This window comes from Vombatus ursinus, unplaced genomic scaffold (genome assembly GCF_900497805.2).
Source record: "Vombatus ursinus unplaced genomic scaffold, bare-nosed wombat genome assembly UNPS02014785.1, whole genome shotgun sequence".
In the NCBI taxonomy this organism is placed as follows: domain Eukaryota; kingdom Metazoa; phylum Chordata; class Mammalia; order Diprotodontia; family Vombatidae; genus Vombatus; species Vombatus ursinus.
The window spans coordinates 10,737,809-10,809,897 of NW_020954563.1; the positions used below are offsets into that span (position 1 = coordinate 10,737,809).

Consider the following 72,089-nt stretch of genomic DNA (forward strand, 5'->3'; position numbering starts at 1 on the left):
AGAAATTTGATGCAAAGCTATTTTCCCCATTCAATCATTCCTTTCTTATCTTAGATGTATGTATTAATGTTATTTGTACAGAAGCTTTTCAGTTCTAAGTAATCCAAGTTATCTATTTTATCTTTTGTAATCACCTCTCTCTCTTGCTTGGTTAAGAATACATCTCTTAACTATAGCTGTGAGAGGCACATGATCTGTTTCTTTTCTAATTCATTATAATATGATCTTTTATATTAAGGCCACATATCTATTTATTGTGGAATATGGTATGAGATGTTGGTCTAAGCCTAATTTCTGCCAGAATGCTTTCCAGTTTTCCCAGCAGTTTTTTTTAGTCAAATAGAGAGTTTTCCCCAAGTAATTTATGTTTTCTACTACATCAAACACTGGGTTATTGAGTTCCCTTGTTTCTTTTCTTTTTTTTTTTTAAAGGCAATTGGGGTTAAGTGACTTGCCCAGGGTCACACAGCTAGTAAGTGTCAAGTGTTTGATCTGATGCCACATTTGAACTCAGGTCCTCCTGACTTCAGGGCTGGTGCTCTATCCACTGCACCACCTACCTGCCCCAAGAGTTCCCTTGTTTCTAAATCCCCCTTGTTTAGTCTATTCCACTGATCTGTCTGTCTAGTCTTTAACCAACACCAAATGCTTTTGATGACTCAAGAACTGCTTTCTGTAAGAAGCCTTTCCTGATTCCTTCTCCCACCACTTATTTTGTGTGTATTCTATATATACTTAGATATGCATACATTACTTTCCTTGATAAACTATGAACTCCTTGAGGGAGGAGACTTTCATTTTTGTCTTTGCATTCTGACTTTTTATCACAATGTTATGAGTATAGAAGCTGCTGAATAAATACTTGTTGATTGATTGGCAACTGAGGTTCAAAATTTCAGTTCTGCCACCTGTAAGATCTTGGGGGTAAGTCTCTCGACCTTGCTGGGTCCAAGGTTCTACCTCTGTAAAAGGAAGGACTTAGACTAGATGAGCTCTAAGGACCCTTGAAGCCTATGATGAAATAATTTTACTTATCAAATTGTTGGTTTGTTCTTAAATGACTTTTGTGGTTTTGACCCAGTTTCCCCTAATACTAAAAAAAGAATCAGAGGATACCTTAAGTAACACCAGCTGGTCTGTATGCTAGCTGGAAACAAAATACAGGCAAACTTTGGAGATGTTGTGTGTTCAGATCCAGACCACCACAATAAAGCAACTATTGTAATAAAGAGAGTCACACAAATTTTTTTGTTTCCTAGTTCATATAAAAGTTGTGCTTACACCATACTGTAGTCTATTAAGTGACCAATAATATTATGTCTAAAAAACCAATGAACGTAACTTAAATTAAAAAAACACTTTTTTGCTTCCTCCTTCTCCTCATGTGGTCCCTCTCTCCACGTGGGGAGTCATAGCCTTACATGTGGGTGTTCTGTCCAAAGCAATATAATTTTTGGTCACTTATATTTTGTAAGATATCTTGGGGTTTGGGGACTAAATTTTTAAAAAATTTCTTATTTATTTATTTTATCATTTTTTTTTTAAAAGCTAGGACAATTAACTATTTGTCTTGTGCAGTTTTAATTTGATTTCTTGAAATACAGCTCTGAAAAAACAGGCTTTGAAAAAGTCCATTGTGATTCAAACGGAGCTACTTGACTACCCTTTAAACCCAAATCACTCTGGCTTTCGTCCAATCGTCAATAATAGGTAATATCCCAAATCTCTCTTGCTCATTTTTTGGGTTCTTAGATAGCAATTGTTTTCTCTTCCAGCCAGAAACTCTAAGGGTCTTCCCCTCCCACACTGATTCTTTTGTGATGGCAACGTAGGCCATTTTTTGTCTCAGATCTTATCTGGCCCTTAATCCCTGAATCGGCATTGCCTGGACAAACTGAGACCTGGGAAAGAGCTTACTTCAAAAAGGGCAGGTAGGTGGCACAATGGATAGAACTTCAGACCTGGAGTCAGGAGGACTTGAGTTCAAATCTAGCCTCGGACACTTGACCCTTAATAGCTGTGTGACCCTGGCTAAGTTATTTAACCCTGATTGTCTCACAAAAACAAAACAAAAAACCCAAGGTCATTCACTATATCCTGGGTCATCTTGACTTTTATCTTGCCACTGGACTCTGATCACTCTGGAGGAGATAGTGAGGCTGATGACTTTGTGCAGCTTTGCCTCACTTAAACCCAAATTCATGCCCAAGTCAAGACATTAACATTATGATGTCATTGGACCTCTTCAAGAAAGAAGGACAAACAACAACAATTTTATTGCTAAAAAATGTTAACCATCACCTGAGCCTTTAGCAAGTAGTAATCTTTGTGCTGGTAGAACATCTTCCCTCAGTGTTGATGGCTGCTAACTGATTAGGATGGTGGTTGCTGAAGTTTGGGGTGGCTGTGGCAATTTCTTAAAGCAGAAAAGTTTGCCACATGGACTGAGTTTTCCTTTTACTTGAACACTTAGAGGCTGTTGTAGGGTTATTAATTGGCTTAACTTCAATATTATTGTTTCTGAAGGAATAGAGAGGCCTGAGGAGAGGGAGACAAGATGGAAGAGCCCTTCCGTGGAGCAGTCAGAACACTCATAGCTTTATTAAGTTTGCATTCTTATACGGGTGCAGCTTGTGGCACCCCAAAACAATTACAATAACAACATCAAAGATCACTGATCACAGTTCACCATAGCAGATATAATAATAATGAAAAAGTTTGAGATATTGTGAGAATTGTGAAAATGTGACATAGAGACATGATGTGAGCACATGCTGCTGGAAAAATGGTGCTAATATCCTGGCTTGATGCAGGGTTGCCACAAACCTTCAATTTGTTAAAAAAAAAATGCAATATTTGTAAAGTGCAACAAAATGAGGTATATCTGTACCAGTTTTCAAGCATTCTTATCTCTGTGATTGCATGGAGTAACATCAAGCAGTGTGGAATACTGAGAAAAGCACTGAGTTTGGAGTCAGAGGAGGAGGATTTGGACACCAGCAGCTGTTCTGTGTCCTGACTGCGGGACCTTGACTAATGCCTTCAGCCTCTCTGATCCACATTTTGCTTATCTGAAAAATAAAGGAGTTGGATTAGATGATCTCTAAGGCCCCTTCCAGTTCCAAGTCCTGTGACCCTAGCCATAAGGTTCACAGAACCACCAGGAAAATTAACAGGGAGAAATGGAAGACTATCCCAGGCTAGCCACCTGAGCAGATAGGCCAAGGAGGAGAGACTCCAGTGAAGAGTAAACCTTGAAGTGCAGGCTAAAGATGCTGACAGTGGAGATCCTAAGTTGCATGTGAAACTAGAGAGGGCCTGAACTATATCTACACAGCCTCTTGAAATGGGGATGGTGGGAAATAGATGACAAGACACACACATGATCCTGGAGAGCAGTTTGTACTGGACATTTGAATCTACTCACACAATCCCTAGAGAGAGAATCACAATGTGGAGGGATATCTTTCCCTCATACTGTGAGTGCTGTGGACTGTGCAGGTCTTGAGGAGAGAGGACTGTCAATTTTGCAGGATCTTGAAAGGCACACATTAATTGGAAGGACTGTATAGAACCTTTTGGGGATGCGGGTGAAGAATTTTCTTGAGTATTCATAAGCTCTAGATAGAGGTTCTTTCCGTTAATTTGTCTTGCAAATAAAACCTTTTCTGTTTATTATCCTTGTTAGCCTGAATGTTTCCAGGGAAGTTAAGAGCTCTTCTTGGGGGGAAGCAAAACAAGTAAGATAATGAAGTGTCTGGGGTTTCCCTGGACTAGGGCACAAGTCAGAGAGAATTTGAGAGGCACCTCCAAAATAGTAGCCTAAGCCTACTGTAGGTAAGACATTGTGCTAGGCACTCCTGAGGACACAGAGACAAAGGTAGGGGCAGGAGTGTCAGTCCAATAGGCCGGGAATCAGAAAACTTAGCTTTGAATCAGACACTTACCAGTTGAATGATTGATTGAGGGCAATAATAAATAAGAACACTAGCTTAACTCCTGTCCCCATGCAAGTTAGGGTAATTAATTCTTTCTTCCTTCTCACTGCATGGTATATGCATATTAAAATACTCTTGGTTTCCCAAACAAACAACCTACTATTGTATAGAATGTTTGGTAATTAGTTATGTTTTTTAAAAAAATGAATGCTATTGATAGGTTTTTTTATACCACCAGAATTTCTCCCAATATCCCTCCTGCTACTCCCTCCTAGAGAGCCATCCCATAGGATAAATAGCATTTTTAAAGAAATAAATAATATTTTTAGAGAAAAAGAGGAAGAGAAAAAGAATTAGCAAAATTGATCAAAATGCCAAAAAAGTCTGAAAGTATATACAATGCTCCATGTCTTTGGATCCTCGTACTTTGCAAAGGAGTTGGGGGGGGGGCAGAGGTTGGGTCTTATCAATTCTCTTTGGAGCCATGCTCATTCTTGGTACTTCTGCAACATTCACCTTGGGGAGCTAGGTGGTGCTATGGCAGCCTAGGGGTCTTGGAAACCTCGAAAGGCAAAGGGCATGAGTCTGCCTCGAAAGAATTCAACCATTCAAGCCTTCTTTCAGTCCAAGTAGTTTATTAAAACACCGGTTGGGGTGGGCAAGATTCCTAGTGAGTCTATGCTATTTGTGAGGCCACTACGAGCACTAGATTTTAAGAATCTGAGCAATTGATGAGGATAAGATTGATGTTTTATACAGAAAGACTGTGGGAAGATCTGGATGGGATTAAGGAGTGGGAAGTAGCCTGGGGTGGGTCCAGGTGTAGACAATGGAAGAAGTTAAGTGACAGGACAGCCCCAGTGAAAGGGCACTTAAAAGGATCATTGACTGGGATGGGCGGGGTGCCTCAGGAGAATGCCAGAGATCTGAGTTCAGGGGATTTGGGGTCCAGGTCCCAAAGATATGGTCTTTTCCTTTTAGGAGTCCAGTGTGAATCCCAACCCCATCAGTGTAGCAGATAGAGTACAGGGCCTGAAATTAGGAAGACTGACTTCTTGAGTAAGATCTGGTCTCAAACACTTACTAGCTGTGCAACACTGGCAAATTACTTAACCCTGCTTGCCTCAGTTTCCTCATCTGTAAAATGAGGTGGAGAAGGAAATGGCAAACCACTCTAATATCTTTACCAAGAAAACCCCAAATGGAGTTGCAAAGAGTCAGAACAATAACCCAAAGTTTATCCTTTAAAGGCACTGAGACCATCCTCAAGACTTGGCTGCCTCAGGGATCTTTAGGATGAAAGGTCACTTCTAGTTGCCTGAGGACAAAACAAACACTAAAAACCCCAGGAGCTAGTTGATATTTGGCAGACCATGAAGGCAACTCAGGCAAGGGAGCTTCACTCAGCTGAATAAATTTAGGGTATCCTCAATGCCTATCCTTGTTGAGTATCTTCCTCCTGGTATGGCTAAATAAATCTCCATTTGTTAACTGCTGAATGACCTATGAACAACTCATTTTGTTCAAATATTGAACCTAAGCTACCAAGTAACTGGCCTAAGTCAGTCCAAGCCCCAAATAACAAGTCACTTAACTTCTCAGATGCTCAGTTTTCTCATCTGTAAAATGGGAATAGGAATAGTTTTACTATCTATCACACAGGATTATTGCTAAGGAGAGCTTTGTGTAACATTGATTCTGGAGTATTCCCTGGACTTGCACTCACATTCATGAGTTGGGTCCCCAGAGGACAGCTGCTGCTTTGGCTTCTAGGGGTACTCTGTAGATCTACACTCCTAAAATTATTGCTCCTGAGCCCCAACTGGTAAATTTAACACCTTGTTAAATGTTCTTTACTTTTTGTGATCACATCCCAGTTTCCCCTATTTGGCAGACTGGTTAGAAACTAACCCCCCTATATTTGCTAACCACAAAGTATAATGTGAACATGAGTTACGATGATTGTTATCCTCAGAGAAAATGTTCCACTTAGTTTTAAATGAGTCCATCTTTGAAAAGAAAATACTGAAAATGAACAGGCAGCTTGGCTCCAGACTCAGATTCCTTCCCTGAATGCCCCTGATCAGGGCCAGATGTAGTTCCTGCTCTGGTCTTCATGAAGGAGACACATTCCAATCAATGGTGGTCTCCTACTTTGGCCCAGATCACAGGAACTGGTGATCAGCCAGGAAGTAAGAAACCAGAGACTGGGATACAACCTATCTACCTGGTCCAATCAGATAGCCTGTTTGTAGTACATGCTTGTACCCCAGTTCCAGAGAGCTGCTGCAGAAATCTGGTCAGGTGAACTTAAGGCTTCCCAGTCACAATATGAGGCTAATTCTGGCTTGGTTCCTCTGGTTCCCAGAAGAGACCCACAGTAGGACTGTCATGGAGGCCTAATAGTACCCAGAGACTGAACTATGACCATTTCAGCCCAAAGCAAAAGCTTTCTCAAGTGAAAATATGCCAAACTTCCAAAGGCAATGCTTTCCCTCCCCAACCTGTCCATCCCCTTAGGGCTTGAGGGAGTTTTCAGAAGCAGGAATTACCTGGGAAAGTAAAGATACAAATGTATGGATATTCTATTATTATCCTGGATAAGATGGGTCTGATGTTCCCAGGATTTCTGCCTTTGGCATGGAATAATAATGGAGCCAAAGTTTCCAGAAATCTCCTAGTAGAAGCATCATTGTTCACAAAGGGCTGACATTTACCAGACCCAGCCATAAATGACAGTGAAGAGAACCAGCCCTGTCTCCTGTCCTGGAGGGCCCTATACTTGGAGAGATGGGACTGGAGGGCAGACTGAAATAAGACATTTGGTGAAAACCTTTGTCTCTGCCTCTTTCTAGTCTCCTTTCTGGTTTTGTCTTTTTTTCTTCCCCTAGTGTAACTTTGTTCCCTCTTATTTTGTTGCCTTTACCTACCTCCATGCCCCTCCTTAGTCTCAATATGAATCACTCCAACAAAATTCTCGAATTTACTGAAATCAAATCACATTTATTTTTACTCCTGATCATCATTTATCTCCAGATAGTCTTTTCTTAGTCCTAAATCCTTCTCATCCTATCTGCTGCATTTGACATAGGACCACCCTCTTCTACATAATCTCTTCACTCTGGGTTTTTGTGACATTGCTCTACCCTGGTTTGCTTCTTACCTGTCTGGCCACCACTTCCCAGTCTCTTCCACTGCTCATCATCCAAATTATGCCTCCTAATTGCTAGCAATCCCAAAGGTTCTGTTCTAGGCCCTCTCCTCCCTCTCTTCTGCCCTTGTCTCTCTCTCTCTGTTTCTCTCTGTCTTTCCTCTCTTCTCTCTGTCTCTGACTCTGTCTGTTTCTCTATCAGTCTCTTTCCTGTCTCCTAGTCTCTTTGTCTCTCTTTCTCTCCCTCTTTCTCTTTAACTCTGTCTTTGTCTGTCTGTTTCTCTCTCTCTCTCTCTGTCTCTCTCTCACTTCTTTCTCTCCCCCATCTTTCTCTATCTCTGTCTCTTTATAACCTTACCATATCCCATAAGTTTAATTATCATTTCTATACAGTTAACACCCAGATCTATATAACCAATCTCATTCTTTCCCCTGCCCTTCAGTCCCATATCATTAATTGCTCTGTTTTAGGCTGGACATTTGGACATTTCAAATTTGACTGGGACACAAACTTTCCTTGGGGCTCTATCCACAAAGAAAGGACTGAGCCATTACATTCAGTTTTTCTCAAAATGGTTCTAACACTACTCTGAAGCCAGAGCTTCGTGTTGAAAGGCCTTTTTCTGCTAATTATTAAAGCCATATGTGTTTCAAGAGAAATTTAATCCTTGTGTGATTCACTCACGCTCAATCCATCACAGTGTTGCTTTTAAGGGTTATTTGATGTTCAAGAAGCCAAGGGAGCTAACTAAACAAAGCCAAATGTGAGTGGAATCCTCCAGGATTAAGCATGATCTAAATGGGGAAAAATATCTTTTGCCAGCCTACTTTTCAGACTACAATTCAGCAATGACCCTAAGGAACCCTATATCTTTGTTATGTGTTTCTTTTCAAAGACCTGTGCAGAGATAAGGTAAAGTGAAAGATACGAATTTTTAGGTAAACAAGTGAATTATGTTCCAAGACACCTGATGTCTATGTTCAACTTTGCCCACTAATGTGACATATGGGCATATTGATTTCTCTTCAGTATTACAGATGGGGTTCATATCAGGGACCTCTCACTTCTCTGGCTTGTTCTCCCACCCAGACATAATCTGGGAACTTGAATATCTGGCTGTTCCCCAAGAGTGACCACCAATTCCCCAAGCAAAGATGCAGGATCACAAAATTTAAGAACATGAAGTAATTCTATTTACACAATAAGGGTAGGGAAAAGATTTTACATCTAAACACATACACATGTGAATATGGAAGCTGTATAGATGCAAACTGGCCTTTGCATGAGTTTGCTTGGGGGAGGAGCCTTGGAATTTTGGGTGCTGTTGCCTTCAAACAAGGCATTGTGTCTACTCCTGCCACCAAAAACAAACAACTCCCCCCCCAAAACAAAACAATAACAACAACAACAGAAAAAACAACCTAGTCCTATTACCCTGAGATTGCCAATGCCAAGTTCTGGAAGACAGGCAGTTCTTTTTTGCTAGTCTACACAGGGGCCTGGGATTCCAGTAGTGATTTATTTTCACTAAAGCCCAAGCTCATCCATGTTTCACACTGGCCTTGGGTGTTTGGAGCTAAGGGTATACAGGGTCTTGGGAAACGGTCATTGGGAGCCCTTGCCAATAACATCCCATTGAGACATTTACGACAGAGGCCATTCAGCTCTCCTGATGATCCCATGTCCTGGTCCCTCCAGGTAGTAGTTCCACCTTGCAAAGTGAAGTCAGTGAACCAGCCTAAAACAGAGGCCGGTTAAAAGCAATCATAGGGTCACAGAATTTTAGAAGCTCAGAACTATAAGACAACTTAGAGATCTCCAGTACAACTAGGACCTGAATGGGAATCAGCTCTAAAATATCCCTGGCAAGTGGTCAACCAGCCTCTACCTGAAGACCTCTAATGACAGGAAATTGATTATTTCCTGAGGCAGCTTTAATTATCTATCCCTTGTAGTTTCCATCCATTGATCCCAGTCCTTCCTTCTGGGGACAAAAACCTTTCATATAATTATTCTTTAAGTACTTAAAGACAATTACTATGCCCTGATCCTATCCTCACCACCCTCCAGTTATCTCTATTCAATCTCAATTTAATTCCTTCATTGACCCTTATATGGCATAGTCTTCAATACTGTCCTCTTCCTGATTGCCCTTCTCTAGACAAGCTCCAGTTTGCCATTGTCCTTTCTAAAATGTGGTCCCAAGAACAATACACCAGATGGGGACTAGCAAAGGCAGAAAACATTGGCATTATCACCTCTCTCATTCTGGACATTACACCTCTGTATTTACTTACATGTTGTTTCCACTGGTAGAATGTGTGAACCTTGAGGGCAAAGACTGGTTTATTTAAAAAAATTTTTTTTAACAAAAATTAATTTTTTTCTCTCTCTTCCATCTCACCTCCCAATGAAAATGAAAACTCTTGTAACAAATGTGTGTAATCAAGCTAAAGAAATTCCCATGGCTCTGGCCCTGGCTACATCCAAAAATATAGTGTTAGTGCAGTTTAGAGCATTAAGGCTTTTAATTGCACTAAGACTTTTGGAACATCCTGTATATGTCTCATCATGTACTTTGAGTCCATCATCTCTCTGTCAGAAGGTGGGCAAGAAATGTGGGAATTATGTTGGTCATCGTGTTGATCAGAATTCTTTTATTGTTGAGTTATTTTCAGTCATGGCTGACTCTTTGTGACCCCATTTGGGGTTTTCTTGGCAAAGATGTTGGACTGGGTTGCCATTTCCTTCTCCAGTTCATTTTTACAGATGAGGAAACTGAGGCAAATAGGATTAAATGACTTACTCAGGTTCACATAGCTAGTAGTGTCTGAGGCTGGATTTGAACTCATGAAGATTAGTCTTTAACTCCAGGCCCAGCGCTCTATCCAATGTACCACCTAGCTGTCCTCAGAATTCTTAAGTCTTTCAAAATTATTTATCTTTACAATGTTGTTATTATTGCATGAATTATTCTCCTGGTTCTGCCCCCTTCACTCTTCATTTGTTCATACAAGTCTTCCCAGGATTCTTTTTTTTTTTTAATTTATTTTTATTTTAATTAATTTTTTTTGTGAATTTGTTTTTTATTTTTAACATGTGTTTTTAAAACTTTGGGTTATAAATTTTCTCCCTTCTTCCCTCCCCACCCTCATTGAAAAGGCAAGCATCTCGGTACAGGTTATAGATATATAGTCATGCAAAACACTTCCGTAGCAGTCCTGTTGTGAAAAACTAAATATATTTCCCTTCATCCTATCCTACCCTCCATTTATTCTATTCTCTCTTTTGACCCTGTCCCTCCTCACAAGTGTTTGCTTTTGATTATCCCCTCCCCCAATCTGCCCTCCCCTCTATCAACCCCCTGATCTCTTGTCCCCTTACCCTCTTATTTTCCTGTAGGGTAAGATAGATTTCCATACCCTATTGTGTACGTTATTCCCTCCTTAAGCCAAATCCTACGAGAATAAGATTCACTCATTCCCTCTCACCTTCCCCCATTTCCCCTCCACTGTAAAAGCCTTTTCTTTCTGTTTCTTGTGAGATATTTTACCTTATTCTACTTCTCCCTTTCTCCTTCTCCCAGTATAATCCTCTCTCACCCCTTAATTTTATTTTCTAGGTATCACCCCTTCATCTTCAACTCACCCTGTGCCCTCTATCTATCTATCTATCTATACATACATATAATTTTTTCCCTCCCACTACCCTAATACTGACAAAGGAATCATGAGTTACAAATATCATCTTTCCTTGCAGGAATGTAAACAGTTCAACCTTAATAAGTCTCTTATGATTTCTCTTTCCTGTTTACCTCTTCCATGTTTCACTTGAGTCTTGTATTTGAAGGTCAAATTTTCTACTCAGCTCTGGTCTTTTCCACAGGAATGCTTGAAAGTCCCCTATTTCATTGAATGAAGGATTTTTTTACCCTGAAAGATTATACTCAGTTTTGCTGGGTAGGCGATTCTTGGTTGTAGTCCTAAACTGCTTTGCCCTCTGGAATATCATATTCCATGCCCTCTGGACCCTTAATGTAGAAGCTGCTAAATCTTGTGTTATCCTGATTGTGTTTCCACAGTACTTGAATTGTTTCCTTCTGGCTGCCTGCAATATCGTCTCCTTGACCTAGGTATTCTGGAATTAGGCTACAACATTCCTAGGAGTTTTCCTTTAGGGATCTCTTTCAGGAGGAGATTGGTGGATTCTTTCAATTTCTATTTTGCCCTCTGGTTCTAAAATATCAGGGCAGTTTTCCTTGATAATTTCTTGAAAGATGATGTCTAGGCTCTTTTTTTTGATCATGGCTTTCAGATAGTCCAATAATTTTTAAGTTCTCTCTCCTGGATCTATTTTCCAGGTCAGTTGTTTTTCCAATGAGATATTTCACATTCTCTTCTATTTTTTCATTCCTTTGGATTAGTGTTACAGTGCCCTGATTTCTCACAAAGTCACTAGCTTCCAATTGCTCTATTCTAATTTTTAAAGAAGTATTTTCTTCAGTAAGCTTTTGGACTTCTTTTTCCATTTGGTCAATTTTGCTTTTTAGGGCATTCTTCTCCTTGTTGGCTTTTTGGACCTCTTTTGACATTTGGGTTAGGCTATTTTTTAAGGCGTTATTTTCTTCAGTATTTTTTTGGGTCTCCTTTAGCATCACTCTCAACTTTTCCTCTACTTCTCTTACTTGCTTCTCAAAATCCTTTTTGAGCTCTTCCATGGCCTGGGACCAATTCATATTTTTCTTAGAGGCTTTGGATATAGGAGCTTTGGCTTCATTGTCTTCTTCTGGTTGTATGTTTTGATCTTCTTTGTCATCAAAGTAAGATAATAGTTTGACTCTTTTTGAGCTGCTTGATCTCATGATCTCAGCCAATTACTTGAGTTATAGATTCTTTGTTAAGGTAGGAGTCTGTTTCCAGTGTGGAGAATGTACTGTCCCAAGCTTCAGGGGTTTGTACAGCTGTTTTCAGAGATACTTCTAGGGACCTGTAAATTTTCAGCTCTTCCAAGGTGCTATGATCAAGGGCGAGGTGTTTACTCCTTTCCTGGCCTGTGCTTTGCTGTATGAGTGACCATAAGAACTCTTTTCTGTCTTGGAACTGTGAGGAGGATTTCCTCTCCACAGCCACTACAAGCTCCACCACTCCAGTGTTCCTCCTTGCCCCAGGACCGCCACCCAGAACTGTAATCCAGATCCAACCATGGGCAAAGCAAGAGAATCCTGCACCAACAGAGAGATCCCTGCAATCCCCCTCTGATCAGACACTCAATTCTCCCTCAGTCTGTGGGCAGGAAGCTCAGGAAGCAGCCACAGCTCCAAGGAATGGGGCTGGCATCCCACGCTCCTCTCTCACCACTGTAGAAACAGACTTTTCCCATTGACCTTCTAAGTTGTCTTTGGCGTTCCTGGGTTGAGAAGTCTGGAAACTGCCACTGCCCCAAGTGATTCAGTTCTCTGAGGCCTGCTCCAGGGTCGCTGAGGTCTGCATGCCCACGCCAAACTGAGTTCCTCTCCTCGTCTGGCACGATATACCTTTCAGATCAACCATCCAGGCTGTCTTTGGCTGGAAATTTGTTTCACTCTGTCTTTTTGTGGGTTCTGGTGCTTTAGAATTTATTTAGAGCCATTTTTTATAGGTATTTGGAGGGGTTTGGGGGAGAGCTCAAGCAAGTCACTGCTTTTACTCTGCCATCTTGGCTCTGCCCCCCCAGGATTCTTTAAAACTATCCCCCTCATCATTTCTTACAGCGCAATAGTATTCTATTATATTCCTATTCCATAATTTATTCAGGTATTCCCAATTGATAAGTACCTCCTTAGCTTTGAGTGCTTTGCCATTACAAAAAGAGATGTACATATATACATGCACATATATACATAGATACATAGATATATAGATATAGATATATGTATACACACATACATATGTGTGTGTTTATTTTATATACATGGATATATACATATACATACACACATGTGTATACATAAACACATGCATACATACATACATACATACATATATATACATACACACACACTTATATATATATATATATATTCTTCAGTAACTTTTGGGTCATAGTTACAAATCACTTTCTAGAATGGCTTAACCCACTCACAGCTCCATCAATATCAAGGTGCTTGTTTTGCACGACCCCTTCAGCATTTGTTTTTTTCCTTTTTTGACAACTTTGCTCATCTGATGGGTGGGAGGTAGAAGCTCAGAGTTGCTTTATTTATATTTCTCTAATTATTAGTGATTTGAACATATGGTTATTGATGGCTTGGATTTTTTCCTTCGTAAATTGCCTGTTCATGTACTTTGATCACTTATCAACTGGAGAATAGTTCTCATTCATATAAATTTGAATCAATTCCTTATGTATCTTGGAAATGAGATCTTTATCAGATACTTGCTATAATGATTTTCCTCCAGCTAACTGTTTACCATCTAATCTTAGTTACATTCAATTTGTTTGTACAAAAACCTTTTAATTTTATGTAATCGAAATTGTCTATTTTATCTTCTGTGACCCTCTCCATCTCTTGTTTGGTCATGAGCTCTTCCACTATCCATAGATGTTATAAGTAATTTCTTCCATTCTCCTCTAACTTGTTTGTGACATCACTCCTTATGATTAAGTCACGTATAGATGTCGAGCTTATCTTAGTATGTGATGTGAGATGTTGCAATAGAGAGAGTACTGGGACTAGGGTCAGTAAGACCTGAATTCAAATTTGGTCTTGGATACTCAATAGTTATATGACCGTGGGCAAGTCACTTAACTTCTGTTTGCCTCAGTTTCTTTCTCTGTAGAATGGGGTTAATAATAGCACCTACCTCCCAGGGTTGTTATGAAGATCAAATGATCAAATTGGACTTAGCATAGGGCCTGGCACACAGTAGGTGCTACATAAATTTTGGCTAGTAGTAGTAGTAGTAGTAGTTTCTACCAAACTATTTTTCCAGTTTTCTCAGCAGTTTTTGCTGAATAGTGAGTCTTTATCATAGCAGTAGAGGTCTTTGGGATTAACAAATAATAGGCTACTGGGTTCATTTGCTTCTGTATATTATATACTTCATCTATCCCATTGATAAACCTATCTATTTTTTAACCAGTAACAAATTGTTTTGATGATTACTACTTTGTAGCATAGTTGTTTTTTTGGGGGGGGGGAGTGAGGCAATTGGGGTTAAGTGACTTGCCCAGGGTCACCCAGCTAGGAAGGGTCAAGTGTAGCATAGTTTTTGATCTGATATTGCTGGGCCCACTTCCTTCCCATTAAAAAAAAATTTTTTTTCCTTTAAGATTCTTGAGATTTTGTCCCTCCAGATGAATTTCAGTTTTATTTTTTCATATTTATTTCTTCAAAGTAATTCTTTTGTAATTGGATTGCTAAGGCACTGATTAAATTAATTTAGCTAGTATTATCACTTTTATTATATTGGCTTAGCCTACCCATGAACAATCAATATTCCTCCAGTTATTTAGGTCTGCCTTTATTTCCATAGTATTTTGAAACTATATTCCTATAGTTCCTATGTGCGTCTCAACAGGTAAATAACCAAATATTTTATACATTCTGTAGTTATTTTAAGGCAGCTAAGTAGTGCAATGGATAGAGGCCCAGGCCTGGAGTCAGGAAGACTCATCTTTCTGAATTCAAATTTGGTTTTAGATATTACTAGCTGTGTGACCCTGGGCTACTCACTTCACCCTGTTTGTCCTCAGTTTCCTCATCTGCAAAATGAACTGGAAAAGGAAATAGCAAGCCACTCCAGTATCTTTGCCAAGAAAACCACCAAAAATAGGATCAGGAAGAGTCAGACGTAACTGAAACAACTAAACAACAATGACAGTTATTTTAAATGGAATTTCTCTTTCTCTTCCTGCTGAGTTTTGTTGGCAATATACAGAAATGATGATGGTTTATGTGGATTTATTTTATATTGCGAAACTCAGTTGAAATTGTAGCTTCAATTAATTTTTAATTGATTTTCTAAAGTTCCAGGTAAACTATCACATCATTCACAAAAGCAATAATTTTGTTTTCACTTTGCCTGTGCTTATTCCATCAATTTCTTTTTTCTTCTTTTACTGCTATAGCTAGCATTCTTAGCAATATATCAAGTAGTAGTGGTTATAATAGACATCTTTGATTTTCTTCTGATCATACTGGAAAGGCCACTAGTTTATCATCATTACATATGATGTTGGCTCTTGGTTTTAGAAAGACACTTCTTTTCATATATAGAAAGTGTCATTTATTTATGTTTTCTAGTATTGTTTTTTTTTTAACAGAAATGAGTATTTTATTTTATCAAAAGATTTTTTCTGCATATGCTTTTTTCTGTATATAATCATATGCTTTTCCTGGTTCTTTTTACTAAGATGGTATATTATGCTTATAGTTTTCCTATTACTGAATCAACCCTGTATTTCTGGCATAAATTCAACACAGTCATGGTGTATACTTGCTTTGATAAATTGCTATAGCCTCTTTGCTAATATTTTATTGTAAGTTTTACACCTATATTCATTTGGGATATTGGTCTGTAGTTTTCTTTCACTGTTTTGATTCTTCCTAGTTTAAGTATCACTACCACATTTGTATTATATAATGGAAGGACTTCTTTTCCTATTTTGGAATCAGTTTATATAATTTTGGAATTAGTTGTTCTTTGAATGTTCGATAGAAGTTGCTTGTAAATCCATTCCCCACTTTGGTAGCTCATATATCGCTTATTCAATGTCTTTCTCTAAGACTGAGTAATTTAAATTCTCAGTTTCTTATTCTGTTCATCTGGGTATTTTATATTTTTGTAAATATTCATCCATTTAAGTTGTTAGTTTTATTAGTTTTTAATAATTTCCTTTTTTAAAAATTTATTTGGTATGGACTCCTTTTTCATCTTTGGAATTGGTAATTTGGTTTTCTTCTCTTTTTTTAAGCTAATAGTTTATTTTCTAAAGCTCCAAATTTTGTTTATTAATCCAATGGTTTTTGCTTTCAATTTTGTTAATCTCTTCTTTGAGTCACATAATTTCTATTTTGGTATTTTATTTAGGGTGTTTTAAATTTTTTTTCTATAGTTTTTAAAGTTGCATGGTAAATTCATTAAACTGTTATTTCGAGTGTTTACTTAGAGATACAAATTTTCCTCTAAAGAATGCTTTGATTATAGTCCAAAAATGTTGCTATGATGTCTAATTGGTATAATTATCTCTAATTTAATTATCTATTATTTCTGTGATTTGTTCTTTAAACCTCTCTTTCTTTAGGGTTAAGTTGTTTAGTTCCCAATTATTTTTGATCATTTCTTCAGTAGCTATTTATTTAATGATATTTTAATTTCATTATAATCTATAAGAATGTATTTAATATTTCCACTTTTCTGAATTTGTGAAATTTTTGTGTGCTACTGTACGGTCAATATTTGTAAAGGTGCCACATATAGCTGAGAAGCATGTATATGCCTTGATAGTGCCATTTAATAATGTCCAGAAATCTATCATATCTAACTTTTGTAAACTCTTTGTCAGTTCTTTAACTTCTTTCTTGCTTAAATTTTTTGTTAGATTTTTCTTGGTCATAAAGGAATACATTGAAGTCCTCCTTTATTATAGTTCTATTATCTTGTTTCTCCTTGTAACTCATTTAGCTTTTCCTTTAAATATTTAGATATCATGTTATTCAGTCCATATATGTTAAATATTGTAATCATTGTCTATTGTACCATTCGATATGATGTTATTTCCCATTAAGGGTTATAAAGGGACATGTTATATCATCTGCTCCTATTAGAATATAATCAGTATCCCTGTTTATTCACTTATGATTGCTCATTCATATTTATCTTTTTACGTATCACTTGACTCCTATGTTTGTATTTCAGAATTTGTACTGAGCTCTGGTCTTTTCATCAAGAATGCTTAGAAGCTCTTTATTTTATTAAAGATTCCTTTTCCCCCTTATAGGGGTATACTCAGTTGGGTTTTTTGGGGGAAGGGGAATAGGTTATTCTTTGTTTGTAAGCCTATTTTTTTTGGCTTTTGGAATATTGTATTCAAAATCCTCTACTTCTTTATAGTAGTAGTTATTAAGTGTTGTATGATCCTGACTGTGGCTCCTTAGTATTTGAACTTTTTCTTTTCTGAATGTTTGAAAATTTTCTTCTTTGACCTAGAAGCTCTAGATTTTGGCTATGATGTTCCAGAAAGTTTTCATTTTGGGTTTTCCTTCAAGAGGTGGCTGATGAATTCTTCCTGTTTTCATATTGTCCTCTGGTTCTATGAGATCTAGGTAGTTTTCTTTCATTACTTCTTGAAATATGGTGTCTAGGATATTTTACGATTATGGCTTTCAGGTAGTCCAATAATTCTTAAATGATTTTTCTTTGATCTGCTTTTAGGTCAGTTTTGGTTTTTTTTTAGGCAATTGGGGTTAAGTGACTTGCCCAGGGTCACACAGCTAGGTCAGTTGTTTTTGATATAAGATACTCTATGTAACCTAACTCCCAGCTAAACTGAGTGAAGGAGGGTCTGCCTTGTGTTGTGTTTCTGGATTGGTGGAGAGAAAGCTGAGGGCAAATTTGGGAGCTTTGGAGAGGAGACATGTTCTTTATTCCTCCTTTGAGAGAGGACACTTATGAGAAAATATATATATATATACAGAGAGAGAGAAAGACATTAGAAGTGGCAAACATGAAGAGGAAGCTGGCTCTTCAAAGTGTCCCTCATTTCTAGCTTTCCTCTAGAGAGACTCTGGGGAATTTCCTCTTGAGTGAGACTGGGGCTTCTCTCTTATTCAAGCAATATTTTATCCTTCTCTCATCTAAAAATCTCGTGTACTCTTATGCATATTCTGGTATATTCTAATCTGTTTGCTATTTCCTTGGTTAAATTAATTTATTGCTAATCATGATTTGTGATAGTCTTTTTTTGAAACTAGCACATGGTGGGAAGGAGTCAAGCCTGAGGGCATAAGGTTGGGTTACCCCGATCTCTTAAAAATGGTGACCAAGAAAGCAGTCTCTAGACCAGTAATTTTTAGAGGCACAGATAGATATGATCCTAGTGTGGTACCCTCCTCTGTCAGAAAAGAGCAGCCAGCCTCATAGCCCATTTTCCTGCTCCCCTCCAGGCAAGAATCAAAGTCTCCCTTGCAGAGCGATTACCAAGATTCCAAAGATTTCCTTCAAGCCTCCTTACAAGGTTCATTTTGACAGCCTATATGGATATAATAATCTACATGGTATAGAAACACACTTAAAACCTCTTTTTTGGTTTCTCTGGAAATATTAATAAATAATATTTCTCTGGTTCAGACTTTCCTATTTGACAGTTGGTTAGGTCAAGATGGAAAAAAAAGCTTTTATTGAGGAACGGGTAATCATTGAATGAAAAATAACTCTTGCCTTTTAAGTCATTGCCTTCTCCACCCCTGAAATGATTGGACAATTGACCCATCTAAGGGCAATTGCCTTTTAATCTATCACATAGCTGCATTGATCCTAGGACCCATCCTTCTCCATTGAAAAAGGAGTAAGATATTTATATCTGGGAGGAACATCTTTGATTCCTTGAGGGGATTGATCCAGGAAGGAATGGAATGGTGTTTGTTACTCAGCTGTCTTGGAATATTAACCCAAGAGTATTTTAACATTATGATATTTTTCTTGTTTAGGATACCAAAAAGTGTTACCTAAAATGGGCATGAGTATTTTTAGAGGGCATGGGGAAACTATGTCATTTTGGACATCTCTCTCTAAACCAGAAATATTTTGGATATGATTAATGTTAAATTAAATATAATTGTTTCTATGGGGAGTTTTAAAGGAATAAATTACCATTGTAAAGCAGAGCAAGTTCTGTATATTGCTGGTAATACTGGGTTATTTAAATTGGTGCTGCTTTGGAGCTGAAGGTCTTTGCTCGCAAATTTTGTTGTTTATTATTGAAATTGTAAATTTTAACTACTATTTAGCCTTGGAGTTTCAAAAACAAGGCCTATCTTTCTAAACAAATTTTCCTTATTATTATTATGAACTCAGAAAACATCAAAGAACATGAACATTTCATTATAAATTAATGAATTGTTTTCTTCTATTAAATTTTGTGCCTCCTTTTCCATTTGGCCAATTCTGCTTTTTAAGGAGTTGTTTTCTTCAGTGTACTTTTTCCCCCCCAGTTGGCCAATTGCATTTTTTAAGGACTTGTTTTCTACAGTTAATTTTTGTCCTTCCTTTTCCAAGCTATTGACTCTCTCTTGCATACCTTCCATTTCTTTTCTCAATTTTTCTTCTACCTCCCTTGTTTGACTTTTAAAATGCTTCTTGAGCTCTTCCAAGGCTTTTTGGGCTTGGGGCCAGTTCATATTCCCTTTTGAGGTTTCAGATGTGGGTATATTGACAATGTTGTCCTCTTCAGAATTTGTACCTTGATTTTCCCTGTTCCCAAAATAAGAATCCATGGTCATTGTCCATTTCTTTTTGCTCATGGTGTTTGCTTATTTCCTGACTTTAAGAGAAAATATTGAGCTCTCCTGCTGGAGAGTAGGGGGCACTGACCCATGCTTCTTGAGCTGGAAGCCTAGGGCCTGGTCACTGGCTTTGAGTGCTGGGGCCTCAGGTGCTGGCAGTTGGAGGCTGTAGAGTTCTGGCAGCTTATCTAGTTTTGGGCTGGGATCAGCAACACTGGAGCTCTAGGGTAGGGGTGGGGAGTCTGGCCCCTGGGGGATGCCTGCTCACCCAGGCCTTGTACTCCTTTCTTTGGCTCCTACTCACCCGGGTCTTGCACAGGGATATTTCGAAGCTAGAGGATGTCTGTCAGATTTACCTCTTGGAGTTGTGCTTCCCAGAGTTGTGCTGAGGCACTGGGAGATTTGGCTGCTGAAGAATGCCATTGCACATGGTGGTTTTCCTAGCTGGTGTCTACAGGTTCCCCTGCCTGTCCTGAGGTACTCAGGGGTCCTGGTGTTGTCGCTTGCCTGCTCTACCACCTTTGGGTTCAGGATCTCCCCCTGGAATGCTGAGCTGGCTTGTTGGGACACTTCCCATTCCGTACTGCTCCCCGTCCTCCAGAGCAAGAGGGGCCTTTCCCATTAATCCCCCAAGCTTCCTGGACTACAAGACTGCTGAAGCCATCTTTCTGCTGGTTCAGCTGTTCCAGGGTTTTTCCAAGGGTGATATTTTCTGGGCTTTCAAAGGTCAATAAGGGAAGGTGAGAATGACTTATTTTTTACTCTGCCATCTTGGCCCTTGAAAGCAGAAGAGTGGGTAGCATTTTCCATCATGAATCTTTTGGAATTGTCTTAGATCCTTACATTGCTGAGAAGAGCTAAGTCTATAAAAGCTGGTCATCTCACAATGTTGCTGTTACTGCATACAGAGTTTTTCTGGTTTTGCTCATTTCACTCAGCATCAGTTTCCATATTCTTATCAGTGTTGGCTTCCTGAAACTGTTTGCTTAAAGCAAGTATGTCATATCTCCTGTTGAAGTCTGCAAAAATCAAGCCTGGGACATAAATTACAGTCCATGTCTTAACAAATTAGTTTCTAATGCAGATATTCTTATCTTCACCTTCTCTTGTTCCCTGGTATGTAAAAATCCTCTACTCTCTGTAAATTTCCATCGTCCCCATCCTGCTTATGTACTTACATTCTATATAAGGTTGTCGAAACTGATTGTCTGGACTCACTGACCCTTGCGTATGATCAGTGTTACTTTTGTTTAGGTAGAAGAAATCGGAGTTGACCTTGTGGACTCAGGAGAGTAAACCACCAGAGAGCCAGGAGGTGGAGTTCAGGCCAGGATCTGCTGGAAGCCAGATGGCAAGAGGCAAAGCCTACCTGGGTCAGTCTAACAAACATTCATCCAACTACTGGCCATGCCGCATCTGCAAGTGAACTTGGTGGGGCAAATGCTATATAGCAACTGAGTTAAGTCTGAGCCCACTTTCCCCATGGACCGAGGAGGTATGAGGGAGAGTGTGTCCATGGAGTGCTGAGGGGAAATGTTTGTACTTTTGTCCTTGCTCTATCTTCTAAGTAAATTCTCTTTTGTAAAATTGAATGAATGCTAATTATTTAAATGAGACTAGAGGGTTTATTATTATTATTATTACTATAACAGTGGGAGAAACACACCAAAATGGGGGCTAGAGCCCATAGCATTAGAGGAAATCACCCTACTAGCTCCAAGGGGTACTCCTAGAACCCTGAAGGGGAAATACAGCTTTCCTCATTCTGGAAGAGCAAGTGCAGAGCATTGTTACCTCTATAAACCTTTTTATAAAAACACCTTCTCTTCCTTCTTCTGAGTCCTGTACCTTCCCCTCTGCCTTCTCCACATTTAGGTGCCTAGAACCCCAGAAATGGGGCTGGGGAGAGCAGAGCATTCCTCTGTAGAGGAATGAAATACTTCACTGGTTTGCACTATAACAAGGGTTAGGAAGACCTTTACCACACCATGAAAGTCAAGGAACCTCAATCTTCCTTTTCTTCAGTCTTTCTCTATGGCCTCCTCCCAAACCCCTCAGGGCTTAACATCCCCCTAGATATATCATTTAATGAGCCAATCCGTCAAGACTGGTTGTCTAGCATTTTAGGACCTACTATGTTCCAGGCACTGTGTTAGACACTGGAATTCCAAAGAAAAAAATGAAACAGTGCCTGCCCTTAAGGACTTCACATTCTGTTGGGGAAAGCAACATGTACGTGTATGTAACACGTAACCCCACAGAAAAGAAATACGAGATAACTGTACAGAGGAGGCACTAACAGTATGGAAATTAGGAAAGACCTCAGGTAGGGGGTCTCATTTGAGCTAAGTTTTGAAGGAAATTAAGATTCTAAGAGGCAGAGGTGAAGAAGGAGTACATTCTAGGCAGGGGGGACTGCCCCATGCAAAGATTCTGAGATGGGAGATGAAAGGTAGTTTGTGAGGAACAGTAAGAAGGCCTTCAAAGAATAATGCATGTAAGGATGGAGTTGGAACCACCCCACCTCTTTTTAGCGCTTGAAATCTTAACTAGGTGAGAACACGTGTCAATGAATCAATCAACTACAGGCCTTAGACTAAAAAGCCTTCTGAAATGGAATACAGTTGCCTAAGAATTATGTTCTTATAGGCCAAGGAAACTTAATCATGCCCTAGGGATCATCTATAAGTTGTCAAGAGAGTTGAGGAGTGATTAATTTTCAGGCAGTGGAGCAAATGGGACTGTCTAGCATAGCGCTGAGGATGAATAATTTGGTGTGTGTGGGGGAAAACAGAGGCCTTGGCTTCAGTCTTGGTCAAGTCCTTCTCTTCTCTTTGCCTTCCTTCAACCCCCTCCCCACCTTTTTGGACAGAGGAGGATCTTGCAAGCTTTGGAGGGTCTTGAGTATTTGGAAATTCCCATTTCCCCATTGGTGTCTTAGCATCATTGCTTTCCCCACCTGTTCCAGGCAGTGTCTGCCTAGCGAGCCAACAGACTGGATTCATGGCCCTACAAGGAGCCCACTAAAGAGACCATACTATACCCAAGGGCAACTTCTCAAGCAACCCACCAATGGGAGAAAAGTACTTCTAGCCATCGGGAACTGAGTTATCCCTTCACTACATGTACTCTAAGCAGTAGCCCGCTCTCTTCTGGACTCTGTATGTACTAGTGGGAGAATGTGTCACAGACTTTTAGGGGGATGTTTTGTGCCAGCTGTTCCTACTGTATCTCCTTAATGAATTATCCTTTTTAAAAGCTACCTAAAACTGACTGACTAAACTGATTCTTAACTGATAATCTTTGGAAGAAACACACTGATGAGGGCTCAAGCCAATGGCATTAGAAAATTACCCCCTGACCCCTCATGGGTACTCCTGGAACCCTAAGGGGAAGATGGAGTCAGCCTAGCTCTAGGAAGCCAACTTACCTGAAAGAGTGGGAGCCTAAATGAAGGTCCTCTGAGCTTATGTAGGCTACATATATAAAAAGCTTGGAAAGGCCAGTTGGAATCAGGTGGTAAAGGGCTTTAAAGCCAAACAAGGGGTTTGATTTGATCCTAGAGGGAAGTGAGAGTTTGAGCAGGGGACTGACATTTGAGTTGTTTTTCAGTTGTGCCCAACTCTTCATGACCCTTTTTGGAGTATTCTTGGCAGAGATACTTGGTCTTTCTCCAGCTCATCTTACAGATGAGGAAACTGAGGCAAACAGGGTTAAGCGACTTGCCCAGAGTGACACAGCTAGTAAATTTCTGAGGCCAGATTTGAACTCAGATCTTCCCAGCTCCAGGCCTGGCACTCTATCCACTGTGCCACCTAGCTGTCTGAGGATTGACATAGTTCATATCAATTGTTCTGGGTCAGTAGTTTGTTTGATACTGAATAAAAAATGAGATACCTCTAGATCATTCAACAAAAGGAGATTTAAAAGGAGATTTGGTCATTTAACCAAAGGAGATTTACTCAGATGAAACTGGAGGAAGTTATTTGAGAAGGATATGCATTGAGGACCTAACTAGCTGCCTCAGCTGAGAGAAGCTCCCTTGCCTGAGTTGCTCATCTATGTCCAGCCAAGCATCTCTGATGTTTACAACTGATATTACCTTGGACAAGTCACTTAAACTTCCTGGGCCTTAGTTTCCCCATTTGAAAAATGAGGGGGGTTTGGCCTCAGAGGATGGCCTAGAGGATGGGCTGAAGGTTCCTTTTAGATAGATGAGACTTCCTTCATGCTTCTTTCTCTTGTATAGATCTTGGTTGGTTATGTGCAGTGCCCTAATAAGGTCTCTCCACTGCCCTTTTAGTGACACTCAACTAATTCTTGGGAAATCATGCAGCACTGTGAATGACCTCAGATGTCTTGGAGATGATAACTAATCTCTTTAACACCAATATTTTACAGTGAACTGTCAGCTTCCTGACAGTGGGAAGCTACTGGGAGTATGTCTGAAACCCACAGAGCAATGAATCTTTGGCCTTTTTCTAACCTTAGAAATGCTAGAGTGACAGAAAGTAAATTTAGGCAATAATATTTCATAAAAAACACTTAGCAGACAGTTTGCTGCCAAAGTGAAACACTGAAATTTCACAGCATGTTAACAGTCCAGCAGAAATATGAAGTGATCCAGAGCCTGAATTATGGATAAAATCTCAACTGAAAACCAAACTGGCTAGCTTGGGGGGGTGGGGCGGTTGTTATTCTTTTGGTGCTAGAGATTTGGATCCTACCAGTACTGAACTGTGGGCAGGATAGCATTCAGCAAACATTAATTAAGCACCTACTATAAGCAAGGCACTTTGGTGGGGATACAAAATCAAAACAGAAATAGTTCCTGACCACGAGGAGTTTACATTTGCCAGAGAGGATACAACGTGTACATAGTGTCCCAAAAATCTTAAGACAAAAGACTAAGACAATTTGTCTTAGGACTTTGGGGGCTTCCTGTAGATAAGTAAAAACAAAGTATATACAATTTTATACAAAGTAATTTCAAGAGGGAGACAGCCCTATCAACTCAGGGAATCAGGAAATGCCTGGAGTACAAGGGTAAGATGACACCTGATAAGTGCTTTGGAGGAAGCTAAACTCTTAAGATTAATTTTTTTTTCAGTTAACAGAAATATATTTTCTTTCCCTCGAACTGCCCCTCCCACCACTGAAAAAAAAAGAAAAAAGAAAAACAAAACCTTTGTAACAAATATTCATAGCCAAGCAAAACAAGTTCCTACATTGGCCATGTCTAAAAAATGTCACAATCTGTACCCTAAGTCCATCACCTCTATCAAGAGGTGGGTATTATGTTACATACATGCATTGACCTGGGTTCTTAAATTTTTAAGTTATTTCTCTATAGTGTTGTTGTTATTGTATAAATTCTTCTCCTGGTTCTGTCTACTTTACTCTGCATAAGTCCAGACAAGTCCTCCAGGTTTCTCTGAAACTATCACTTTCATCATTTTTTTTTAACCACACAATTATATTCCATCCCATTCATCCATCCATCCAACCAGTCATTCATCTGTTCCATCATCCCCCAATTTATGGGCATCTGCTTTGTCTCCAGTTCTTTGCTATAACAAAACGCTGCTGATATAGATATTTTTGTCCATATAGATCCTTCTCCTTCTTTGATCTCTTTGGGGTATAGACCTAGTAGTGGTATTTCTGGGTCAAAGGGCATGCATATTTGGTAGCATTTTGGTCCTAGCTCCAAATTGAAGTTAGGAATTCTAAAAAGTGGAGGTGAGGAAGGAGTGAATTCAAGGCATCAGCATGGCAAAAACATGAAGGCAAGAACTGGACTGTTGTATACAAGAACAGGCAGCAAGCCAGTCTGACAGCAACAGATTTTGTGAAAGAAACTACATGGAATAAGACTGGAAAAGATAGGTGGAAGCCATACTGTCGAGGTCTTGCTTTAAATTCTCCCTGTGCTCTACTTCAGCCATCATAATCATTGAACCCACTATAGCTAATCTTCGGGAAACTAAAGAGGATGGGAGAGGTGCTATCAGGTGCTGCCATCTGACAGCCCTTTGTCATGGAGCCTGAGCCTACGGATATTATTTTGCTGTGGCTTCATGATTCCTACAACAATGGTTTAATTTCACATAATTAAAAAGCAAGATTTATTCAAAATCATAATAAAAGCATTATTATCCCCATTTACAGATGAGGAAAGGGAAACTCAAAAAAGGTTTTTGACTTTTGTTTGTGACCTGACTAGGATCACACAGATAATAAAAGTCAGAAATGAGAATAAACCAGGTCCTTTAACTACAAATTCCCTTTTGTTCTTGATGCCCTGAAGCATATGAGGCCTGTTCTAGCACTGGCAGGAAAAGACTACTTCTTTTATATGGTAGTCTTTTTTCCAGCTGGTTGGGGTGAGGTTGGTAGGGCCTGTGATCATTTGGGTTTTATTTTTCTTGAGGATTGCCACAGTAGGGGCTACCTCTTTTCTTCCTGGGATCCTAAACATTTATTAAATGCCAGCTAGGTGACTAAGTGGATAGAGGGCCGGTACTAGAGTCAGAAGAGTCACCTTCCTGACTTCAAATCTGGCCTCAGATATTCAATTGCTGTGTACCCATAGGCAAGTCACTTAACTTCTGTTTGCCTTAATTCACTGGAGAAGGAAATAGCAAACCATTCCAGTATCGTTGCCAAGAAAACTCCATACAGGGTCACAAGAATGAACAACAATTATTCATTGGTCAGAAAGGTGTATCAAGTGGGTACTTTTCGATCTTCAGAGACTATATCATTACCAAACAATTCACGGGGATGGAATTCTGCCTGAGTTTGGGGCCTATTTCCTTCTACTCACCTGGAACTCCTGTTGCTTAAATTTAGTCAGCTCCAGAGACACCATGAGTCCCATAATTATACTCTCGGTTCTTCAGCAGCCCTCATAAAGTCTTGTACCATGTTTACCTTTAAGAAAACTAAGAGGCTAATTGACACCTCACAGCTCAGACTGGAAGGGCGAGGCCAGTGCACCCAGCCTCACTGAACTCATCTCTAAATGGAGCCAGCCGCACTGTAGCCACAAATCATCTTTAGGGACCATTTACTGCGGAATAAGTAAATTTACATCAAATGTAAAGATCGGGGACACTGGAATCCTAGAAGAACCATTATCTCCCAGATTGCTTTAGAAGTGTGAAGATTCTGAATTTACTACAGATGTACCAGTTTGAGGCTCTAGTCCATCTCTCCTCACCCCATACACACTTTCCATCCCCCACCTCCAATTCATGCCAGCAGGGGCTAAGAACATGAAAGAAAAGCCAAACCCCAGACAGAAAGGCCTTTAGGCACTTGCTTAGGCTTGTTCCGGTTGACCACAGAGGAGAGAACCAGGATTAAAGGAAAGAGAAGGGAGAGTGACAGGAAGAGAGCTTTCATTTCAACATAAGAACATCCCAACCAAACTTCTAACAGTAAGCTGGGTAAGCTGCCTTAGGAGTGTGGAAGGGATGTTCTAGCCAAGGCCAATAACCACCTGAGGGCTTTGCTATAAGGAGGATGCTTGCTTAGGTGGGATTTGGGCTAGATGACTTCTGATACCTTCTATCTCTATGATACCATAATTCATGTCAGATTACTCTCCTAATGTACCATTCTGACCACATTACTACTCTTCTTCAAAACCCTATCATAGCTCCCCATTACCCATAGGATTAAATCCAAACTCCTTGGACACTTCACAGTATGTCTTCAATCTACTGCCTTTCCAAGTTTTATCTCATATTACAAGGTTCCAGGAGTTCATTTCTTGGACTTTTCACTACCCAATATGTCTTAGTGCAATTTTCAGCTGTAATAACTTCAGAAGCATAAAAGCTACAAATATACAAAAAATGACATTTGAAAAGTTGATTATTAAATTTAACATAACCATTCCTTTGACTTATCCATCACTCTAGTTCATTTTTGAACTTTGTAAAAACTTTCATCAGGTGTTACTCAGTGACTGAAAGGATTGCATTTGTAATCTTAGCCTTAAGATCATTCAAAGAATGAGATTTTGATGCATATATGAAAATTTGATGCAAATCCACAGTTTGAATGGATCAGATAACTGAGTTGACCAAGCAAGAGGACCCTAGTCTGAGAAAGTATCATCCAGAAACTGTAACAAAGGCAATACATAATGACAAGGTGCTTTATCTTATTAAAATTAAAATTTTAAATTTATCATTCAAAATTTACAAAAGTAAGTGTAAAAGAAATTTAAGTGAATACACTTTCAAAGGATGGTTTTTATAAGTTTCTTGCTTTTATATTTCTGAAGTTATTAAAAGGGAGAACTGCACTAAGGCTTTTGAAACACCATACTTTTCTGCATCACTGTGACTTAACTTCTGTGCCAGTAAAACAGGAAAATGACAATGATTTCCCCTACTAGTATGAGGAGAACACTAATTAATGTTTATGAGATGTGGAGAGATTCCTAGATGAAAGGGGTTATAAAAATACAGGTGACTATTTGAGTTGATGCTGTTATTAGTTTAGTCTAAATGGGCTTCCATATCCTGGAATACCTGGGAAAGTTCAGCCTACTTTGACATTACCATTCTGTGAGTTTTCAAATTTCAATTAAAACATGGGAATTTCCTCTAAAATGAGTTACTATAACCAATTATTCTGCATAGTCTGGGGTTCAGCAATGAGACAATGAGATATTCTTGATGCCTTAGCCAAGGGGTCGTAGGTGGAGGCACCTACTACCAGATCAAAGTATCTAGAGATGGAAGGGACCTTAGTGGTCCTCTAGTGCAGGACTTCTTAAACTTTTTCCACTCAAGACCCCTTCAGTGCTTCTTAAACTGTGGGTCGCAAACCCATATAGGGTCCAGGTCTGGTTGTCATGCTTAAAGGAACAATTGAAGAGTGATTTCCTCCTTTCTTTTCATTTCCATTTTTCTCCTTCTCCTTGCCATCAGTATGACAGAAAAGTAACATGGTAGAAAATAGAAAGCATGCTGGAGCTGGGATTCCGTCGAGGACCTGGGTACCACCTGTGCGACCTTAGGTAAGTCCTTGGATGGCAGTTTCCTCCTCTATCAGATGAGATGGTTGGATTAGATAGTCCCCAAGCTCTTCAAGTTCAAAATCCAGGATCCTATCTTCTACTTCCTTCTCCCTCCCTCTCTTTCCCTTTTCAAGTAATCACTGACAACTTTCTTTTCCCCATCTCATGTTACTTCCCTTCTGTTTGTCTGCCTTTAAAGGAAGCTAGGTATGTAGCTTACAGAGGGTTAGGCCTGGGGTCAGGATAGGCCTGAGTTCAAACCTAGTCTCAGACACTTACTAGCTGTGTGACCCCGGGCAAATCACTTAACCTCTGCCTATCTCATTTTCCTCAGCTGTAAAATGGGGATAATAACAACACCTAGCTTACAGTATGATTGTAAGGATCAAATGAGATAATATTTGTAAAGTGCTTAGCATAGTGCCTAACACATAGTAGGTACTTTATAAACTTGTATCCCCTTCCCCCTCCTTTTGTCTTAATCAAATATATGCCTTTGAAAAGGAGAATTCCATTTCTATCCATGAGAGTTCACACAACCTCCCCTCTCTTCATCAAATTTGCTTTTTGAAGTAGCAATGGCCCCAATGCTCCACAAATAAATGGTTTGCAAATCTGGAGTCAGAGCACTTGGGCTTGAAAGCTCTTCTAGGTCTGTTACCTAACCTGTCAAGTGAAGGCTTTGGGCACGATGATCTCTAAGTTCCCTTTCAGCTCCAGAATAATCAACAAAAGCATTTATTTTTAGCATAAATGGTGTCCCAAAGGTGGCTCAGTGGATACAGTCCTTAACCTGGAGTCAGGAAGACTCATCTTCCTGAGTTCAAATTTGGTCTTAGACACTAGCTGTGTGACCCTGGGCTAGTCACTTAACCCTATTTGCCTCAGTTTCCTCACCCATAAGATGAGCTGGAAAAGGAAATGCAAACCACTCCAGTATCTCTGCCAAGAAAACCCCCAAAAGGGTCAGGAAGAGTCAAACACAACTGAAAAACTACTGAACGACAAGATAATAGCATAAATGCTGTTAGTGTAAATCTAGGCATTCCGATGACTTGAATGAGTAGAGAGGGATATAGCACCAGAAACAAACAGAAAAGCAGTTCTTGTCCTGTAGAATAAAATCTGTTTAAAACTGGCACCATGCAGATGAGTCCTGGCTTCTCAAGAAAGGGTGATTGTTCATGACTGCATTTGTCCTGAGCAAATCTACCTTGGGGGATCTCAGGAGAGTTCCCAAAACCTATTAACATAGTTACTGGAACTTGTGTTCCAATCTAAGTAATAACATATACGCTGGGGGTTTATAGGTTTAGACTGGAATTGAAAGAATTAATAAGGTGCAAAGAAGAGAGTAAGAAGTCTGTAAGGGCCCAACTAGATTTAAGCCAAGATACAGTCATTCGGTTGAGTCCTTTTCCTATACTCTCTATTCTAAGCTTATGAATGCCAAAAGGCCAAAGTTGTAGCAAGGATCTAACTCTGCCAGTCCAGCTGAAGTAGTAAGGCACCCTGAGGGTGAGACAAGAGGTGGTACGTGCCGGGGAGCTGAACCACCACATCGTCAGCCACTACCCACCCTTACTCAGATCTTGAGCCCAGGATGCTGAGGCCAAGAACCCTGACAGGAGCACTGGCCCTGATGCCAGCCTTCGGGTGAGGAGTCTTTCTGAGAAGAGTTAGGTTGGTTCTTGGTAAACCCACACCCAAGGTGCACTCAAAAACCTTTCCAGTGAGACCTGTCAAAGCTTGCTCTCAAATGACATTGCTTTCCAGAGACTAGGGTCACATTCATGCCATAACAAGGTTCTAGAGGACTTTAGTGGAAAGTTTAAAGTTTACCTACAAGTGGGTAGGTAATAAGTGACTTTGGGTGATGGAGAAGGAATCCCATTAGCTTTCTTACCATTGATCTTTGCTAAGGGGCTATGTTGACCCTTGTAGGAGCTAAGACAAAGTGCTCCAACCTGGGCCCCATGCACAGTGCAAGCTCCAGCTACCTCAGGACTTGGGCTTGGTATCCTGCTGAAGTGGGGTCAAAATCATTGCTACTCCAAGGAGGCCCCCCTAGAGCAGGGGTGGGGAACCTTTGGACTCGAGGCCACATGTGAGGCTGGGGTGTCAGGTTGTGTTTCATTTGATTTTTTGTCTGGGCATTAGTTTTCTGGACTGTAAAATGGGGACAATATTTGTACTAACTCTGAGTTTTGAGTTGAGTTTTGTCTTTTTAAGAGTTAACACCTTATAGAAATGTGAACTGAGGATGATGATTTTTTTAGTCTTTGAAACCATGCCTCAGCAGCTCTCTCATTCTGGAACTTCCTTCAGTGTCTGGGTCCTCCTCACTGAGGAACATTCAACCATCCCTAAGGCATTTGCACCCTGGAAAAGCCCTCTGCTGATCTGTACCACTTCTCCCATTGGTGAATTCCTCCTGGAGCCTCCATTTTGTATCCTTCATTCTCCTCCCAGATCTCCTCCTGACTTTCCAGACTTCAAAACCCCGACTCTACTCAGGGTACCTTCATTCCGCACCTCCCCACCCCCAGCTCCTTTTCCCCCTATCATCTTCCCCTATTAGAATGTAAGCTCCCTGAGGACAGGGACTGTCTTTTGACTTATATTTGTATCTTAGCGTTTAGCCACAGTGCCTGGAATTTAGTAAGTGCTTAATAAATGTTTATTTCCTTCCCTCCTTTACACACAGGCATTATTACCCCATTTTACAGATGAAGCAACTGAGACTGGGAGAATAGAGTCGCAGTTATTAAGTTTTGAGGTTGGTTTGGAAGCCAGGTCTTTGTCACTTGGAGTCTACACTCATACTACACAAGCTTCTTCTAAATTGTTGCTCCATAGCTCAATATTTTAGACAAAGTGTGGCAGGTTTCGGGGGGTGCATTGAAAATGTGTGGTCCTTCACCTGGGCTCCACAGTGTAGAATTCAGGGGGTCTGGAACTTGGCGGGGGGCGGTGTGTGACGGAGACAAAGAGAGGAGAAACAGAGACAGAGAGATAGAGAGCCAGAGAGAGAATTATCTTTATTTTCATTAACGTCTAACAGGAAATTAGCATTTCTTTGAATTATTCAAAAACTTTATTCTGAAAAAGAGTCCACAGGCTTCACCAGCCTGCTACAGGGGTCCAGGAAATGCGCGCGCACTGTCTCTCTGTCTAAATGCTTTGGTCATTAGACTTTGGTGGTCATCTCAACTTTGCCTGAGTCTGGGTCTCGCTGTGCGCCCTCGGGCAAGTCGCTCCCCGTCTCTGAGCCTCCCCGCTAGGATGCGGCTGAGCTAGTGACCTCTAAAGTTACTTCTAGCTCCTAAACCCGGGATCTCCCGCGTGACAGTGCCCACGGTCGCCTCAAACTTCCCTACAAACACGTGTGTAAGAGGCGAAGGGTGGGGGACGCTGCCAGGACACTTTCGGGAGGGGAAACCAGAGTTTTAAGGAGGGGCAGGTCTCAGCCTAGCACCCAGGGGAGCCTCGCTAAACTAGCCTCTGCATTCACGTTCCCCTTTCGTTTCTACACTCCCCCCTCCCCTGCCAGCATAGAACTTTCCATCCCTACCCTTCTAGGAGTACCACTTGGACTCTTCCATGCGTCCGTAGAACGCATGTGCATACAGACCGCCTCCTCGCCTCGCCTCCCTCCAACGGCCTTTACCTCATCCAAACTACAACTCCCGGCATGACCGTCGCGGCGTCGCTATGCAAGAAGGCGGAAGCAGAGCAGTGGTAGGGTCTTGCTTCTCGCGCGCGTGTAGAAGGGAGCGGGCTCGGCGCAGGCGCAGCTCCGGCGCCGGGAGGTCGAAGGGGAAGCTCCCACCCCCTTTCGCTGATGCAAGAGGCGAGTGAGGCGCTAGGAGCGGCAGGAGCAGCAGTAGCACTGCCAGACCGGGGCCTGAAGCGGCGACTGGGCCGTCCGACTCTCCGTCCACACCGAATCCTTTCGAGCCGCAGCCATGTCCGGAGACGAGGTGAGGGCCCGATCCCGGCGCCGGAGGCTGGGGAGCGGCCGCCTTTGCGTGAGGAGCCGGCGAGGCTGGACTTGCGGCCTAACAGTGGCCGCCATGTGAGAGCGAGCGCGGGGCCAGCCGGGGGTGGAGGCCGGGGCCTAGGCCCAGGGGAACCTGCTCTGCATCGGAGCTGCCCGATTTCCCTCCACTCCCTTCTGCTGCTCGGATCAGAGCCCTGGATGCTCTCCTGCCCCTCACGTAGAGGGGTCGGAGCCGGGGTCACGCAGTGTCGGGGGCTGCTTGGGGCGAGTATGAAGGAGAGGGTCTTGGGGGAGGGGGGAGCGCGGCCTCGGGAGAGGCGGGGCAGGAAGGCAGGCCCGGTCTGGCCCTTGGGAGACCGGGAGACCGGAAGGAAGAGAACTTGCTGGCCAGGGGGGTCTCAGGCTGGTCTGTCCCCCAGCCCCTGCCTGGCCCCTGCTGTCCCTGGGAGGGACCGGGCGGGGTGCGGGCTTAAGGGAGGGAGTGTGAAGAGAAAGGAGTACCGGCCCTGGGGAGAAGAATGACTCCTGAAAGTTACCAGGAAGGGTGCTCCTCTGCACGCTGCCCCTCCCAAGCCTTCTCACATGGCCCCTCCAAAGTTAAGGGGCTCTTCAGACCTCTAGATTTCTTTTACCTCAGAATGTGGTTTTGAACCTTTACAACAAGGTGAGTTATCGATAGCCTGCTGCCACATGACTAAGTACCTGCTATCAACAAGAATCATTTTAAAGCACCTACTAGGTGCTAGGCACTGATCTAGGTGCTGGGGAGGTAGGTGAAAAAACAAGCCCTCCAGGAATTTGATCTGATAGGATTTAGGGAGAACTTGGGCAGAAGTGAAGAGCTCGGGTTTCCTGAACTTTTAATAGTTTTGAAAGGTATCCACTTTAATAAACAAGAGGTAAAACTGCCATCAAAGTAAAAATGGCATTATGGATATATTCCTAGATAGAGTAGAATATCAGCTTATGTACTAGGTAGACGTTAAAAAATTCCAATTGTCAATGGTTTCCATTTGAAATGGAAAGGGTAGTAGATTTTTCTGATACAGCACTTTGCAAGTTCTTATCTAGTTTTAGGAACTTGTAGAAGATAGTACTATGCTTTGTTTCCACCTGCTTTTTCAACATTTTGCAAAAGTTTATTGAATGCTTTTTTTCTGCAGTGCCCAGTGGTTTTTGGGATATGCAGATATTAAGATCACTCATTACATGTTTACTGATCCTTCTGTTGTCACAACTACCATATCCTGTAAAGTGAAGGGCAGTGTTTTTGAGTGGGTCAGCAAGATAATTGTGCTGCTGCTCCCTGGTGATTAACTCTGGATTCCTCTCATCTCTTTCTTTCATTTTACAATGGTTAAAGGCAATTAGTAATCCAAGATTGTTAAAGTGAACAAGACAATAGTCTAGTAGAAGAAATGAGACATGCACACAAATAATTGCCATAGGTAGGAGATTGTGACTTTAAAAAAAAAAGTACTGGCAAAGTGCTGTGTGATTTATGAGGAGGGAAATTCACCTGCAGCTGGAGTAGAGGGACTCAAAGGTGGCTTCTTTGGGAGATGGCATGTGACCTGGGTCTTAAAGGATGGGAGGAAGGGGAGGAGAGGGCCTTTTTTTTTTTTTTTTTGTGAGGTAGAGGATCATCTGGCCCCAGACTAAGGAAGGACCTGGGTTTAAGTCTTTTTTTCCAACGAACTGACTTTGTGGTCCTGGGCAAGTCATTAACCTTTCAGTGTCCCATGCACTCCCTAAGACTCTTAGTTGGAGAGCAGGTGCTAGCTTGCATTAGTAGAGGGAGTTTATTCCCTTAGAATTCCTTATACCAAATTACTAGCAGGTTTAGTTTCCTTACCCCACCTCTCCAAATAGGGAATGAGAGAAAAGAGTAGGGGTGAGTTTAGGTGGGAAATGTATGGAAGACCTTAAATCCCAGGTTTAGGAGATTAGAATTTGAGAGACCTTAGGAGCTCTTTTTTAGGAAAAGATCTTAACTATTTCAAATAAAATTTTTTTAACCAAGGTTTAAATGAATGAATATATTATACATATATACACACTGCACATACATAGTTATTTAGGATCCATTCATTGGAACTTCAGAAGGCCTTTTTCTTGCCTTATCTAGAATCTCATATGGGCTCTAAATGTATCAGAAGTCCCAGAGATGTCAGTGGTTAGCCACCAGTATGCTTTTATTTGGAAGAATATTCAGTATTTAAATTAGTACTTTCTGTAACTGGCCCCTATTCACAAAGTATCAATAATGCTTTAGTTTTAGGTCTTCAGTTACAACAAAGGTGTTACCCTGTGTTGATCTCTGACATGAGTACTTTGTAAAAGAGGCTTTAAATGAGTACCATGCTTTATATGTGTTAGTTCTTAAATAACCACAACATAGCTTCAGTGCCTGTAGTGTTTAACCACAGAATAGATTGTTGTTTTTAAGAAGTTACAATATTGTCTTTTGGGGAGGTAATGTGGTAGTGGGCTTTGAACTTAATAAAACTTCCCCTTCACGTGTTTACTTTATTTTCTAATAGAGTTAAAATTGGTTTGTTTGGGCTTTTTTTTTTAACAGGGATGAAATTAATATTAATGTTAACATTAATATTCAACAAATGTTGGCTTCTTAAATCCAAATTATCTTCATGAAGACAAAGTATAAATGTAGTAAAATGAAACTTAGAGAAGTCTTTTGTTTGAAAGGTAGACACAGAATTTGAGTCAGTCATCATGTTTTTAATAATGACATTAGTCTTAAACCATATAGGCAAATTAAATTTTGAATTGCCTGTTTAGGAAAATTTCAGTTAAATAGAAACAAAATTAACATAAAACAGTCTTAAAATTAGTGGGCCTCATTTTTTTCATTTTTATGCAGTGGCTATTCTTAATGCTTAAGAAACTGAGTGAAAAGCTTTTGGTGAATTTAAACATCCTGAATTTGAGCTGGAACTTTACAGAAACAATTAAACATTCTATTGCTCAGTAAGTGTATACTAAGCTTGTTGAAGATTGCTCTAGATTTATCCCTGAAAGTTACATAGCAGGGATATGTAAAGGATTCGATTATTTCTTACTAATTTAGTCCCCTTTTTGTTAAACTCCGGCTACCGTTTTCCTTTAAAATGAACAGTATTTTTTTCCCACAGAGTAAAATTGGGAATTTGACTAGTTTTGGATTCCTAACATCAGAACCCTTTTCCTGTCTTTTCTTTAATCTGTCTTGGGTAATGATTGAAGGGCTATTAATATTCTAGAGAGTTTTGTGCTTCAGGGATACAATAATATTTATCAAAAGCTATTCCACAAAATTTTGCCCTTTGCTATCACCAGGATGCATTTGTCAAGGGAGAATGCTCACAGGGAATTTCTTATACCAAATAAAATAATAAGTCCAATAAATTTTTATTTTATCTTTTTGGAAAACAGACAGCCAATTATGTTCATATTTTTGAGTAATTGTTTTTAAGTAAATTTTAGCAAAATAAGAATATCTTTCACCAACTTTTCCAATACATGCTATTTCAAATTTGTGGATGAAAATCATCAGGCTTTGCTGCTTGTGATGCTCCATGATCACATCTTGGTTCAGGTTTTACCAAGTGTTATTGCAATAGCTTTTGCAACAGAAAAAATACAGGGAGGGCATTCTAGATAAACTAGGTTGGTTATGAAAACCTTTAGTCTCTACTAATCTCTTGAAGATGTCATAGAAGTACTTACTGTGCATGACTGGTTTCTCTCACTGTTCTCAGTTGGTTATAGTTTGGAATTATTATGTGGTAAGGCAGGATGATATAGTGGAGTCAGAAGGGATTTGGGGTCTCAACAATGTCAAGTACCAAGTTATAAAACTTGGGGCAAGTCTGCACCTGATAACACCCATACCTATCTCACAGAAATATTTTTCAGCTCAAATGAGTTAATGTATGTGAAAGTATTAATTGCCACGTTAATGTCACAGAATTTTATAGCTGTGTATTAGAGTTGTGCACAATTCTCTTACTGTGCTTCCTGGCTGGCTAGGTAGCATCAGGATAGTAATTTCTAACCCTTTTGGAGTTGGTAATCTCACTGTTTGACCTCATGATTCACCTACCCAAACCCCAGTGCTGTGTGTTTGTTTAATCAAAGTGAATGAAAGTTAGTTTGAAAAGTTTTTAGAATTTCAGAATGGGGGGGGCAGACGATATACTGAATTAATGCAAATCCAGGGATTTTAAAAAGGCTTAACAGAAGATGCACAAGGAAACTGTAGCCTTTGAGTTGAAAAAGACAAATAAAAGATCTGAGGCCATGAGAGGGAATTATTCTCCTGGTTTGGGAAAATAGGCCCTCAGTTTCTAATAGTGAAAGGAAAGTCTTCAAGGAGGCAGGCTGTTAAATCATCCCCTTACTTTCACTAGATGGTCAGTTCATAATGTCACTAAAGTAGTTGTAAGGCTTAAAAAGTAAAGAAGGAATAGAATTTTACCTTAATTGTCAATATCAAAATACCATAAACTTAGAGAGCTCAAATGTAGGTACAGGTTAATTTTTTGAAATTGATTCATAAAAGGAAATCATCCTATCACTGTTGTTTTAACTATCCTTTAATCCTATTTCAAATGATCCTTTTCTTCATAGATATGTATAATTCCTGTAGATTTCAGTCCTTCAGCACCTTAACTGATGGTTTGAGTTGATTACCCCATGTGCAACCTCTTCCCCCCCCCCCCCCCCAAAAATCAACTGGTGGTCATTGTGGTGATAAGCTTTGCCAACTGTAGCTGACTGATCTGGAACAGTGGGTTGACACCAGTCTCAAACTCTTAAGCAGTTCCACTTTGGCAGGACCTGTCAGAGAATAGGTCACCTCCATGTCCCAGTGAGGCATCAGAATGGGACTTTATTTGGTAGATGATTTTTATATATATATATATATATATTTTTTTTTTTTTTCCCCAGGAAAACTGATAGGGCCAAAGAGAAGGAAATAAGTCAGTGAGAGCTGAGACTAGAACTCAGTACTTTTTTTTTTTAAATTTCAAATTCAGTGTTCTTTCCACTATACCATATTGCTTACCATATGTTTTGTGCATCTCAGTTTCAATTGTATTCTTGCAATTTCCCCTGTACTTTTAAGATGTTATTATAGAAGACTAATGATATCACTGGAGTGTGAGTTCTTCTTGCATTTAAGTCATAAAATGAACCCAGTGTTGTTTTTTTCTTTTTTTAAACAGATGATTTTCGATCCTACTATGAGCAAAAAGAAGAAGAAGAAGAAGAAGCCTTTTATGCTGGATGAAGAAGGAGATGCACAGACAGAAGAAACACAGCCCTCAGAAACAAAAGAAACTGAACCAGAGCCAGCAGAGGACAGAGATGTAGAAGCTGATGAAGAGGATGGTAGAAAGAAAGGTAAAAGAATACTATGAAAGAATCATTGTAAAACTTCAAAATTTAAAGGCCAGTTGATACCTTTTTATTTTTGAATTTTGTGGATGTCATGGCATGGCATTTCTCAGCCTGGTTGTGCTGTTCCTACAAAAGTAGTCATTAAGAGTTTGTTCTCATTTGCACTTGTCAGATTTATTGTGTTCTTATTCAAGCTAAGTTATGTTAATATGCAGTTAATTGATGTGCCATACAGTTGATGAAACATCATATGGAAAGTATAGTTAAGTCTTAGGTGACTGGTTTTTCAGTTTGTAGATTATCTAGGCAATCATTGGCCTCTCCTTTTTAGAGTAGTGGCTATAGTGAGCAGAAAAAAGTGGAAAAATTCATTTCACCTCACTGAGCATTTATTAAATGCCCACTATGTACAAGGCACCAAAAATACAAAGTTAAAAATAATGCAGTCCCGGTTTTTAAGGAATTTATTATTCTACTGGTGGGAAACAACACAATCCATGTACACAGATATATATATATATATAAGATAATATATATATTATATATATATTATATAATATATATATTATAAAATATATATATATAAGATAAATTTGGGCAACAAGAGTACAGGAAGAATAAACAACCAGGGGAATTAGAAAGGTCCTCTTGTAGGAGGTGGTACTGAGCTTAACTTGAAGATAGGGATACCTAGAACTAGCTGTATAGAGAATGTATTCCATGTGTGAGGATTGAGTCTAGGAGATACAATATTGCAGACCAATAAATAGGCCTGTTTGGATGGAACCTACAGTTTGTGAGTGGGAGTAACATTCAATACATCCTGAAAGACAGATTAGAAATCATCACTTTTGCTTCTTAACAGATCTGAAAAAATTTAGAGAAAGTGGCCAAAGCTATTGACTAAAATAAGATTTTGGTTGGTTGGTTTTGGAAAAGGGAGTAGATCCTCTGACTTTCTCTTCTTTCCTGTGGTATTCTCAGTTTACTATGAAACAGAAATAAACTAGCAGTAATACTTAATCCATCCTTTTTGGTTGACTTGACTGAACAAACTTCGATACCTTTTGGTTGTTATTCTAACTGCACCTTGGCATAACCATTCCCAGATTTCAGAAGGGAACTTTTATCTACTCAGTGCTTGAATAAAATAATAACGCTGACTGTTGCCTATTCACTTATTGGTAATTCCTGGGCTGTCCTTTTCAGATGCTTCTGATGACTTGGATGACTTAAACTTTTTCAATCAAAAGAAAAAGAAGAAAAAAACAAAAAAGATATTTGATATTGATGAAGCTGAAGAAGGTATAAAGGTTAGTATTCACATATATCATGTTATCTATTGATAAAATTTGGCCTCTGGACGTCAAGTTGCTAATGTTCCTTGCAACAAATGACATCCTCTGTTGATAGGTAAAGAAAAAAATGGAAAGCTGTATCTCAGATTTCTAATAGTCACTGTTCTTTTGGTCAGTTTGTTAAGAATGTGTCAAATTTGGCATCTTAAAGGTGTTGTGGTTTGAGGAATTTAGGTAGAATTCCATGTTAGTGGGATTCATCGTGATGTCCACTTCAGTATGATAGATTTTCAGGCATTGGTTTATACTTAACTTTTACTAAGGTATTTCTCTATAATATCTGTTTCAAGTAAGATGTATCTGTATTTGAATAGCTATGGTGATAAATATTCTTAATAAAATTTCATCCAGTTCTCACATGTTATGATGAAATTTTGGGTGGTCTTGTCATGGACAGCAGAATTTTGGTGAGGATTGATTTCTGGATGAAGGCAGTTAGGCTAACGAATTGTAAAATGATTTAGCTCAGATGCATTCACCCTGCATAAATAAAAATTTAAAAGCCCTTGGTTGATTTGTAAATACCTTAGATTTTGCAAGATTAGTGAACTGTCTGAATTAGCTTGTCAGCCCACAAAACAACCAATTGATGTCGCTTAACTTTCCCATAAACTGTCATTTTATAATCCCTTTCCTTCTCCAGAAAGAACCTCTAACCACAGAGGCAAATGTCTCAGCTCATAAAACCTTGAAACATGATCAGCAGATTTTGGAAACCACATATAGCTCATTTTACATCCCCTTCTAGTTTCTTGTTTTTTTGTAAATAATGTACATCTAATATTTGCTTTGTACCATCCCTGAAAGAAAAATCTGTTGGCTTTTGTATATTCAGAAAAATGACTTAGCTTAGAGAGATTTGGGTACAACATATTTCTTGCCTGTATTCATGTTGTTATTTCACTGAGTTTGAAAACTGCTGCTTTATCATTGTTTTGTTATTACAGGGAAACTTAAGGGAGAAATGCAGTAAGAAAGAGCTATGTACTCACGGTCTATTGTCATAGTAATATTAAATATTCATTGAATAAATGGGTGAAATAGTTTAAACTTATTTCATAATATCTGAAAATAATTACCTTCAATGGCTTAAGATAGTGCATAAAATTCTAGTTTCCTCTGTATCTGCTCTTACTATTTCTGCTGAGGGTAAATGTTTGGAAAAGTTTTTTGCACGGTAGGCTAGTTGTATCTAGGTGTTGATACAAGTGTCAGTGTTGTAGGTAGTTGTTATAAGACTGGATCAAAATAAGATGCTTGTAGATGTTCTAACAGTTAATAAAAATAGGTTTATTTAGTTATAGCAGGAAAAGGATATCCAGTAAGGATACAGCATTGGTTCAGTTAGGCATAGTTTGCATTGGCCATGCTTGTGTGTCAGGCATACTAAGGAGAATTGCTGCTTAGGCCATCCATACTCTTTGATAAACTTACTGTACTTAGGCCACCGGGAAGTTACATAAATGACCAGATTTAATTGTGCTGAGCCAGTAAAGTCTTGGTGCTATTTCAATGTCTTTTAAACAGAAACTCGTCTAAAGTGTGTGGTTAAGGCCTAGGCTCTTACCACCTATCTCTTGACCCTAAATATGGACTTAAGCTTCTAAGTTAACTTTATATTGAGAGTTTAGGGACCATGACTTGGACTTCTATTAGAGACTCAAGGGTTATATTTTCTCTCTAGGTGTGTTATTTTAGACAATTGAAGATTTTTTTGTGAAGAATAAATAAGTGGCTGGTATGTGGGAAGATTAACCTAAAAGGTCCAGAAGCTTGAGAATGGTTCTTTCTACCACTACCAACCCTCCTCCATCTTCTATCCTCTATTCCTCCCCTCTCCTTCCCTCTGATCGATACCATCTCTCCACTTCTTCCCTTCACCTTCATAGATTGGCTATAGTTTGGAAGCTGATACCTTCATTAAATAGAACAAATGAATCAAAGTCTTTTGGTCTTGAAACTTAAAACTAGTATAGGAATAAAATGTCATGCTGTTCTTTGCTAAATCTATCCTTAATGGGCAGTGATTTCTTTGAAGGTCAGGTTCTTATCTGGGACTGTGTTTGTATTATGGTATATATAGTATTATGCCAGTGCCATGAACAGATAAATCAGGAATGACCAAACTTGATCCTGAGAGTGGTGTGGTGTATTAAGTAGTTTCTTTCTTTTCTTTCTTTCTTTTTTTTTTTTTTTTAAGGCAATTGGGGTTAAGTGCCTTGCCCAGCTTCATGCAGCTTAGTAAGTGTTTGAGGCTGGATTTGAACTCAGGTCCTCCTGACTCCAGGGCCTGTGCTCTATCCACTGTGCCACCTACCTGCCCCATATTAAGTAGTTTCAAGATATGTTCAACTATTAATATATATTTACTTTTTCACTGACATTCTTATCTTTGCAGATAGTACACCTGTGAAATTAAAGTTGCCAAGGCAACTCCAAGTGCTTTGTTAGTCATAGGCTGGGGTTGGAAGTAACAGGGAGCTAGACTAGAAAGTGATCCAGGAAAACTGGTGAGCAGAAGTTGTGACTAGATCTTTCTTTGTCCCATCAGAGTTTCATAATTGTCAGATCTAGAATTAAGGTTTCATGACTTTATCAAAGTGATATATAACTTTACTCAGTTATCAAGCTTTTCTTTTTGTAGGAAAACAACTTTAAGAGTTATTTTCATGTTTCCAAAAGGCATTAAAATTATTATTTTTTAAATTAATTTATTTTTAGTTTTCAACATTCACTACCTTAAGATTTTGAGTTTTAAATTTTCTCTCACTCCTTCCCCTCCCAAGATGGCAGCATGAAATCTGATATAGGCTCTACTTATACATTCATATTAAGCATATTTTCACATTAGTCATGATGTAAAGAACAATTAGAACTAATGGGAGGAACCACGAGGAGGAAGAATCAAAATGAAACAACAAAGGGAAAAAAAAGCAAATAGTATGCTTCCCTCTGCATTCAGACTCCATAGTTCTTTTTCTGGATGTGGATGGCAGTTTCCATCACGTATCTTTTGAAGTTGTCTTAGGTTCTTGCATTGCTATGCAGAATCAAGTCTATCAAAGTCAGTCATCGTATAATGTGGCTGTTACTGAGTACAATGTTTTCCTGGTTCTGTCATTTCAACTCTGCATCAGTTCATATAAGTCTTTACAGGTTTTTTTTTGAAGTCTTCCTGCTTATCATTTCTTATAGCACAATAGTATTCTATTACATTCATATACCACAACTTGTTCAGCCATTCCCCAATTGATGGACAGCCCCTCAATTTCCAATTCTTTGCCACAAATATTTTTGTACATGTGGGCCCCTTTCCCATTTTTGTGATCTCTTTGAGATATAGACCTAGAAGTGGTATTGCTGGGTCACAGAGAATGCACAATTTTATAGCTCTTTGAGCGTAATTCCAAATTGCTCTCCAACGTGGTTGGATCAGTTCACCAACAATGCATTAGTGTTCCAATTTTCCCACATCTTCTTTGACATTTATCATTTAAATTTAAAATCATTTAAAATTACTGTAGACATTACAAAATATTTGGGAGTCCACTTGCCAAAACAAAACCAGGAACTATATGAACACAATTACAAAACACTTTTCACACAAATAAAGTCAGATCTAAATAATTGGAAAAATACAGTTGCTCATGGGTAGGCAGAGCTAATATGATAAAAATAACAATTCTACCTAAATTAATTTACTTAGCGCCATACCAATCAAACTACAAAAAAATTATTTTATAGAGCCAGGAAAAATAATAATCAGATTCATCTGGAAGAACAAAAAGTCCAGAACATCAAGGGAACGAATGAAAAGAAACACAAGGGAAGGTGGCCTAGCTGTACTAGATCTTCAGTTGTATTATAAAGCAGCTCATCAAAATTATTTGGTACTGGCTAAGAAATAGAATGATGGATCCAGTGGAACAGTTTAGGTATGCAAGACACAACAGTCATTGACTATGCTAATCTACTATTTGATAAATCCAAAGACTCCAGTTTCTGGGATAAGAAATCGCTATTTAACAAAAACTGCTGGGAAAACTGGAAAATAATATGGCAGAAACTGGGCATAGACCAACATCTTACACCCTATACCCAGATAAAGTCAAAATGGGTATAGGATTTAGATATAAAGACTAATACTATAAGCAGACTACAAGAGCAAGGAATAGTTTACCTTTCAGATCTGTGGAGAGGGGAAGAATTTATGATCAAACTGGAGATAGAGAACATTATGAAATGCAAAATGGATAATTTTGATTACATTAAATTGAAAAGTTTTTTGCACAGACAAAGCCAGTGTATCCAAGATCAGGAGGAAAGCAGAAAACTGGGAAAGAGTTTTTATAACCAGTGTGTCTGATAAAGGCCTCATTTCTAAAATATAGAGAACTGAGTCAAATTTATAAGAATATAAGTCATTCTCCTGTTGATAAATGGTCAAAGGATATGAACAGGCAGTTTTCAGAGGAAAAAATTAAAGCTATCTGTAGTCATGAAAAAATGTTCTAAATCACTATTGATTAGAAAAATGCAAATCAAAACAACTCTGAGGTACCACATCATACCTATCAGATTGGCTGATGTGACCAAAAAAAGGTATTAAAATTATGAACTGCCTCTGTTCTCCTGACCTTAATTCACTTCTCTTTAATTGACTGTTTCTTTCATTGTGCCTTTCTACTCAGTGTCCTACCTTTATATTATAGCTTAGATAGATAGATACTGGCCCATCTTTTTTTTTTTTTTTTTTTTTTTGAGGCAGTTGGGGTTAAGTGACTTGCCCAGGGTCACACAGCTAGTCCATCTTTTGTTTTGACATCACCTACTTTTCCCTCTGCATCCTTCCCCAACTTCCTCCCAGAGAGGCATCCCTTCTAAGAAAGAATTGTTGTTTTTTTTTTTTTAAGGCGGGGAGGAGTAAGAAAAGCCAACCAATGTTATCTCTCCGGTATAAGATTTAGGAAAATTGGACTGGGGAAAGAGAGAGGAAGCAAAGTGACCCTAGATTGAAAATTAATTTGTGTTCCATAAGTCATGATCTGGCTGCTTGACGTGGACATTTAATAAGTGTTTTTTGACAAATAACTATGGCCACTTTCTCAAATTCATGCCTTCAACAAATAACAGGAGTATGTACTTTGTTCCAGTCGGTTCTGTGGAGGATTCCTGAATGAGTCAATATTACTAGCTTACCTATCCTTTACTATATAGTAGGAAGAAAAGGCATATACAGATATATCTAAGGCAAAGTAAGATTTAAAAGTGCCACCAAAAGTACAAACAAAATGCTGTGGGAATTCTAAGAAGAAAGAGATTCCTTCTAGCTGGACAGTTTGGGGAGAAGGCTTTGTGGCAGAAGGTGCTCACTGTTAAACTGACAGGAGGTAATTAAAAATTGTCTTTATATTTTGAAATTTTCTCTTTTTCCCTCAAATCGTGCCAGCCAGATAGAAGATGATCTACTGTAATCTTTTAGAATAGTCTCTTATTTCAACATTCTAAGTGGCTTTGATTTTTTTAGGACCTAAAAATCGAAAGTGATGTACCAGAACCAGCAGAACCAGAAGATGACCTTGACATCATGCTTGGCAACAAAAAGAAGAAAAAGAAGAACGTCAAGTTCCCAGATGAGGATGAAATCCTTGAGAAAGATGAAGGTGGGGTGCACAACCTGTTTGTGTGGGGGCCAGTCCTTGGACTGTTAACCTCTATCTGTCAATCCCTCTTAAAACAGTTTTCTGTTCGTCAGCCCCTCTACCCCAAGGCTGACAAAGGAAAGCAAAAGGACAGGAAGGAGACAGGTTTGACTTGATATGGTGGAGGAATAAATTGCTGATTTTCTCTAAAGTGAGATTTGGGAATTACTGGTTAAGTCTGAATAATGGTAGAGCCATTCTAAATTAGAGAGTAAAGAAATAGGATTTTATTACTTCTCAAGTACTCAAACAGTATTAATACTTTCCTACAAATTTTTTTACCACCATTAACTTGCATTATTGATGAAGGCCTTGCCCAAACAATGAAAAAGTCAGTTCAGCCTTGTCCTAACATTTCTGTTAGAGTTTTCTCTTCATGCTCAGTTATCACATTGTCACTTTGAGGTATTATAATTGAGTGTGTATTTTAACGCTAGGTTACTCATTTCTTAGGTGGCCAGTATTCCATGGGTGAAGTACTTTTAAGGTTTATTTTTATGTGTTGTTGAATAAGGTATTAAGCTTCAGTGTTTGTTGTCATTTTCTGAATGTGCATTTTGTGGGCTCATATATGTCTCTCTCTCTCTCTCTCTCTCTCTTTATTTATATATATATATATATATATATATATTTGACTGACATTATAACATACCTTTGAAGTATATTTACATATGAGAAAGGTCTATCAGTTTGCTTAGGAATAGAGTGTTTTTTGTTACCTAAACTGTTTGGAGTCTTTTCTTGGGTATGCTGAAGAACTGTATGGCCTGATAAATCAGAAAATTTTCCTAAAATTGTTTGTATATTTAGCCCCAGCTTCAGAAAGTGGGAGGATTTGTCTTACTTTGGATGCCATATAGAGACAGCATAGTATAGTATGAGGATCCTCAGCCTCTTTGTTCCTCCATGCTCCTTGTCTTTCAGTCAGCTTTCCTGTGCCCTCAGTCAGAATGAAAGGAAAGAAATCCTCAATTTTACTTTATATGTACAAATAAGAAATTGAAAAAAGATTTATTTTTCATAAAGAAAACTATTTAATGTGAAACATTTTTTAGTATAGACAGTTCTTACTTTATGTAAATATGTGCATTATTTCAGCTCCCTGGTGGGTGGGCTGCAGGACCCGAACTGGCCCAGGCTCCTGCAGTAGCCGGGAACCCATGTGGAGCCTTGAGAGGGGAGGGGTATATCTTCAGAACTGTTCACTTAGAGTAAGAATTGGCTGTAACCTAAAGTTGTTGAATGTATGTCAGAACATAGTCAGTACATTAGTGAGACGCTTGAGACTGATTTCTAGTCAACAACAAGTTTATTCTTGGTATAGTTTTTGAAAGAGATCACCCCCATGTCATGTTCACCCTTAGTTTGTTGTTTTGGATTTGATTGAGAACAGGACTTAGAATCTGATTCACAGAGAGAAGTTATCAACAGAATTAAAGCTTTCGATCACATTTTTAGTAAAAATAGCATACCCTTCTCCAACATTACCCCCAAACTTTGTACCTTCATTAATTAAAAATCAATTTGGAATTTCTGGTTGTCAAGTAGATCAATTAGCTTGTCTTTCATTGAGTCATTGTTCTGATATTCTCTGGTTCTGTGTAAAAAAGTGTTTTGTATCTAAAACTTACTCATTTGGTTTTGTTTATAGAAATGATTCCTTCACCTGCCTCTTTGCCATTTTTCAGATGCTCTATGACACTCCCTTCTGACTGCCCACTCCTGAGCATTTGCTCCTGCTGGAGGCAGCACTTCTTAAACTGTGGGTTGCAACCCCATATGTGGTCAAGACCACCCACAGTTTAAGAAGTGTTGAAGGAATCGTGAGTGGAAAAATTTTAAGAAGCCCTGCTCTAGGGGATATTTAATAGGATAAAATTGGTGTTGACCATGTATTTCCCCCACACCCTTGACAGGTCTCATGCCCCCAAGGTTTTCCACCCACATCTGGTGTAGTGAAAGGAGCATTTGTGGCGTTGTGGCCTCAATCTGCACCAGCCACGTGTGACCTCAGGGGACTTGGCTGGTGGAACCTTTAGTTTCACAGTTGTTGTCTCGAGACACAGTCACGTAATCCCTAACTGGTTCTAGGAAAACTTGAAATTAGGTGGAACAGCATTACAAAGGGATATAGTTTGTTCTGAAAACACTTTCTTGCAAGTAGACTAACAACATCATAGGACGGAATTTGATTTTAGTGTATTATTGACATTGGTTGATCTATTATTGTATAAGGTTTCCTACAATGACATTACCTTAAGAGTTGTTCTGGGGATTGAATATTTTAATGTATGTCAAGTGATCAACTTCATAGCACTGTGTAAATGTAAATTAAATTTCAGTTTATGTTAAAAAAAACAAGTGGTAATGTGGCAGTTATTTCAAGTAGCTTATGTGCTTTAAGCTGCCTTAATATGTGAATGAAATTATAACGGGAAAAGAAATTAATATTAAGAGTCTTCCCTTGGGAATTTATTTTGTTTTTATCTCAAGCTTTGGAAGATGAAGACAGCAAAAAGGATGACGGAATCTCCTTCAGCAATCAGACTGGCCCTGCATGGGCAGGCTCAGAAAGAGATTATACTTATGATGAGGTAAAATACTCCTTTTTGTGAAAAAATACCTGAAAATCTGTTACTTGGTTATATAAGCAAAGTACCCAAATGCTGCTTCATTAGGCAGCCTTGTCCAACCTTTCTACTGCCAACTATGACTGTAGGCTCTCTGAGCCCAATTTGAACTCTAGAATCCCAGCATCTTTTGATCTGACCCATACTGGGCCGAGTCAGATGATGTGCTCGTCGACATGTCTGTATTGGGAGTTTGTTAGGAGGACTTGAAAACTAGTTCATACCAGGAATTATTTTGTCTCCTGGGCCCTTCTAATTGGAGAGAGGTAGGACAGGTGGGTAGTTAGGGGTGCTAACAGGTAAGAATTTTATTTTTGAGCTTAATCATTCTTAGTCTGTTAGAAATTTCTTGGAACAGCAGAATTAATGGAGAGTTTTCATTCCTTGTTAGCACATAAGGGCATGTGTATATATACATTTTAAAGCTGAAAAATGAAATTAGCTTTCAGTAAAGTTAAAAGGAGATTTTGGCAACTTTCATACCCCCAAATGAATCTTGTGGCATTCTGCATCCCATACTCTGTACACAATGAGAAGCTAGAAGCTGTTAAATGTCACCTCCAGTTACTGAGACTGAAGAAAATCAGCTTATTAAATGTGTACGCTAATTGCCTGTTTTTGTAGTTGCTGAATCGAGTATTCAACATAATGCGGGAAAAGAATCCAGATATGGTTGCTGGAGAAAAAAGGAAATTTGTCATGAAACCTCCACAGGTTGTTAGAGTAGGAACCAAGAAAACTTCTTTTGTCAACTTCACAGATATCTGTAAACTGTAAGTACTGCCTGGGAAACTTCTCGGTTTGAATTTGAATGTAGTTTGCCAGACAGATCCTTCACTTGTATACTCTTGAATTTGGCATAGTTTAAGTAGGTTTGGAAAATGTCTTTCTGAAGATACATTGCTTCTATAAATTGTAATAGTAGAGTTGGAAAGCAAGACAGTGTCTTACAGCATTTTCCTGTTAGTCTCTTCTTTCCATAAACCTGGCATTTTTTTCTGTCATAAAAGTTTTAAAAGGGTACTTAGAAAATTAACTTTTGTCATCTAGGCCCAAGTACTTCTTTATAAATGTTGAACTATATGACTATTCTCCATTTTGCTCGATAGTCAACAAATGTTATTTTTGTTTAATTATTTTAGTATTTTTTTCCCCTCTGGTTTCTCTCCTCTCCCCATCCCCAATTGAGTTCTATATGTATTCTCATGTGACTTTACCTATGGTCGCCAACTGACCACATTCAAAATTTTTAGTAAGTTTCACCTTTAGAGTCTAGTTGCAGATGTTGCTTCCTAACAACAATTACAGTCTAATTAATAAGACCACAGAATATTAAAACAATATGCATAGTCAGAATATGGGGGGGAGAAATATGGATAAGTTGTAATTTCCTTAGGATGTAAATGCTGAATATTGTATTTTCTTTTTAGATTACATCGTCAGCCCAAACATCTCCTGGCGTTTTTATTGGCTGAATTGGGTACAAGGTAAATGAATATTTTGTTTTATTAGTTCACATTTATGGACGATTTAAAAAGTTTAGTTAGAGCTTCACTTGACTTTGAAAAGTTGAAGCACATTTAGGAAAACACTGGTGGAATATTATTATCAGAGAGATTTGTGAAATGTTAAGAACAGTGTGACTTCATTAAATGTGAAACTAGCTACTCTGAAAAAAGTACCTCATTTGAAGAGAGTCAACATAAGATTTAAAATGATCTTGGTGGAGTCCTGGTGACTAGCATTAGAGATTAACTACATCTGGGTCATCTCTTTTGGTCTAGCATACTCCTTCCTCCCACCCCCTTCAGCTACTTTGAAATTTCTACCTGAAAAATTAGGCATGGCTTAATCTGCCTGAGAGAAGCAGGACTAAAGTGGTGGTGGTTTTATTTAGAAAATATTGCACACAGGTCATATTGAAGCATAGCAATGGTCAACCACAACAAAAAGAGTCTTGGTATAACTGCAAGTTTGTCAACTTTGGGCCACTCATTTCTAGTAAGATTTAGTAAAAGAGGGGCAGCTAGGTGGCACAGTGGATAGAGCACCGGCCCTGAAGTCAGGAGGACCTGAGTTAAAATCTGGCCTCAGACCAAACACTTGACCCTTACTAGCTGTGTGACTCTGGGCAAGTCACTTAACCCCAATTGCCCCCCCCAAAAAAAATTTAGTAAAAGATAATATACCCTTCAGGTTCATTATAACCAGGATTTGAACAGACATAAACATCTAAGAAAAGCAGTCAAGAGTCTTATGCTCCTATATCAGAGGGGGGGTGGGGGTTGGGAATAGCAAACTAGCCTATTATAGAAGCAAACTTTTGGGGAGGCTGCCACAGTATATATTTTTTTTAAATTTAGAAAATATTTTCTGTTTTTAATATCAACCTACATTTCCTTTCCCCTCCCAGAGAGCTATCCCTTTTAACAAAAACATTAAAAAGTGGGGGGAAAGTTCATCAAAACTAACCAACACAAGGAAAGTGTTATTCTATGCAAGTGTTCCACACCCATAGTCCCCCTCCTCTGTAAAGTACGGGGAGTTGCCTTGAGGCCACCATCAAACATCACTAGGACATGATTCATTGTCAGTGTGAGAGGCGATACCAGCTTTGGCGAAGAGCCCCTTGCGACTAGTGTTAGGCATCTTTGTGCCTTCTGTAGTGCCTCACGCCGTTCCTTATGAACATTAAGGCCCAGTACATGTTTGTGGACAGTTGAAGGTATGATGTCTTTGATAAATCAGTGGCTACTTGATGTGACCATTGAAGGGCGATGTGGCCTACAGCTTGTCTACACCTCCTATGAGTGTTGTTCATGCCTTTCCATTGAACCTCCAAGAGAGGGTCAACTGCATAATATACTGCTATCCCCAAAGGTTATTTGTTTTGAATTTGAAACTAGTAAAGTTCTCTGTTACCAAAAAATATATCTGGTTGAAATGAGATTGACTGACTTATAGTTTACAACATGCTTTCACATACAGCTTATTTCTTGCCTACACTGGCCCTCTGAAGTAGTCAGTACAAGTATTACCATTCTGATTTTGCTGATGAGGGAAACTAGAACCTAGAGAGTTTAAGTAATCTGCCTGAGGTCATACGAAGTGGTACTGTTGGGTCGTAAACCTTGGTCTTCTGGTCTGGATGTTCTCTCAAAACTGCCTCCCTCCTAGCATGAATGAAACAGTATATTCTTAGAAAAACCTCCTATTATCAAATATCAGTTAACTCTCAGATACACTAGGTTGTCTCTGTCATGTTTTTCATAATGAATTTTTTTTCCCCCTTAATAGTGGTTCCATAGACGGTAATAACCAACTTGTAATCAAAGGAAGATTCCAACAGAAACAGATAGAAAACGTTTTGAGAAGATATATCAGTAAGTGTAGAGTTTTGACTTTGCACTGTATCTTATGGCATCATGACACACAGAGCTAGAATGGATCTGAGATTTGGGCATGGGAAGCCGAGGTATTTAAAGGATTGTTGCTGCACTTGGGGCCTTCTGGCAGCATAGGGGGTGCTGTGGATAGAGAGCAGGCCTGGAGTCAGGAAGACATGAGTTTAAATATTGCCCCATGCAACTTAGTAGATAGGTGATCCTGGGCAAGTCACTTTACCTCTGTCTGCCTGAGTTCCCTCACGTGTGAAAATGCTAGTTGCTATTATTGTTATTGTTGTTGTTGTTATTATCATTATCATCTTTAATAATAATCAGAAGCTAATGTTTGGTTCCCAGGGTCAAAGGAGCAAAGTAACCTTTCCATTATTGCGACATGACTTGACTGATTTAACCATCTTCCTAAAGACCCACTTACATAATAAAGTATATAGTGACGTATTTGTCATTTCTACCAGATTAGGTAAAGTGTCAAAGGATTGTCCCTCCACCTGGCCAGAAGCAGTATGAACTCTTTACAGCTGACAATTGGCATCTGGAGAGGTTCCCTCTGGGGAACGTGGCCCATATTATAACTTTTGGAGAAGTCTGACCTTTTATCAACAACAGCTTTTTTGGTGCCCGACACCCAAAGCTTCAGAAGAGCCAGGTTGTGTTTTCTGGTGCTAGACCAATAGTCTTGGCTCTGTGTTAGTAGTTCCTAAATTGCGATTCGCCTAAAGCACAAGTCACTTTCCTTGTGACTTTTATGAGCAGTACTGTGTTGACACTGTGTTGCTTTTCCACAGAGGAGTATGTCACCTGCCACACGTGTCGGTCACCAGACACAATCCTGCAGAAGGACACACGACTCTATTTCTTACAGTGTGAGACCTGCCATTCTCGCTGCTCCGTCGCCAGCATCAAAACTGGGTTCCAGGCCGTCACAGGCAAGCGAGCACAGCTCCGTGCCAAAGCTAACTAATTTGCTAATCGACACTGGATTTTGCAAAGTGTTTTGGAGATGTGGCTGGACAGGTTTACAATCAGAGTGGATTTATCATTGTATTAAAAGCAAGATATAAAAGCTGCCAGGTTCTTATTTGGCATTGGGTTGGTTGGTCTGTGAAATCCTTGCAAGATGCAGATCCTCAAGCTGTTCACATGCTCATTGAATATTTTAACAACTGTCAGAGAAACATGATGGGGAAAGGAGGAGGTGCTTTTTAAAAAACCGTTCCTAGACTTCTGTAAAATGCAAGATAAATTAAAGTTACTCTAACAGTGACTCTTTCATGCCGGCTTGTCCTTCAGTTTCCTTTTTATAAATATATAAATATATATGTGTATGTGTGTGTGTATATATATATGTGTGTGTGTGTGTGTATATGTGTATATATATATGTATATATATGTATATATACACACACACACATATATATGTGTATATATGTATATATATATATATATAAAAAAACAAAACAAAACCGTAACTGACAAATGCAATGAAAACAATTTTACTGTGACCATGTGCAGACTCTGACTAAGTATCTGTACATTCCTAGTGTTGAGGATTGGAGCTTTAGCATATACTTTGGAGATGAGCTCCTCAGCTCCACGTAGTAAGAGAAGCACTGATTCACATGGGCAGAGAAGTACATTACAGGGATGGGAGGAGTGTGAAATCCAGGAGGAGCGATTTACTTAGCAAGACATTCCCAGTTTTTGTGGGATGATCATAATGGTTTGAACTATCTTTTAAGATGTGAGAATTGTTTACTTTCTACCTCACTTCCACCTCATGCATGTGTCCTCTAACTATGGTCATGTGGAAAATGGAAGGATAAGCTGGTTAGTACCCTGACTACTTAGAGCTCTCTCTTCCCTGCAACTTGGGGTTGTCTTAGCAATATTGAACTTTTTGCTACTACTTTAACTCTCAAACTCAACATGGCATCCCTGGGACGCTAGGGCAATGTGAAAGTGATGTATGGTATGTGGTATCGGACAGTGTCTGGACGGTGATGTTAAGACAAAGCATTTTTTCCCCTCAGCTTGTAGTCTGTGTTTCGAAAAGCCCCATTGTGAACAATTGTTTTTGTATACTTTGAAGCAGAGTGCCCATCAAAGGAGAGAGACTGTTGCCTGCAAGCCAATAACTAGTATTCCAGGTTTCTAGCAGTAGAAGATGAATGTGCCATGCCACCTTGAGTGGATTTGATTTTAAAGTGATTGTTCTACCTCTAGGAACCACGAGGAACAGTTGAAATATTACATTTGTGTGCCTATTCTCATTGGCCACATTGATGTTGGTCTGACACAAGCTAATTTAGAAGGGCACACTCCCAGCTTTCTCTACTTTTCATGACCTGGGGTCTTGAAAAGCCACCTAAGTAAGTTACTGAGCACGTGTTCTGTATGAGGCTGTGTTGGCACTTGAATGACTTAGCTATGTTATTTTAAAATCACTGTGACCCTTAATTTTAAAGTACAAGCCAAGAGGAAAGGAAACTTGTCTAAGAGTTAGTGGGTGGATGGTTTGTTTGACTGGCATGTACCCATGGTGTCTGGACCCTCGGTAGCCCAAGGTGACAGCTGCTGACTATACTTATTTTTGAACTCAACAAGAAGTTTCTATTTGGAGTTTACTTTTTTTGTATCTGCACTAACAGTTTCCAATTTTAGTGGCAAGTCATATTTTTATTTGAAAATTTGAATTTGAAAGCCACAGTTTGAATCCAGGTTTGAGATTCTAAAAGCATTTGGAATTTGAAGAAAGATCTGTAACAAATGTTGGATGTAACTTGGAGTGAATAAAGCCAGGATCAGTGCCTCTTGTGTAACACTTAGGACTGGATTGTTTCGTTTCCTTTCTTTTGGTCTTGTTTTGTTTAGTACGCTTTCCTGTATTCCAAAGGGGTCAAGAAGACTGAAAAAGGTCCATAGCTGCCTTCCCCATTGTCGGGGTAGGTCAGAAGACTTCATTTCAGAAGCAGCAGCAGTCTTGACCCAGGTCTTGACTGAAGTCTTAGCCTTGAGCCTCATTAAGGGTTCAGTGGAGCACAAATCACCCAAGTGTGTTGGGGTTGTTTTTAAAAAAAAAAAAAAAAAAAAGGCAAAATCACTGCTGATTTTCATCTATTCTGGACAATAAAAATGAACTGAAAATTAATTATGCTTACCTATGTTCAATGAGAGATATTTGGACTCGGGGGAGGCATCTGTAAAATAGGGAGTTGGGCTGGGGGTGGGTGGACTAAGTTTCTTAGGTCCCTTCCATTTAACAGTCATGATTTCCATGATTCACCTTTCTGCTTCATTGATGTCCATGATAAACATGAATGTCTATTAATCTTGTGACAATTGATTCATTCTAGAATTTAAGAGCTAGAGAATGATCCTTAGATATTAGAAACCTGAAGCTTGGGAGGAAGGACTCACTCAGGGTCACATGTAGTCAGTAGCTGAGTTGAGACTAGAATTCAGGTCTCTCAGGTCAGCATTATTTCCATATATTCACTGTCAGGAAGGCCTGGTTAGTGTCAGACCCAAGTTGGGGGACTGGCAGATTTGGAAATCATGGGTTTAGAACCAGAAGGAATCTTGTAATATTAATTATTCTCACCTAATTTACAGATGAGGAAGGAAGTTGAGGCCCAGAGAGGTTGTAACTTAGCTAAGGTCTCCTAGCTAGGAAGGGGCAAAGCAGGATTAAGCCCCACATCCAGCCTTCTGTCCCATGCTGTCTGTTCAGCATATTTGACAGGTCACAGGACTTAAGATGATAACATTTGTCCTGTGTAATTATGGAAGAGCTTTAGGCTTGACGTTACATGCTTGGTTCTTGGAAGGAAGGAATGAGATCACACCTGTCTATTGGTAAGGTAGGTATTTATCTCCATTTTATGGATGAAACCTTGGGACTATGGAAAGAGCACTAACTAGGGTCAGAGGAAGGACCTGGTTTGAATCCCACCTCTGACATTTCCTATGTGACGTTTGCTCATTTATAAAATGAGTGAGTTTGACTGGATGGCCTCAGAGAGCCCTTTCAACTCATTTCTTTTATCCCACAATTTACCAGAGGTCAGTCTCCTGACTCCCCATCCAGTGGTGGGGTAGGATGGATAGTGATGACTTTTGGCAGAAGTGCCATCCTTTGCAGCAGTTTCAAAAGGCTAGTGATATTTAGACACTGAAAAAGACGTTGTTACCCGGGGCAATGAACCTCCTGGGAGATTCGGTAATGGCTACTATCATTTGTCACAGGCAAATTTAAGTCCTGAGGCACAGTGTTAACAAGGGTGTTATTGGCAGAGGGAGTCTGAGCAGCTAGCCCTACAGATCTTCAGTGTCAGTCTGTGGTGCTGAATCCTCGCTTGGCTCCACAGAAGGGCTGTGGCTGGACAAGATGAAGGGTTAGGGATTGTGCCAGAGTAGGTGGACATGGTTAGAGGCAGCTTGGGACTAGTTTCTTCCCCATCTCAGCCTCCCCTCCCTGCTGGTATTTGGACAATACCAGGCAGGCCTGGAGTGGGAATGCAACTTCTTCCAACTTACTACCTGGATTTAGAGTTTTTAAACTCAACCACCTTGGGGAGTCAAGTATTTTAAGTATTCAGCCCCATTTTAGAGAAGAGAGTGGGCTCAGAGGGCCGTTGGTGACTTCACTTTCAGGGGGTTCACTTACCTGTATGCAGATGTTTCCCAGATCAATTTATAGTGTCTTCTGAACTCCAACCCTACAGCACCATCTGCCTCCTGGACATCAACTGAATGTCTTGTAGGTGTCTGGAGCAGAATTCATTATCCTCTCCAACCTTCTTTTTCTAATTTCCCTATTTTCGCAGAGGGGTCTACCATCCTTTCAGGTACCCAGGTTCATAACCTCAGTCTTTAACTTTTGGCCTCATGCAATCAGTTTGCCAAGGCTTATTGCTTTTTTTTTTTTTTGATCTCCACAGTATCTCTGGAATCCTTCCTTTGCATTCATATCGCCATTACTACCGGTCAGACTCATTCCCTCCTGCAGCGGCCTCCTCACTGGCCTCTTCCCCTTCTCCAGTCCATCCTCCACCACTCCCAGATTGATGTTCCTAAAGCACAGTTCTGTATGATCACATCAGGAGGGAAACTCCAGTGACTTCCTCCTGTTTGTGGAATAAAATAACACTACCCAGTCCTAGCCTGCCTTTCCAGATTTATTGCCTGTTACACTCCAAGTACCATGTTCTAGCCAAACTGTTCTTTGTGCCTGTGAAGATGTGTCTCATCCCTGCAGTGTCCTCTCTTCCCCCTTACCTAATAAAATCCCTAGCTTTTCTTAAAAGCTCAGCTCATGCTGCCTATAAGAAACTGTTCGCCTCCCCCTGCCACTTTTGCAACCTCCACACCTGGAAATTATTTACTTTGTATATATTTTGTAGGGTTTGCTTTTCTAAATTGAAGTTGTTTTTCTTTTTTCTTTTTTGAAGTTGTTTTTCTCCTCGCCCCCCCACCTAGAATGCAAGCTCCTTGAGATTAAAATCTCCCATATTTGCCTTGTATCCCCAGTGCCTAGCACAGTGTCTGTCACACGAAAGGTGCTTAATGAATGTGTTTTGTTTTTTTTTTCAAATGTGAGGCAATTGGGGTTAAGTCACTTGCCCAGGGTCACACAGCTAGTGCTATGTGGGTCTGAGGTCAGATTTGAACTCAGGTCCTCCTGACTCCAGGGCCGGCGCTCTATGCACTGCACCACCTAGCTACCCCCATAGATGTCTGTTAAATGAATAGTCCCCAACATGAACTTTAGTTCTCTGATGAGCAGAAAGCTAAGGGGTTGGAATGTTTCACCAGAAAATTGCTAAGTGAGGAGAGGTTTGACACCAAAGACATTGATCATCTACAGTGTGGGTGGTTACTACTACAGGCAAAACACTGAATAACCATAACCAAATACTATGTGACCACATAGTACATATACAGGTCCATATACATAGTATATATACACAAGATTGTTGGGGAAGATAGACTTCTAATGAGCATGAGATTCCTGCCTTTGGCAGGCTTAGTAGGTGGATAGACTATCCATGTGGATAATTGATAAATGATATATAGGTGCATTAGGTGCACATTACTACATGAGATCAGAGAAGGCAGTGTAATGCTGTGGAAAAAACACTAGATTTGGAATCATGGGACATGGATTGAAACCAGGATTCTCCATACCAACTATGACTTGAACAGCCTTGAGAGGATGGCATAATGGATAATGAAATGTTGAACCTGGAGTTTGGAAAATCTGGATTTGATCATGCTTCCAACACTAATTGTGTGAATACTGGACAAATCACTTAACCTGGGCAATAGGCTTCAGTTTCCTCATCTGTAAAATAGGGATCATTATTGTATCTACCTTAAAGAGTTGTGAGGGAAAAAATGAGACAAGGCACTACATAAATGTAAGCTATAATCTTTCTCTGGGCCTCAGTGTCCTCAGCTGTGAAGTGAGAGAGTTGGACTATATGACCTCAGAGGACCTTTCTAGTCTAAATTTATGAATTCTGAACCATCAAGGATCCGAGGAGGCTTCACAGAGAAGGTTATTTTGAATTAGGAGTTGACATGAATTCATGTGCAAAGTAAGGGAAGGAGATCATTGGGCATAGTTAACAAAGGGATGGAAGCAAGATAGCTGTGTAGGGTAGGGTGGCACCAGTTGTGAAAAGCCTTAAGTGACGTAGTTCAAATTTTACTCAACAGGCAGTTGGCGACCACGAGATATCTTTAAAGAGCTGGTGAAAAGGGGTGAGAGTGAAGGCTTGAGGACCATTAGAAAGCAATTGTAACAGCAGAGGCGTGCTGTAATCAGGATTTTTATTACTGGGCAGTGGCAAAGGAGAGGGAATTGAATGGGAAATTGAGAAAGAATAGGGGAGGGTGGGGGCAAAGGGTACTTGCTGTGGGGGGGTACGGAGGAAGCTGACTTCTGACCACTGGCAGAATAAGTTGTCTTTACATAGAAATTTTGTCACACCATAATTTCACCCAAATTATGTGGCTGAGAAAGGGTGAGGAATAATGGAGGAAGGGATGAGGACAGCCCTGTCAGGCCCTGGAGGCAGCAGAAATGTCACCCTCTGAGGTGGGGAAGGAGGCTTACCTGCAACACAGGAAAGAAAGTAGCCTATGAGGGGACCAGTTGAAACTGCCTCCATCCATCCTGTTCCCTTGGTCTTGGCTTAGGGCATCAGCTCTATGAAAAGCAGACACCTGTTGGCCACCAGAGGGCAGCCTGAGCCTGCAATAGGAGCATCTTGACCAGACCACGCCCCCAGCAGGCCCATGCTTGTTGTCATGGAAACAGCTCAGTCATGGTTCCCAGTCTATAGGCTTGCCTAGACTTGGTGAGGATGTCTATGGGGCATGTTACGGGATGTTGCTCCCAGGGATATGGGAGATAGCCATTCAGGCTCCACGTCCAGGGATTGTTGACCAACATGTATCCTTCTGCTATGATGCTCCCTTTCTTTATTTCTTTCTTTCTTAGGTATGTGCAGATTAAAATCCTTTCCCCCTAAACTAGCCTCCTGACGCCTGTCTTACCAGCCTCCATGACTAACTTTAAATGATCTCTTATTACTAAAGGAGAATCTGCATGGTGTAATAGTTAGATAACCATATCTATAATCATATAATACTATCACTTTGCAAACTTTAAAGTGCTCTATAAATATTATTATTATTATTATTAGTAGTAGTAGTAGTAGTAGTATTATAGTCCTACCTTCTACAAAAAGCCTTTCCTAATCCTCCTTAATCTTAGTAACTTCCCTTGGAGACTACTCCTAATTTTTCCTATATACATCTTATTTGTATATAGTTGTTAGCATGTTTTCTCTCTTATCAGACTGAGTTCTGTGAGAGTTCTGACACATACTGGCAGTGTGACCCTGGGCATTTCACATCATCTCTTAGTGCCCTCAGACAACTGCCGAAGACTATGAGTTTCAGAACAGGTGTCAACCTGCCATAGTAGAGAGAGTTAATTGATTGGGGGACTCCCTATACCAATGAAATCATAGGTCCAATCCCCTCTAGAAATTATTATTATTAATAATTCTTATTATCACTACTAAGAGGCAGAATGGTCTTAAAGTCAGTAGGTCAGGCCCTGCCTCTGACACCTACTAGTTGTATGACCATGGGCAAGTCACTTAACTGCTTCGTTCCCCAGGAAACTAAAAAACTACTTAAGGGTTTTTTTTTTTAAAGTTTTTACAAAATATTTTACAAATATTTTATATATTTTTTTATTATGAACTTAATGGTCAGCAACAAACATCAACATTTCAACATGCAAAGAACAAAAAAGAGCACTGTATATGAGACCACGGATTTCTGTCATGTAGGTTTTTTTAATGTATATTAAATTTAACAAGGTAGTAACCAATTGTCATTTACGTCCCCCTTATGAATTTCCTAAGATGATAAATTACATTTAAATTGCCAAGCTGTACTAGTGGAAGGAATTTCTTTTTTTTTGTTTGTTTGTTTTTGGTGAGGCAATGGGGTTAAGTGACTTGCCCAGGGTCACACAGCTAGTGAGTATCATGTGTCTGAGGCCAAATTTGAACTCAGGTCCTTTTGACGCCAGGGCTGGTGCTCTATCCACTGAACCACCTAGCTGCCCCCAGTGGAAGGAATTTCAACATTGAAAGATTTCCCCCACACAGAATCACAGATGCAGAAAAAAAAAATGTATACATACATGTATGTATGTATTACACACCAGCATATTTATATATGCATGTCTACACACCTACATATGCATGTATACACATACAACATACAAAGAGACAGGGTGTCCCAAAAGCCCTAGTGTAGTTTAAAACTATTACTTAAAACTACCCTAAGACTTTTGGGACATCCTGTTATATGTGTATGTGTGTGTGGTTTTAAGCTTTAGTAGCTTTACTAAGACTTTTGGGACATCCAGTATATATGTATACATACATACATACATATATATGTATATGTACACACACATATCACTACTATTTAATTTTTATATTTGTAGACACTTTCTAGTTAGTGTTTTCGTTTTTTATTCCTTTAAAAACTTTCAAAAGTATTTTTATTAATTTGTTCCTCCCGTTATCCCCCTGCTCCACTGAATAATTTTTAAAAAACCATAATAAATCTTTCGATACATATTAACAGAGTCGAGCAAAATAAATTCCAGCATTGGCTACGTCCAAGAATGTATGTCTCTTTCTGCATTTTAAATTTACCATCTCTCTGTTGGGAGGTGGGATAAGTATTTTATCATTATTCTCTTCGACTTATGGCTTCTCGTACTGCTCAGAGTTCTAAAGTCTGTCAGAGTCGTTTTGGCCTACAATGTTGTTGTCATTCAATAAATTGTTGTAGTTCTGCTCACTTCTCTCCTCACCAGGACATAGGGCTCTTCACAGTTTCCCCTGAAATTGTCCATTTCCTCATATCTCATGGCACAATAATATTCCATTACATTCACATGCACAATCTGGTTGGCTGTTCCCCAATCGGAAGACACCCCTTTAGTTTCTAATATTTGGCTACCACAAAAAGAACTGCTATTTTAGTTTAATTTTATTTTGTATTTTTGCACGTAAAAGATCCTTTTGGTCTTTCTTTGATTTCTTTGGGGTATAAGTGATCTAAGTTACAAAGTGCTTTCTCACATGTTCTGTCACGCTATCCTGCCAATGTCCTAGTAAAGCAGACAGTCGTTTTTAGTCTTGTCCAACTTTTTGTGACCCCTATTTTGGGTTTTCGTGGCAGAGATACTAGAGTGGTTTGCCATTTCCTTCTCCAGCTCATTTTACAGATGAGGAAACTGAGGCAAATGGCGTTAGTGACTTGCCCAGGGTCACACAGCTAGTAAGTGTCTGAGGCTGGATTTGTACTCAGGAGGATGAGTCTTCCTCACTCCAGACCTGACACTCTATCCACTGTGCCACCTAGCTGCCCTGGAAGCAGACAGGGCAGGAGGATTATTGATCCCATTTTATAGAAGAGACTGGAGCACAGAGAGGCTAATAAAAAGCTTATATAGGGGTGGAGGCAGTAAAACCCTGGCTCTTGGCCCACTGCCATTTCTACTAGAATATGCTATGTATCCTGCCTCTAAGCTGGCCTTAGCTAGGATACTGCTTGATTCAGTTGTTGGGCCAGCAAAGGACATTCACTACATGTTGAAACCAAATACTTCAAGCTTGCCTTGGCTCCTAGATCATGACCCTGAGACTCACACCCCTGCTCATGGCTGGCTGTCTCAACTCTAATTCTGCCTCTCTCTCTCTCTCTCCTCAAGTCAGTTTTACTGTAGGAAGGAGAGGCTTAAAGGCCTAACCTGGGATTTGTGCCTTCTCTATCCAGCTCCGAGAGCCCCTCCTCCCTCCCCCCTGCCCATATTTGTAGGGCAAGTAATCCGAGGATCCCTGCTGTCACTGGGGTGGGTGCTACCCTAGCTGCTATGGAATGAAAGAATCCTGGTCAAGCCTTGTCCATGTCTTTCTGTAAATCAACCGTGGTGGGTTCAGTCAACACACTGGACACTTTTCTGGCTGCTGCTTTTTAAATGTTTGACGTTTTCTTTTCTGGTTACCCTGATCAATCAATCAACAATAAAAATTTATTAAGAGAGAGAACCTTATTGCACCCTTTTTTTAAATGATTAAAAAAAAGATTTTGATGCTTTTTTTTTTTTTTGCAGAAACTGCAACTCAGCCCCAGTTTACAGCAAATAGAACTAAGGGTTATTTTCTAATCTCCCTTCACCTACTCCCTACATACAGACCCTTCAAACATGTGTTTGTTGTATACTTACTAGATTGTAGTAAGGACTATCAGCCACCAGACAGACCTTACCATCTACCCATAGTTCTTCCACTCTCCTGGAAGCCTTAACCTTCTCAGCTCTGGCTCTCGTGCTTTGACAGCACACTGCCCGCCTCCCTCCTGGGTATTGTCCTGATTGATGAGGATCCTGCAGCCCACCCTCGCCAGCCAGCGTTAGCCATGCTTCACATCCTATGCTGGACATCTTGCCATCTGCCTTGCACCATGACCAGGGAGTGGGGGTGGGGATGCTCAGGTATTTGGAAAGGCCAATTCAAACTCCACAAAACAAAGTCCCTTAATAAAAGGATTTGTTTTTAAAATTTAGACTCAGTCAAAAGGCTGCACCCGAGGACCTAGAAGGCCACATGTGGCCTCAAGGCTGCAGGTTCCCCACTCCTGGTCTAACTTACCTGTCTCCTCAGAGCTTCACATAGTGCTTAGCAAATAAAAAGCACTTAATAAATGCTTTTCCTTTCATTCATTTCTTTTCATATTACTTTAGGTGAACTACTCACTCTCTGGGCCTCAGTTTCCTCATATGGACAATAAAGAGGTTGGAGTAGAACTAGATGATTTCTAAATTGCAGTTCTAAATCCTATGAAATTTCTATCCTAAAAGCCACTAAGCCATGTACTAGGTCCAGAGGAAGATGCAGTTAAGAAAAGAAGTATCTCTTGCCCTCAAAGAGATTACAATCCTCGGTATGTTTTACGCTATTTTTTTAGACAGCCAAATTCTCCAAGTGTGTGTGTGTACATACATATATAATATGTATATACATGCATATATTTGCTATTGTTCAGTCATTTTAGTTGCGTCCAACTCTTCATGACCCCGTTGAGGGTTTTCTTGGCAAAGATACCAGAATAGTTTGCCATTGCCTTCTCCAGCTCATTTTACAGATGAGGAAACTGAAGCAAATAGGGTTAAGTGATTTGCCCAGGGTCACACAGCTAGTAAGTGTCTGAGGCTGGATTTGAACTCACAAACATGAATCCTCCCGATTTTAAGGCCATTGCACCACCAGTATCTTTGCCAAGAAAACCCCAAAAAGGGATTACAAGGAATCAGACATGCATGACTGAAATGACTGAACATCTAGATTCTAGAGTACTGCTCTGTCCAAGGTACCATGTGTCCTCCATCATAGTTAGGAATTGATACCTTCTAGTTGTTTCAATTGGAAGGGCATTTCTACTCCTCAACCCCACCATGGCTCCAGATAGATAAGTGTACTTCCCAATAGACCACAGAGTGAGGGAGCAGCTTTCTGTTATGAATAGGGTAGGACCTCCTTGATTGCCTGACTCTTTCCTTGGAAATGGCACAAACCATTCCACGACCACTAGAGCTAAAAGAGCTTGGAACGTAAGTAAATGTAGGAACCTAACAAAGAACATGTGATTTGGCTTGACCAGTAGTAGTGGAGGGACTTCAAGACACAGATCTTCTAGAGTCTGTCTTTTTAAATTTCTTTTTTCTTTTTTAGGCAATTGGAGTTAAGTGACTTGCCCAGGGTCACACAGCTAGTAAACGTCAAGTGTTTGAACTGAGGCTGGATTTGAACTCAGGTCCTCCTGACTTCAGGGCTGGTGCTCTATCCACTGCGCCACCTAGCTGCCCCTAGAGTCTTTCTTTTATTCACTTCCGTTCTGGGCACATAGGAGGGGCGCTCTCTTTCTCTGGTAGGATGGAGCAGTAGGAGGCATTAATGTCTTTAATTTCTCTATGGACAGAAATGGAGAGAGGGCAAATGGATAGCAGGCAAAGGACTGACCAGGTATCTATCTTTTCCTCTTTCTTTGTTGGAAATAGGGAAGCCCCCATGTATTTATATCAAGGACATCTCTTTGTGCTTAGGACATCTATCAAGTGTTAATCCATTGCCATCTTCTTTTCAGTAGTAATTGTGTCTTTTATTTCTTGGATTACTGTTAAGAATTCTATTTTCAATACAAAGAAGCATTAACAAATTAGACTGGTATGTTTGTACTGAGCTAGAAATTTCTCCTGGTCTTCCATGTGCTCAATACACATTGAATTAATATGGTTGTTATAGAGCTAAGATTTTCCGTTATGGTTCATGTGCTTTACATGGTGTACCTTTCTCTACCTAACAAAATTGTGTCACATTTTGTGGGGTTCTGCTTCCAGATACTCTTACAGCTAGTGCTGTAATCCTAAAAAGTCGTAAAAGTGCTCCAGATTTGAGGTCTAACAGGCTTGATACCAACAGGGAGAAGATGGTAGTAACGCATCTCCCAAAGTTAACCCTCTTCTTGGAAGCTCATAAAAGCATTGATTAAGCACCTGTTGCATGCAGAGCCTATATACTAGGTACTATGGGAAAATAAGACAGCTTTTTCTTTTTTTAATCCCAAGGAAGTTAGAATGTGATCAAGGTGAGATTACTAACAACCATTCATATATTATTTGAGAAAGTGAAGTGGACAGGGCAATGGGCATGGAGTAAAAAAGAGCTGAGTTCAAATCCAGCCTTAGACACAAGCTGTGTGACCCTGGGCAAGTCACTTGAGCCCTGTCTGCATCAGTTTCCTCAACCATAAAATGAGGATAATAATAGCAGCTAACTCCCAGGGTTGTTGTGAGGACCAAATGAGAAAATATTTGTAAAAGCGCTTGACACAGTGCCTGGCACTATATAAATGCTTATCCCCTCCTCCCCTATTACTAAGTTTCTGTATCACTTTAAGGTTTGCAAAATAGTTTCCTTACCACAACCCTATTAAGCAGATAATTCAGATATGATCTCCATTTTACAGATGAGGAGACTGAAGTTCAGAGTTGCTACAGTCATGTAGCTAATATCAGAATCAGGATTCCAACCCAAATTTTCTGACTCCAAATCTAACATGCTTTTCCTCTTTGACAGCCAGCAGGGCATAGTGGAAAAGGTGCTGGACTTTGGAAATCTCCTTGACTTCTGATATTTACCAAATAACCCTAAGCAAGGAACCTAACTTTTTTGGGGCTCGGGTTTCCATCTCTGTAAAAAGAGGGAATTGGACTAGGTGTCCTGCAAGGTCTCCTCCAGCTCTGATTATATTATCCTATGATCATGTGCTTGTAACATCAAGGGAGGTAAGGTCTGTGACCCAAGTGAGGGGCAGGGTTGAGCTGAAGGCAGCTGCTTCTTTGGTTCTGGTGCAGTATGACGTGTGTGTGTGTGTGTGTGTGTAGGCCTGTGTTACACAGTGTGGTGAAGGACATGAAGTGCCCACATACCTGAGAAAACACTATGTCCCTCAGAAGGTTCCACTTTTCCTCTTAAAAATGACCTTGTCACTCTATTAAAAAGTCTTAGGTACCTCTCTATTGCCTCTAGGAAAAAAAAAACCTCCTCAGCCCAGCACTTAAAGCCTTCCACTGACTTTTCCAAATTTATTTCACATCATTACCCTTCAGGTACTCTACAGCACAGCCACTGGCCTCCATTTGGCTGCCAAAGTGATTTTCCTAAAGTGCAGGTAACGACTGTCACCCTCCTGACTCGGAAAACTTCAATAACTCTGTATCATCTCCAGGATCAAATACACAATCCGCAATTCACCTCTCAAGGCTTTTCATAACCTGCCTCCCCCCCCCTTTTATAGTGTTCTTAACCTTCACACCATCCTGCCCCCCTCCCTCTCCCCAATCCAGCGACAGGATCCTCCATCTCTTGGCTCCAGACGGTTTCCAACCTTCTCCCATACCTGCAAGACTCTCCCTTCTTATCTCTGCCTCCTGACTTCCTCAAAGTCCCAACGAAAATGCCACCTTCTACAGGAAGCCTGTGCCAACGCTCCTAATTTTAGCGCCTTCTCTCCATTACTGATCTCCTATTTATCCTGTGCATAGCTCGTCTGTACATAACTTGTTTGCTTGTTGTCTCCACCTCGTGCCCCCCCTCCCGCAGTCCCCTCATTCCCCCTACCTTGTTGGCTGTGAGCTTCATCTTTTCCCTCTTTGTATTCCCAAACTTAGCACCGTGCTTGGCACACACTGGTCGTTTAATAAATGCTTATCGACTAAAGGTGCTTTCTGAATTTAGCAGTCTTCTGTGCCTTCACCTTTGTTTAGATCAGGGACAGGGAACCTTTGGCCACAAGGCCACATGTGGCCCTCTAGGCCCTCAAGTGCGGCCCTCCAAATGAACCCAAACTTCACAGAACTTCCTCAAAAAAAGCATTTGCTCTGTAAAACTTGGCCTAGGTCGAAAGGCCGCACCAGAGGGCCTAGAAAGCCACAGGTTCCCTGCCCTGGTTTGGACTATCCCCCTTCCCTAGAATGCCCTCCCACATCACCTCAGGCTTTCAGGATCCTTTTCTTTCAGGGCTCCGCTCAGGAAAACCTATCTCTGTTAATTAAGCCTCTCCTGACCCTCTCAGTTTCATTCCTCAAAGCTGGCTCTCTCCACTCCAGCACATAGCAGGCATCTACTATAGGTCTGCTGAATTCATGTTGAATATAATGTATCCTTTGAAGCACAAAAGCTGTTCAATTGACAAACAGAAGTGGATAGAGCTGGCCTTGAAGCCAGCCAGGAAGACTGGTTGAAATCCCATCTCAAATACATAAGTGTCCATGACCCTGGGCATCTCTCAGTGCTCTAGACAACTTTCTCAGGCTATAAACTTCAGAGGAGACGCGGAAGGGCAGTGGGAGGGAGAATTTACACCATTTCCGGGGAGCTCCTTGTATAGGGAAGAAACAATACAATGTGAAATGACCCTTTTCTGGATCCTTTCCTCAGATATCACCCCCTCCTCCCACTTGCTATGTAATACGCTGGGGTCACCTCCAGTGACACAGCAGCACTTCAGCAGCCCAGCCTCGGTGTGTGGGAGGGTCACAAGTTCCCAGGATCACAGAATGGCAAAGCTGGAAGGGGCCTCAGGAGCAATCACGTCCAACACGTCCATTTTACAAAAGGGGAAACTGAGGCTCGGAGAGGAAGAAAGGATTTGCTTAGAGGCACATGGCTGGTCAGGAGAGGCAGGACTAGAATCCAGACCTCCCACCTCCACACAAGTGTTCTTTCTATAATTCACTCCACTACTAAGAGAGGGTCAGGGGCATTTGCGTGGTGTGGACAGAACTGAGAAGTGTAGATTTGGAAAGGGCACAGGTCACCTAGTAGGGCTCCCTTCAAGCCCTTTCCACAACAGGGCTTCCGATTCCTCTTTAAAGATAAATTCTCGGGGCAGCTAGGTGGCGCAGTGGATAGAGCACCGGCCCTGGAGTCAGGAGGACCTGAGTTCAAATCCGGCCTCAAACACATACTACTTACTGTGTGACTCTGGGCAAGTCACTTAACCCCAATTGCCTCACTAAAAATGTGTGTGTGTGTGTGTGTGTGTATTTTCTCCTTCCTGGGAAACGCACAGGTGCCACCTAAAGATATGATGGGTTAAAGCCCATTTTCTACTTCTGCTCCCGGGTCTCTGGCTGGGTACCCTTCCCTAATTTCCTGTTCTCTACTGGTTCAAGAGCTTGTAAGAGCTCAACGAATCCTCACCAGCTCCACTCCCCTCAGGCACTGAGCGGACCGAGATCATCAATTTCAGAGCTGGAAGGCACTGCAGAGGTCATCCAATCCAACCCCTTCATTTTAAAGGTAAGGAAACTGAGGCCCACCGTGGTAAAGTTACCTGCCCAAGGTCCCGAAGGGAAGAACAGGATTCAAAACCAGATTATCTGATGCCAGACTCAGAACTCTTCATTACATTCTAGTGCCAAATCCTGAAACGGGAATCATTGTCATTGAATTTACTTTGGGAGGAAGGGGATGTTTCCATGTTCCTCATGCTTCCCTAGAGAAACAATGAAGCCGTAGCAAGTCAATTACCCAAGCCTGGGAACCTACCTGAATCACCTGAAGACAGAGGACCACCAGAATTAAATGTGGACCATCGAGTGACCTCTGGTCTAACGCAGACTGGGTCTTGGATGGGGTGAGCCTGTGGTTCAGGAACCAATGAACCTCTCTCCTATCTCCACTCCTCAGATATCAACCCTCCCCTCACACTATGATTTCACAAGGAACGCTGGGAGAAGGGGAAAGATCACCATTTGCTTGGTTAGGCTGGTGTAGACACCTTGCTATTCCAACTCCTCTGTGTATTCCACAGAATCACAGTTCTGGAAGGAATTTCCAAAGTTATCTAGTCCACTCCCTTCTCATTCTTAGATTGAGAAACTGCAGCCCAGAAAAGGGAAGGGATTTGTCCAAGGTCCCACAGCCAGCCAGGTATTTTGTTTCTCTCTGGACCTATTTACACTTCATGGGTAAAATGGACGAGTTGGATTGGAAAAATTCTAAGGTCTTTCTAGCTTTGACCAACTATGGCTCCCCGCAGCAATTTCCAAGGCCAGAGCTATTTCAACTCCACCACACTATATTATATTCTCTGCCACATTCCCTTGCTGGCTTCTGTAAAGCGGACGGCATTCACACATACAATGAAAACAAACACATATGCCAAGGTGAGCTGATACTCATGCTTGGTAATGCCCTATAATATTATTCCTAAATGTTGAGGGCCTGAAGTGGAGAGCTGAGCACAGGCAATAAAAAAAAAAAATATGGCCATGGCCTCACTTAAGATGTGTGTTAGTCCTGAAAACCCTCATTGGAGAACAATGGTAAAATGGCACAGCAGAGGGAATGTGCAGCCAGCTGTCTAGGGATGCAGGAAAGGAGCCAAGCAGAGGGTTAACAAAAGATAAATGTTTTAATGAAGAGGAATCATAGAATCCCAGAGTTGGAAGGGTAGAGTCAAATCACCTGCCAGATGCATCAATACCCTCATGTAGCACACATCCCTCACAAGTGCAGCTGACACTTAAAGACCTCCAGTGATGGAGAGCTAGCTACCAAAGTAGCCCATCTCACTGCCATACTGCTCTAATGGTTCAGCAAACTTTCTCAGAGCCCCAAACTGCTTCCTAGTATACTGCCCCCCACCCCTCTCTAGCACTGCTCCTAGTTTTGCCCTCTAAGGCCACGTAGTACGAATCTTTAAAATGACAGCCTTTCTGGTATTTGAAGACACCTGTCACGTTCCTCCTAAGTCTTCAGCCAGAACCTCCCCAGTTCTTCCAAAGGATGTGTGTGTGAGCTCCAAGTCCTCTCTGTCCTTGTCATCATTTGGACATGATTCGGTTTGTCAGTGTTCTAAAATGTGGTCCCAGTCCTGGGCACAAAAAGCAGGCGTGATCTGACCAGGGCAGAGAACCACCTGGACATAACCTCTCTCCCTCCCGATGCTGTGTCTCTATTATATACGTTTACAGCCTAAAGTCACGGCAACATTTGGGGCAGCCATGTCACATTATTACAGCATACTGGGCTAGTGATCCCCTCCAACACTTGGGTTTGTCACATTAATCACATCTCCCCCAATCCTGTACTCATAAGATCATAGGATTTAGAGCTGGAAAGAGATCTTAGAGACCTCATGCAACTAGTTTTTTGAACCCTATTTAAGGACTTGAAAATTATCCCTATTCAATTCCATTCTGTCATACAGGCCCACCATTCCAGCTTGCCGAGATCTTTGAGGGAACCAAATTCCTTTGTCTAGCATTAACAATTCTCTCCTAGCTCCAAATAATTTGATAAGCAGCTCTCTGCTTTAATGCCAATGGTATGAAAGATGGCTCTGAAGACAAATGCATCGTCCAATCTGCCTGAGCATTCAGGATCCAAACTTTTTATTATCAGGGTCATCGTGAAGTCCCCTCCTTGTGGATTGCCCTCCCCACACCCCTAGAAAATCCCAAAGCCCTGCAGTGTCCTGGTCCAAGATATAATACAACTTCTGTGCTCTGCCCAGCCAGTCCCAGGCAGGAAGGAAGGCAGTTAGTTGGGGGACTCGGGGGTGGGAGGATAGGGAGAGATTTCCTGCTATCTGCTCCAGCAGGAAGGTGCCCAGGTGAGTTGTTGAGGGTACCAGGTCCATCTGGAGAAGGGGCTGGCTGGATTTGGCACTGATGGGCGACAGGTGGGTAGAAGCCGTCGGACCCACAGTTTTCCTCCGCTGCCCAGCTGGGGATGATGGCACCTGGGGGGTTGGGGAGTGATGGGTGGTGCCTGGCTCAGGGGGCCAGGGTCAGGGTTTGCCCTCATACCGTCCTCCTCGGGTCAGCCTGCAGTCCCTCCTATCCCGCTGTTAGAATGGAAGATAAGGAAGAAACACTGGTTTGAAGTACAACAGAGCAGTGTGCCTGGAGGATATGAACGCTTCAGGTCCTGTTCAGGGTTTGTCATTGATTGTGGAGAGGAAAACAGAATTGAAACAGGGAGTACCAGGGAGTTTGCAACTCAGTGAGAAGCACATTGAGAAGCCTTGGACCTGGGAATCTGGAGAGATGGCGCTGGGTCTGAGTTCTGGTTCAAGTCATTTTCCCACTCTGAACCTCAGTCTTCTCCTTTGTAAAGTGGGGATAATAATCCTTGGACTACTTGTCTCACAAGACAGTTGTGAGGAAAACAGCTTGTAAACCCTCCAATGTTACAGGAAATGAGTATAGTGGGGAAAGCCCTGGATTTGCAGTGAGGAGAGAGCTGGAATCAAATCCTCTCTCTGATACTCACTGAGTACCCCACTGCGGGTAACCACTTCATATCTTGGCTTCATCTGTAGCGTGGGGAAGTTAACACTCAAAGTGTCTACCTTAGGAGGCTGTGGTGAGGATCAAGTGAGGTGTGGGGAAGGAGCTCCAAAACACTTAGAAAGCTGTACTAAACGTCAGCTAGCATTACTAAACAAGGGGAGCTGGGGTTTATTTTCTCTTTTCCTATGTAGTTTGCTACAATAAAGTGAAAGTGAGATGCCAGGGCCAGCTGAGATAGGACATAAATATCCCCCAAGCAGAGTCAGAAAGACCTGAGTTCAAATCCAGCCTCAGACACTTACTGGCTATGTGTACCCCCAGCAAGTCATTTAACTTGGCTCAGTTTCAGTCTCTTCATCAGAAAGAAAAAAAAAAAAAAGATAAAAATAGCCCCACGGGGTTGTTGTCAGGATCAAATGAGAGAATATATGTCAGGCACTTTTATAAACAATAGCAATTATTTATTAATAATAATAATGGTGACCTAGTGGCACAGCTGAGCACTGGGGAGGGAGCATTGACAATAAGGCATGAGGCAGTGGACGGAGCTGAACCTGGACACAGGAAGAGCTGGGGTCAAATCCTGCTTGAGACATTTATTGTGTGACTTAGCTCCTCTGGGCTTGTTTCCTCCTATGTAAAATGCTCTGAATCTATGATCCCTTCCTGTCCAGTAGGCCAGAGATAGAGGGGGAAAAAATCTCTCCATCAGCGTTAAGATGAGATTTATGGGCTTCTCCTGGTGCAATTTAATGCTTCTTTAGTTGGATGCAAGATGCTGAGGACATTTCATCCTTGGGAAAAGAATCCTGGGTTGCCTAGGGAAGGATGGGTAGTGGGTGGGGAGGGTTAATGTCTTGGGGAAAGGAAAGGGGCATTCTTGGTGGCTTAAGAGGTCCTGGACACCATTTCAAGCCTGTGGAACAAGGTCAGGTTAGGGAGTATAGGGGGAGGCCAGGCCCCAACCCACCAATAACCATTCATTTAACCCACCTTAACAGTCATTCTAGGAAACCCGTGACTAGGGACAAGAGGGAGGAAACTCATTACTATTCCCTGATCAGTGCTGAGAAAACTGACCTCAGGCTAGAGGTCCTTTGATGGGACCCAATAAAACCTCCAGGAACCCAAAGTCCAGCCCACCCACCCCTCCTCCCGATCCTCAGTCCCTCCAAGGCCTCATACCATTTACTGTAGAGTCAATTCATCCAGCTCTGTGTATCGGCTGTTGTCCTGAGAGAGAAAGAAGGGGGGACAATGGAGGGAGGGAGATAAGTTAACACATACGAAGTGCTATATTCAGTTCTGGGTTCATATTTCTGTGAGAGTCACTGATAAGATGGAACACCCAGAAGAAAGCAACCAGGATAGCAACTGAGGGAACCCGGGACTTTCAGCCTGAAAAGTAAAGAACTTCATGGAGACGTGAGCTCTGTCCTCAAGGATCTGAAGAGCTATCACTAAGAAGGGTTAATCTGCACTTCAATAGGCAAAAACAGGA

At 40.5% G+C, this 72,089-nt stretch overlaps 2 protein-coding genes across 7 annotated transcripts in view; one reads left to right on the forward strand and one right to left on the reverse strand.

Annotated features, from left to right (window-relative positions):
• The first annotated feature begins 32,444 nt into the window (after positions 1-32,444).
• Positions 32,445-52,390, forward strand: EIF2S2 (eukaryotic translation initiation factor 2 subunit beta). Its single transcript, XM_027867260.1, has 9 exons — positions 32,445-32,597; positions 37,849-38,026; positions 39,233-39,336; positions 44,909-45,044; positions 47,577-47,677; positions 48,338-48,486; positions 49,144-49,200; positions 51,011-51,096; positions 51,906-52,390. Exons 1-9 carry the CDS (start codon positions 32,583-32,585, stop codon positions 52,079-52,081), a joined length of 1,002 nt encoding a protein of 333 aa, XP_027723061.1. The 5' UTR covers positions 32,445-32,582; the 3' UTR covers positions 52,082-52,390.
• A 16,294-nt stretch (positions 52,391-68,684) lies between these two features.
• The window catches only part of RALY (RALY heterogeneous nuclear ribonucleoprotein), a 61,512-nt gene continuing 58,107 nt past the window's right edge, over positions 68,685-72,089 (reverse strand). For 4 of the 6 annotated variants that reach the window (XM_027867056.1, XM_027867059.1, XM_027867060.1 and 1 more), the window contains 2 exons: positions 71,774-71,821; positions 71,028-71,406 (listed from right to left, as the gene is read on the reverse strand). In XM_027867056.1, the coding sequence (XP_027722857.1) occupies positions 71,777-71,821 (45 nt within the window). In that variant the 3' untranslated portion in view covers positions 71,028-71,406; positions 71,774-71,776. Of the gene's footprint in view, positions 70,141-71,027; positions 71,505-71,773; positions 71,822-72,089 lie in introns of those variants that run through there. The other 2 variants (XM_027867058.1, XM_027867057.1) reach the window with 2 other exon arrangements.

Excerpts from the sequence above, each read along its gene's own strand:
- EIF2S2 (XM_027867260.1), top strand. Across the intron at positions 38,027-39,232 it reads AGAGGATGGTAGAAAGAAAG|ATGCTTCTGATGACTTGGAT; the intron begins GTAAAAGAATAC and ends TGTCCTTTTCAG. Across the intron at positions 47,678-48,337 it reads GAGATTATACTTATGATGAG|TTGCTGAATCGAGTATTCAA; the intron begins GTAAAATACTCC and ends CTGTTTTTGTAG.